Raw genomic sequence first — 72,089 nt, 5'->3', positions numbered from 1 at the left:
TGAACAACACTGTGTCCTGCAGTGCTGTGTTATTTGTGCCAGTAATAGAGATGGATGGCAGAGAGGTCAGTGTGTAGTTCCACACACACACACACACACACACACACACACACACACACACACACACACACACACACACACACACAAAACACACTCAGTGCTGTAATCATGAGGCCAACACAGCTCTAAAAGTCCCCCGGGGGGTATGGATGGTGTTGTCTTTTTTTTCTTCTTCTTCTGCTCAGGTCAATAGTAATCACATCCTATGTGTTCTGTGGTGTGGTCATGTGGGCAGTGAGAGTAATGGGGGCACAGCTGTTCAGATGCCCCGCTGTGTTGGTTTTCCAAGCGCTCTCTGTTTCTCTAACCCCAGTGCCTGTGGCCATCTCACAAGACCTGACAGAAAAGACTCTAGCTCTTTTCCGAAACATAGTGAACTACCTGGATATGCACCAATTTAAGATATCATGGGTATAAGCTTGTTTCAAATGGTCACAACTTGATTATGCTGCCTCTTAAGACAACATAAGACAGTTTTATTACCAGATTATGCAGTCCATGCATATAAGTGCAAGATGACAAACAGGTTTTTTTTTACCTTTATTTATATAGCACTTTTTACAATACAGATTGTTTCAAAACAGCTTTACAGTGATAACAGGAAAAAAATGCAACAAAGTTTGTTTCGGCTGTACAGCAGATCTAGAAGAAAATAGTGTCATAATCCAGTTTAAGTAAGTTCAGTGATGGCTAATTTTTGTTGAAAAAAAGTTATTAATTTAGTTAATTTATATATATATAGTATATTCAATGACAAATGCAGAACTGTTAGTTCATGCGTTCATGACCTCAAGGCTGGATTCTGAAGAAAAAAAAAATGTAATATACGTATAACTCACTGAAACAATACACTGCAGACAAACCATCTCAGGTTGCGAATGCAACCCAGTTTCCTGTTCCCTGAGAAGGGTAACAAGATCCTGCGTCTTGTTGTTGATGCTAGGGGGAACGCCCTCAGCATTCTGACTGGTGTCTGAGCATGTGTAAACAACCACCAATTATTGTCAGACAGCAGTCTATGATGTCACATGCGGAGCACCAGGTAATATAAAAGGGCGCCTGAGTTACAAGTCATCAACTCTTTTGTCTGAAGAAGGCATGCCAATGAGATTCCCCTCATTCCCCTTTGCATTCACAAACTGAGAGGTTCCCTTTCTAAGTGGAAATTCAATGCTGCGTTGTTGACGCTATGGGGAAAGCAATACCCACTAAGCCATGCTGAAGAAAATGCCTGCCCTACTAGGCTGTGAGAATGCAACAGAGTGGGCATTGCACTTAAGTAACTTCACGGGTCAAACCGGAGTCATAGCACATCAACACCCAAGGCCACATCCTATGTGCAAGAGATGCACAGGGGCTCTGTTCCACAGGTTAGTGTCCACAGGCACTTAGGGAATATCCCACAAGCTTCTGACTTCAGATGAGGAAGTTCAGATTTAGATAGCCCCATCCTTGGCCTGAAATCCCAGAAGGGGAATACACAACATAGCCTCAGAAATGTTATGTATAAGCCTGAGAGGCTCATAGAGAGCAGTCTATTTGCATGTGGAGGGCAGTGTGAGCAGTGATATGCGAGGATTCCCCGGTTAAAGAGTTGCTTGCGAGCTATCTCAAATCCAAAGGGAGCAAGCCAGTACCTCCAAACTGAGGTTACTGAGAAAGGTGACAGGTGAGGAGTGGACAAGCAAATGCTAAGTCCAACTTAAAGGGTTAGTTCACCCGAAAATGAAAATTATGTCAGTAATTATGTTGTTCCAACCCCGTAAGACTTTCGTTCATCTTCGGAACACAAATTAAGATATTTTTGATTAAATCTGAGAGCTGGATCACTCCTCCATAGGCTTCTTAAGGGATCGAAACTGGCCGGCCCAAAAGTTATGAAAGACATCGTTAAAATAGTCCGAGTGACTACAGTGGCTCAATCTTAAGTTTATCAAGCGACGAGAATACTATTTGTGCGAAAAATAAAATAAAAAAAATAACAACTTTATTCAACTATTCATTTCCTTCTCTGTGGGCCGTGAGATTTCACGTAGATGGGTAGGTTTAGGGGTGGGGTTAGGGATCAGGGGGTGGAGATGGGTAGGTTTAGGGGTGGGGTTAGGGATCAGGGGGTGGAGATGGGTAGGTTTAGGGGTGGGGTTAGGGATCAGGGGGTGGAGATGGGTAGGTTTAGGGGTGGGGGTAGGGATCAGGGGGTGGAGATGGGTAGGATTAGGGGTGGGGTTAGGGATCAGGGGGTGGAGATGGGTAGGTTTAGGGGTGGGGTTAGGGATCAGGGGGTGGAGATGGGTAGGTTTAGGGGTGGGGGTAGGGATCAGGGGGTGGAGATGGGTAGGATTAGGGGTGGGGTTAGGGATCAGGGGGTGGAGATGGGTAGGATTAGGGGTGGGGTTAAGGATCAGGGGGTGGAGATGGGTAGGATTAGTGGTGGGGTTAGGGATCAGGGGGTGGAGATGGGTAGGATTAGGGGTGGGGTTAGGGATGAGGGGGTGGAGATTAGTAGGTTTAGGGGTGGGGTTAGGGATCAGGGGGTGGAGATGGGTAGGTTTAGGTATATGTAAGGTGGTACTCCCCCTGGATTTCGTGTACTGCAGTGAGGACCATCTCCTCACATCACCTATTTTGAAATCCTTTGCGAGTCTTGTGCGCTTGGCATGCACAGCTAGAGCTCATGCCTGTGTACAGCGTCCAAATCAGTTATTTATGAGCTTATATTTGTCTATGAGGTTGTGGAATAATTTACCTGTAATAATTAAGGAAAGCAATCATATTGTGCAATTTAAAAGAAGGTTTAAAATGTCTATATTAGAAAAGTATATGAATTAAGGTGACAAATGTCTCATTTTCTCTTCAAGAGGTTAATTTGAATTACCATACAGTCTGTTTCTTGCCATTTCATTAATATTTATATTATTGTTAGTATTACATTTTGTGTCTTTTTATTACTTTTGTCTTTCTTTCTCATTTTATAATTGTATTGTATGATTTATTTTTAGATAAATGTACTGCAAATAATCAAGTTTTTTTTTTTTCAAAAATGATAGATTATGATACTTTGTAAAGAGAAAACAGTAGCCGTTTCAAAGCTAGATGTATAAAAGGGGAAGGCAAATATAAGTTAGCTTCTTCCTTCTCCTTTTTTTTCTATATTTTTTCTTTTCTTTTGAACATGCTGAGATTATGTTCTTATTATTTTTTGTTAAAATATGTTCTGTTACTAATGATCATGTTCTGAAGAGGAAAAAGAAAAGAAAATAAATAAATTATTCATTCATTCATTCAAAAAATTATTCATTCATTCATTCATTCTTACTATAGGATGCTGTCACAGAAGGCAGCTATAGCAACGGTTGTGTGTGTTCTGATTTGACAGTATATATATAGAGCTGCTTATGGAGTTGTTGGTACTGTCAGTTCCGTTGCTAGTCATAGATCTCAATTCTTTTATCTTAGCTTTCCCCTTCGTCCCCTCACAGAGAAAAAGCAGCAGTTTCACTGCAGAAGTTCCTTATTTGCTTCTTTCCTGCTGCCCATATTTACAGTGAACCATTGCTGTAACATCTGTGCCTACAGCTCAAATTTCATAAAACTACAGCCATGTGGCTTTTTCGAGTACATGCTGACATTTATGATGTGATGTTTCTGTCTGCATAATCATCAACAAAGTGGCCGCGATGTGCAAAAGTTTCCCGCTGAGACTGAATAACATAATACACAGCTGTAAATTTGTCACTTACAAATTGATTTCATGAAGTTTACTTTGTGAACCTGACCAAACATTCAGATAATGAAACAGTTTATCTAACCCCAGACAGCTGGATAGTCCTCTGACCATAAGATGCAGATGTGTTCTAATTTAGAATCTGAACACGACTATTTTTTTTCAGATGATTTCTCCAGGCAACACGATTCAAATAAAATCAATGCACACTCAAGGCAAGCTCACATTACACGACTTTTGGCTGGATTTTGCTATCGCAGACCTTGGAAATCTCTCGGATCGCGGCCAAATCGGTGCTCGTTGCGGTCGCTGAGGCTCGTCAAGTATGAGCCGTCTGATCTTGCAACGCTATCTCACGACCAATTCGTACAAGTGAGTAAAAGGTGGCTAATTCGTACGAATTCCGTACGATTCATCTGAACCCCGGTGATGGGTAGGTTTAGGGGCGGTCATTCGTACGAATTCATACGAATTGGGCAACTCGTAAAACTCGCATTCGTACAAGTGAGGTCATGTGAATTGGTACGAATTAGATAAATAACAACAACAACAACAACAACCTTTATTTATAAAGCACATTTAACACAATACAAATTGATCCAAAGTGCTGTACATAGTGCATAGCAGAACTACGCTATAAAAACAATTACAAATTTCCAAAAGCTAAAGAATAAAAATGTGTTTTCAGAGTAGATTTAAAAATATCCAATGAAGGAGCAGACCTCACATGATAAGGAAGAGCATTCCAAAGCTTGGGCCCAGCGACAGAAAAAGCCCGATCACCTTTTAATTTGTAGTGACATCGTGACACATTTAAAAGCAAATGATTTGACGATCGAAGTGCCCTAGCAGGACAGTATGGCACAATAAGGTCACAAATGTACCTTGGTGCACAGCCAGACAACGCCTTATAGACAAACATAAGGATCTTAAAATCAACTCTAGACTTAATGGGAAGCCAGTGAAGGGATGCCAAAACAGGAGAAATATGATCCCTCTTTTTAGACCCAGTCAAAAGTCTTGCAGCCGCATTTTGAACAATTTGTAATCGCGATAGTGTAGATTAAGGAAGACCACAATAAAGAGAGTTGCAGTAGTCTAATCGTGATGTTACAAAGGCATGAATTGCAACTTCTAAATCTTTGCTTGAAAGAACATTCTTCAACTTTGCAATTGATCTTAAATGGAAAAAGCTTCCTCTAATAACAGCACTAATTTGTTTGTCAAAAAATAGTGAAGAGTCAAAGATCACTCCAAGGTTTTTGATTTGTTTGCATAAATTGCATACTTTGTTTGAGAGAGGACCTAACTGGGCTTTCAGAGCAGGAGTGGAATTTGCCGGACAACCCAGAATTAAAACCTCTGTTTTATCCTCATTTAACTGCAGAAAATTATTTGTCATCCACCTCTTAATATCATCTACACATTCCAATAACACATCAAATGAAGCAGTGTTGTCAAGCCTTACTGGAAGGTAAAGCTGAGAATCATCTGCATAGCAGTGATATGAAATGTTATACTTCTGAAAAATGAGGGCCAAGGGGAGCATATAAAGGGAAAACAATAAAGGTCCCAAAATAGATCCCTGGGGCACTCCAAATAAAACAGGCGCAGATGACGAGGAACAATTTCCTAAATTTACAGAAAAAGTCCTCTTTTCGAGGTAGGAAGCAAACCATTGTAATACAGTGCCCTTGACACCTACCAAAATACGCCCTTGACACCAAATACGTACGAATTGCAGTGAGATCGGGTTGGATCTTGTGTGGCTAATTCAACAACAAGGTGCAACTAATCCAGCCAATCACAGTGCAGATGGTATTAACGGGAAAATCTCATCATCACTGTGAATTTATGTGAGAAAACGTTTTTTTCGCTGTTGATTGGGATTTCCCTTTTGACCAAATGTCATAGTTGTGCACCTCGTCAGCGTTGTGTAGTATATGACAATATGTTGCTATGACAAGATGACAACATATGGCAAGAAACCTTCTTGTGTGGTTTGAGCACCACAGCAATTCGTCTTACAGTCCTGTAGTGTGAGTTTGCCCTGACAGACAAACATCAGACATACTTCAAATGTCAAGTTGGTTTTAATTTGATTTGAAAATGACTTAAACTTCAGTCTTTTCATCACATAAAGAGGTTATTAATTACACAACGGAAGTGGCAGCCAACCGTAACAGTCTCCACAACCTGTGAAGCTTCATTTCACATTGGCGAATATGTTGCCCTACCTTGACTATTCTGCATCCCCATCAGATAAAAATAAAGACTACAGCATGTTTTAAACTGTGCTCAGACTGTGCGGTGCCTCTGAGGTCATGACCGGTGTCTTGACTTGTAGTTTCACACCGTCGTGCCAGTGAAATAATGACTGAACTTATGCTCATTATATTATGTACATTATATTCAGATCATTCAGAGGAATACTAATCTAATTATATTCAGAGGAAATGTTCCTTTCTTCCTCTCTGCTTCTCTCCTAAAGACGTGGTAGAACACCTCATCTTTCCTAAAAAGAACAGGGGCCTCATTTATAACCATTCCGTACGCACAAAACAGGACCTGAAAGAGGCGTACGTGAAGTAAGCGTAAAGAGTTGTGATTTATAAAAACAAACTTGAGGGGAAAATTAGCGCACCTGCACGAACATTTTGGAGACGGAGCAGTTTGGCGACACTGATGGTGAGCTGAGGGACTGACGGCAGATGAAGGAAAAACCACTATTAAATCTTCATTATGAGTCCTAATCATAAATACAGTGCATGTTTACAATACAGTTTAAATTAAAAAAAGAATGATTTAAACTATGTTTTACATCTGATATACACATTTAGATTAAATATGCCATTCTCATTAATATTATTTATTCAAAAACAAGGCAAGGATAGGCTACTAAATGATTTTTAGCAATTTTATGGCACATATATCTCATATTTTCCTAATGTCTTGAACCATTAAACATGGTATCACGTGGATGAATATGCATATGCAAATGATATGTGGATGAGGACATGCATGGTAAAACTAGGCACAGGTCAGGCACAGGCTGGGTGTAAAGCTGGTAGTCACACTTACATTTATATTTAAAATGTGAATATAAAAGTGTCTGTCTGTCTTTTGCTGTCAGCAAAATACACTATGGTTCAAAATTTCCTTCCTTCCATTCATCCATCCAAAGAATTAATTCAGCAATGTATTTATAAAGCTACCAAACATTTCTATTTCTAATAAATGTGGTTCATTGAACTTTCTATACATTAACAATTCTGAAAAAAAAGTATCCTGGTGGTTTCCATTAAAATAGTAATCAGCACAACTGTTCCCTTTCGAGGGAACTCGCGATGCGTCATCGACGCTTTGGGAACGCCCCCAGCGTGAATGCGTCTGAGCATCAATGTCAACTAGTCCAATGGAAAGAATGAGCGTCACGGGCGGGTGACGTCATGACCAGGAAGGCATAAGAGCACATCCGGTGAAACGCGGCATTAGCTTCTGTGTCTCAGCAAGCGATCTGTGTCATTTTGTCTCTGTCTATTTACTGTTGTCTGTTGCGGAAAAGGATGAAAACTAAACAAGTGTACAAACAGTGTGCTTCTCCCTGCCCGCGTTATTTAACGGGTGGGGACACACACGAGCTTTGTGTCATTTGTTTGGGAGTGGAGCATGCGGTCTCAGCCTTCGAGGGGGCTGAGTGCCAGCATTGTGAGATGTTACCGCTTCGCATGCTCCGCTCTCGCCTGTCACTCTTTGATAAAGAGAGTGGGCAGGCTCGCGATCCGCAGGGATCAGGACCCGCGTCTGCCGAGGCAGCGCGGAGAATGCATTCCTGGGGATCGCAAAAGGATTTTTCGGAGGGGTTGGAGACGGGTCCGAGGGCACGTTCTGCGGTTTCTTCCGCCCGGGGAGAGAGCCCTCCATTACTTCATTGCTCTTCCTCCGAGGAGGTCGATGCTATGAGTTTGGAGAGTGAAAGCACACACATGGGGTAAAGAGATTCACAATTTATTTCCCCAGCATATGATGAGCTGGTGGATGTTATGTCGCGGGCTGTAGATAAATTAAAGATTGAATGGCCATCTGATAATAGGGGCGCTCGTCCTAAGAGTAAATTAGATTAGCGCTTTTTATCTTCTACTGCTTCATCTCCACCACGAGGGCTTCCATTTTTTCCTGATCTTCACAATGAGATTTCTAAATCATGGAATAAGCCATACTCATCACGACTTTTCAGCCCTCAAGTTAATATTTATTCAAGAATTAGAGGGCTGAAAGAGTATGGTTATGAGGCGATGCCCCAGGCGGAACAGAATTTAGCCAGCTATCTTTCCCCTGGTCTCGCATCGTCTCTGGAAGCCTCGGCTTTGCCCACTAGACCGCTCAAAGCCACGTCGGTGTTAGTGGGCAAAGCTTATACGGCAGCAGGTCAAGCTGGAGCATGTCTGCATACTATGGCAGTGCTTCAGGCTTATCAAGCTGACCTGCTGGGGGATCTGGATAATAGTGAGGGAGTTAGTCATGACGATATTCGAGAACTTCGTCGGGCTACCGATCTTTCTCTCAGGGCTACTAAAGAGACCGCCAGAGCAATTGGGGGGTCTATGGCAGCTTTGGTTGCTACTGAGAGACATTTATGGTTGAATCTTTCGGAGATTAAAGAAAAAGATCGTGCTTTTTTGTAAGATGCTCCACTTGAACCTTCTGGTTTCTTTGGTGACGCAGTCCACACGGTCGTCGAGAGATTTCAGGAATCAAAGAAGCAAGCGGACGCTTTCAAAAAGTTTATCCCTCGCCGTGTCCAGCCCCCTGGGGCTGCTGGGCGTGAGCAGCCCCAGCCATCAAGCTCATCATATCGTGTGCATCAGAAAGAGAGTGTTGCGTCTCGTGCACCTCCACGTGGAAACTGGAGACAGACGCAACCCTCTCAGCCGAAGTCTTCTAAGTCGAAGCCGGATCTGAGGACCGCTCTTCAGGCGAAGAAGACTTCGGCTCAGAAAAAAAAAAGGTCCTGATGTTCATGCATCAGGCCTGTGAGCAGTGGCGTCATGTCCATTCAAAGTGAGGGGGCACGTGCCCCCTCAGATTTTTCCTCCCAAGGGTGACCAGAAGTCCCGAAAAATTCGGGACAGTCCCCAAATCTAAGCTGTTGTCCCGAATCCCGAAACCGGCCTTAATTGTCCCGAAAATTATACTAAAGCAAAATCTTGATATAAAATATTAAAAACTGTCCGTGGAAGTTGAGTCGTCCTGCAGCCAGCCCCTTCCAATTGCAGCAGCCGCAGCCGCGAGGACAGTGAATGTGCAGGCAGCCAGTCTAAACTTTAGTTTTTTTACGCGCGTCATTTGCTCTTGACGCGCGAATGGATTCAAAGTGTTCACGCGTAGGCTATAACTAGACGCGGTAGGTGCGAATTTGACGCGCTATTCGCGTCTGGTGTGAATGCCGCATTAAAGGAGTGATTGATTGGTCGCGTCACTGTGTGCAAAAAAAAAAAAACTTCGTCCGGGCCTTATAATGTCTGATGTCGGGTTAGGCCTACACAAAGCAAATCATCTACAAAAATATTTAGTTTTCCTATTTAATGACCGACAATTTAGTTGTAATACTAATTTTGCCATAAGGCTTATTAGCGTTAGGCTATAGCCTGAAAGGTCTGATTTAGCCTACACACTGTTACAACAGTAACACTTTTTTTTTTCACAATGACATTTGAGTTCATGATTTTAATGTTTTTTTTTTTTTGGCAGACTAAAGACTAATGACAGACTTAGATCTTTGAATTAAAAAATATGTTTGGTTCAGGTTTGAAATTCATTATCTTTTAATGTAGTCTAATATCATAGTAGGACTACCCCCCCAAATCCCTACAGCATAGTTGTTATACAGATCACTATACATATTGCATGTGATTTGATTACTTTTTTACATTTCTGTCAAATATTAACCATTTTCAAATAAACGGGGTAGTGTTAACCTTATTCAGCACTGAAATCTGTCAAACTTCTTTCAAAGTCCTTCATCACATATTAATATTAAAATAACTTAATTTCAGAGCACCACAAAGTCAGACCTCAGCACCTTTATGTAGACTACCTTTAATGTAAGATCGTTCTTGGTCACATACCAATTTAAAATCATAACATAAAAACTGCAATGGTACTGTTTTTAAAATCATGTGTAGTAGGCCTAAGTGTACAGTAAGTGTGTGTGTAAACATGCTTTTAATGAAGTAGACTTCAAAAGCTTTTGAATTTGAGCTTACAGTTCTTTCATCAACCTGTCTTTTACATAAACTTACAAAATAGATACTTTAACTTAGTCCTCAGAATCAGATAGAGGAGTGTTGCTGCTAGCTCTGTTAAGGTATTTCTGTCCCTCCCAAACTGCATTGAAATGGTGTGTTTAGCAGCCAGAATTTAAAAAATTTTCAGGGGGAGAAACCCCCTGACCCCTCCTAACATGATCCATATCACCCGTCAGAAAACAATTGCAACGTCTCAGATTGTGCCCCCCCAGAAATTTGGCTTGCATGACGCCCCTGCCTGTGAGGACAGCCCCGACCGAAATAGAGCGGTGTACACCTCATTATACGGTGCCCGTTCCATTTCGGGGTCCTCACGAGCCCGTTCTGCCAACCCTGCCACCCTCGGTGCTTCAGGGTGCAGCGGTCTCCAGCGAGTCGCTGATGCTATGCTGCGGCACAGCATCGGTTTCGCGCCCTCTGAGGGGGCTTTAGAGCGGCCAGTTCAGGTAGTTCCTGCCATTATGTTTCAGGCTCCGGAATTGGCTGTCTCGATAACACCAGAGACCAGCCTCGAGAGGTTCCCTTAGTAAATTTTCTGGCAGCGTGGAAGCTTCTGCCGAATATTTCTCATTGGGTCCTGCAGATTGTAGAGAAAGGATACAGAATCCAGTTTGGTTCTCGTCCTCCTCGTTACAACGGGGTGCTGCCCACAGTGGTGCATCCCGAGCAGGCTCTGGTAATGGAGCAAGAGGTAAAGGCCCTGTTAGCAAAGGAAGCTATAGAACAGGTGTACTCACCCGACAGAGAGTCGGGTTTTTACAGCCGTTATTTCATTGTTCCAAAAAAGGATGGGGGGTTGCGTCCAGGGTTCTAAATTAACTTTTTTGATCACCAGCCAATGTGGCTGGTAACTTTCTAAAGTTACCAGCCATTTAGAATTTCCACTAGCCAAATTTTTTCCGGTGAAAATAAGAGAAATTATGAGTGCCACTGAATGCATTTGATAATTTTATTAACATTGTTGGCATGAAAAACACATATAAAGTACAATACAAGACAGAAAGTGCAAACATTTCATTTCAAGTTTGGAATCTATCTCTATTAGGGATGTGCACGAATATTCGAATTTTCGCTCTGTAATTATTATAAAAAAAAAAAATACTAATACTAATACTTTTTTTCTTCAATTTTTTTTCGCAGTTATAATTAAATGCACTGGGTGGAGCATTTAACAAGTGGATTGTGTTTTTGATCACATAATGTCGTTGTCTGCCTCGCGAAGTTTGGAATTACTTCGATGAAAATGATAGCCTATTACAAAATGGAATTACGTTTAATCAATTATTAATTATTATTATTATCATAATATCACCACCACAATGAGAAATCACATGAAATCCAAAGAAACAGCAGTCGACTGAGGAAGCAGCTGTCCATCACTGCATTAACGACTGCAGGTCAGCAGCTGTACCCCGATATCTTCTGGTAGCAAAATGATTTTGACATATGCTTCCTTTAAGTTTCGTTGAGGGAGACAGGTTTAAGAACAGAAAACGCAAAGTGCTGTTACTTCACTTTGCACACACACACACGCGCGCGCGTCTCTGCAACGCCTGTGTGTCAGCGCAGCGCGTTTTCTCACTCGAGCATGTGGATATTATTGTTTTTCTCAACATGAACGTGAAACAATATAAACACGATAATCATATGCTGACTCGAGTATGTAGGCTACGTTCTGTACGATAACTGCGCAGTCTGCTTTTTTTTCTTTTTTTTTTTTCTTTTTTTTCCCGTTTGCGCTGCCTGAGCTTAAATGCTTTTTTTGTTTACACATATTAGTTAATGTTTTCAACTAAAAGAAAACCTTAAGATATATAGTAAGCTTGTTGTGTATAGGCTATTGCCTAATGTATAAGCTTGTAAGAAATAATGACAAAAACCTTAAACTTAAAAAAAATAACGTAGGCTATCTCTCGTTAAACGACATTTAAATTTAAACCCAGAAGTCTGTACCAACCACCGCCGCATTTAGTTTAATCTTAACTTTTTACTTTAGCTACTTTACTAGCTCCCTCCTCTTTCAGTCTGCTCCCTGCTCTGGCTCGTTCTTCATCTTCCTTGTGTTTTCTGGTGGACGGACGCGTACGCTCCGTTTGTTTCCATGATCATTTCTCGCGCTGGTTTCACTGCAAACTGCGCGCAGCCAATGGGCGTATGAAACGTCATCACGTAGCATTACGGCACAGTGTTTATGGGAAATGTAGGAAGTACTGCCAGGGGGATAAATGACCGAGAACAGAACCTTATGCATCACCGGCCAAACTGGCTAGTAAGTTTTTATTAACACCCGCCAAAATGAATTTTAACCCGCATTTGGCGGGTTGGCGGGTGTTCATTTAGAACCCTGGTTGCGTCCCATTTTAGATCTTCGTCTGTTGAATCGTTCAGTACAGAAACTCAAGTTCAAGATGCTGACACTCAAACAGATCGTGACTCAAATCAGGTCCGAGGACTGGTTTGTCACGATAGATCTGAAGGACACTTACTTCCATATTTCCATCCTCCCTCAGCACAGGAATTTCCTAAGGTTTTCTTTCGGGGGCAAAGAATACCGATATCGGGTTCTTCCTTTCGGTCTAGCTTTATCACCCCGCACGTTCACGAAATGCGTGGATGCAGCTCTAGCCCCTCTCAGGCTTCAGGGCATACGTATTCTGAACTACATCGACGACTGGCTGATTCTGGCGGAATCAGAGCAGTTGGCGGTTCGGCACCGAGGTGTCGTTCTCGCTCATATGCAGATGTTGGGGTTGAGGCTCAATGCCAAGAAGAGTGTTCTTTCTCCAGTACAGAGAACCACTTTCCTTGGTGTGGTATGGGATTCAGTGACGATGCGGGCCACTCTATCGCCCGTTCGTGTAGCTGCTATCCTGACAGCCACCAAAGAGCTAAAGCTAGGCCAGTCACGCACTGTGAAACAGTTCGAGAGACTGTTGGGTCTCTTGGCGGCAGCGTCCAACGTGATACCTTTTGGCCTGCTGTACATGAGACCTTTACAGTGGTGGCTAAGGACCAGAGGGTTCTCCCCGAGGGGAAACCCACTTCGTATGATCAAGGTCACGCGGCGGTGCCTTCGTGCCTTAATTATATGGAGGAAACATTGGTTCTTAACCCAGGGTCCGGTATTGGGAGCTCTTTGCCATCGTGTTACGATCTCGACAGATGCTTCCCTCACCGGCTGGGGAGCGGTAATGGAAGGCCGCTCGGTTCAGGGTCTGTGGAAAAGTCATCATCTTTCGTGGCACATCAATTGCCTGGAGATGATGGCTGTCTTCAATGCATTGAGACAGTTTCTCCCAGACCTGAGGGGCCATCATGTGCTTGTACGAACAGACAACACATCAGTGGTCTCTTATCTGAACCGTCAGGGTGGTCTGCGGTCGCGTCCGCTTTGCAAACTGGCGCACCAGATCCTCCTGTGGTCTCTGGGGAAGGTACTCTCCCTGAGGGCAGTGTATATTCCTGGGGACCAGAATATGGGGGCAGACATCCTGTCGAGGCAGGAGCTGAGGCCAGGGGACTGGAGACTCCACCCCGAGGCGGTGGAGAAAATTTGGGAGTTTTACGGCCAAGCAGAGGTGGATCTGTTTGCGTCTCAGCATACGACGCACTGTCCACTTTGGTTCTCCCTTACTCACCCAGCCCCCCTGGGGCTGGATGCTATGGTGCAGACGTGGCCGAGGCTATGTCTGTACGCATTTCCCCCTGTTGCTCTGCTCCCAGGAGTTCTGGAACGAGTCCGCCAGTACGGAATAAGCCTACTGCTTGTAGCACCATGCTGGCCGAGTCGGATCTGGTTTGCGGACCTGATCCATCTCTTAGACGGTCCTCCCTTGGAGATCCCGATCAGGAGAGACCTTCTGTCTCAGGCCGGGGGCACAATATTTCCCCCTCGACCAGAGATTTGGAACCTGTGGGTTTGGCCTCTGAGGGGGCCCAACTCATAGAGAGTGGTTTCTCAGCTGAGGCTGCTGAGACCATCCTAAGCTCCAGAGCTCCAGCTACTAGGAAACTTTATGCGCTTAAATGGAGAGTTTTTTCGGTATGGTGTCACCGACATCAGTGGGATCCAGTTCTATGTCCTTCCACGCTCAAGGTCTACGTGGCGGCCATTGCGGCTTACCACGCCCTGGTGGGGGGTACATCGTTGGGTCGAGACCCCCTGATTACACGTTTCCTTCGTGGCACATTGAGGCTGAGGCCTGCAACTCGCACTAAGGTGCCAGCTTGGGATCTTGCTATAGTACTAGAAGGCCTGTCTAGGGCTCCGTTCGAGCCCTTAGATTCGGTTTCAGAGAAATTTCTTACCCTCAAGACTATCTTTCTGCTAGCTATTTCTTCCCTTAAGAGAGTTGGAGACCTTCAGGCCCTTTCGGTTTCCCCCACCTGCCCTGAGTTTGCACCGGGGATGGTCAAGGCATTCTTATATCCGAAACAGGGATTCGTCCCTAAGGTGCTGACCTTGATTCCGAGGCCTATTGTGCTGCAGGCTTTCTGTCCTCCTCCTTTTACATCTGCGGACCAGGAAAGGCTGAACCTCTTGTGTCCAGTGCGAGCACTGGATACTTATGTTCATCGGACATCTTCAATGAGGAAGTCCGACCAGTTATTTATTTGCTTTGGATCACCTAAGAAGGGTCTTCCTGCTTCTAAACAGACGGTTAGTAAGTGGATAGTCGAGGCTATTTCACTTGCATACGAGTACTCTGACCATCCGTGTCCCTTGGTGGTCAGAGCTCACTCTACGAGGGGTATGGCGGCCTCTAAAGCCTTGTTATTTGGGGTTTCTCTCCAAGACGTTTGTGATGCGGCAGGCTGGTCCTCACCGCTCACATTCGTTAGGTTTTACAGCTTAGACCTGGATGCTGCCCCAGGTTCTCAGGTGCTTAGTGCTTAGTTCCAACAGACTGACACTCAGGTACTTGGAATTCTGGCGTTTTGGGTATTCTCGTTCCCAAAGCGTCGATGACGCATCGCGAGTTCCCTCGAAAGGGAACGTCTCAGGTTACTACTGTAACCATAGTTCCCTGAGAAAGGGAACGAGACGATGCGTCACCCTGCCATACTTCCTGCATCCCTGTGATCGGCTTGCTTCGACTTTTTGAAGCTAATGCCGCGTTTCACCGGATGTGCTCTTATGCCTTCCTGGTCATGACGTCACCCGCCCGTGACGCTCATTCTTTCCATTGGACTAGTTGACATTGATGCTCAGACGCATTTACGCTGGGGGCGTTCCCAAAGCGTCGATGACGCATCGTCTCGTTCCCTTTCTCAGGGAACTATGGTTACAGTAGTAACCTGAGACGTTTTCAATAATAATCAGAAATGTTTTGCAAAATGGAACGCAAAGTTTCTCAGGGGAAAGCAAAACCATTGACTTATTTTTCCTCCCATCCCATCTCATATTTTTTTCCACCACCATGTCCCCTTAGTGGCTTCATATGATTTAATATGGATATGATTATATAAATATTTCAGTTAAATTATTTAATTGAAGCATTTGACAGAACCAGTAGTAGCCTATGCTTTTATATAGGCTAGTTTGAAAAAAAGGGCCCTTCAAATCACAAATTTTGCTTTCAAATCAAAGTTTTCTAAGACATTTCTGACACTGGGGCACATGTACTTTTTCCACTTTCCTCAACCCTTGGGCAGCCTGAAACTTTCTTTTTGTTTAGCCTGGAGTGTATGAAACGGGTGAATAATATGAACGGTTTCAGGGCATTGGATGTCTTTTTTTTTTTTACCCTCGATTTTCCCCTCTTCACTAGATTTCGAGAACTGTCAGAATGGCGCTGACTCTGTATTCTCTAATCCTTGCTGTGGGTTTTGCAACCAGAGGAAGAAATCTATATTTAGGATGCCATGGGTGAATGTGTTTAACTTTAGCTCAGAGTCGCTCCATTCATCACCAGAACGCGTTTAAAGGAGGGCAAACCTCGACTCCAGCTTCAGGCCATCATATAAATGACTTATGCGATCAACCCAAACGGCAAACACTTTATATTTATTTACAGTATGTTGTCCAACAAAAGTAATGCTTTACCAGACAATAATTCTTGAACTCAGGTTATCCTTAAGCAATTTCACATGCTGTTGAAGCTGAATGACTAAACTGAAAAAGGGTCTATAGCAGTCTTCTCACACTTCTCTGTGGCTCCTGCTCAGGATAGGTGCGTTGGCTTTTTTTCCAGAAGAAACCATATGGAAGTCCTCAGACACACACATGTTGGGTTTTCATGTTTTATGGGGACATTCCATAGACAAAATTATTTTTATACTGTTCAAACTGTATATTCTATCTCCTAACCCTAAAACTACCCATCACAGAAAACTTTCTGGATTTTTACATATTTTAAAAAACGTCATTTAGTGCGTTTCACACCTGGCTCATTTTGGAGCATTTGTTTCAGAACCTTGTGCATTTATTTCAGCAGAGCGCCTTGCGTTTTCAAAAAACGCTTTGGTGGACACACGGTCTTAGTTCGGTTAGTTTTTGCATACAAGCCAATCTCGCTTGGATCCGCAACAAAATAATCGGCCTGAGATCGCCTGAACGAGCCAACGGATCAAAAAACCAGGCTGTATCACAATATATAATAGGCAAACACGTACCTTGTATGAAAAGCAGCAGTATTTGTTTTGCCAATGACTCTCAATATGAATCGTAGATGAAATTTGGTGAGACGCACATATTGTAGAACAGCTGCCCAACAGCTGTACCAATGAGTACGTGACTCGTATTAACTCATTTTGGTCCATTTAGTGCTTTGTGAAAGCGAACCTAACCAAGGAGAAATCGCAACATTGTAACAATTGTAATCCTTGTTTCGGAACAAAGCAAACGATCTACAGCATTAGTATGATTTATAAGCCCTTTTCCTCATGGGGTCAAAAACATTTCCCAACATTTCGGATATTGCCATCTTTGTCGGGACAATTTGTCCCCAATTACGGTTTACCAGGAAACACACACACACACACACACCGATAATTTATTACCTCAGGAATCAAAATAATGCATTTGTGGCATTGAGCTCTGGTTAAACGGGGTGGGGGGAGGAACTGCATATATTTAAGGGGGACAAGCACGGACTAATTTAAGTGAGGCACCAAACTCATGCGGGGAAGACGCCACACAAACACGGCGCTGAGAAAGAATTGGACCGCAAGCACTCCCGAGAACCCCGGTAACCAGAGCGGCCTGAGTGTCAAATTGATGGTTTAAAGATTGCCTCGGTTTTGATTTAATTTGTCCTGTTTTGTTGATTGATTTGGTTATTTATAGTTGATTTATTTTGTTTTGTTTTCTTTCTTTAATTGTTGGGTTTTCTTTCTTTGAATCCTTGGTTATGTCCCATGCTGTCCCGGAGTAAGGGTGAATGTTTAAAAACCGATTTTAAAGAATGTGTCAATAAAATGAGTATTTATTAAGATATTTTAGTACCTTGTAATCAGTGTAAACACCCACACAACAGAATTATGGCGACGAGGTGGGATCCCTAATTTAGGTGTATTCCTTTTTATTTTTTATTTTTTCTCTGTTGTTGTTTCTTTGTTTTTTTGTTTGTTTGTTTTTTTGTTCTTGAGGACAAATTGAATCAAAACCGTGGTGAAGACGGAGACGATCGGTAAAGAAGGGCCAAGGACCACAGAGGATCATAATGGAGGAGCTTCAGGATCAGCTGGCAGATCTAAGGAGGAGACTAGCGCGGGAGAAAGAAGAGAAGGATAGACTGGCTATTGAGAACGAGAAACTGTCAAAGGGTACTGTAATGGACACTGGGACTGTGCGGCAAGAACGAAGCACAACAAAGGTAGAGGTGGTTTATGTTCCCAGAGAGAAGAGATGTAAAGTTTATACTGGTAAATCTTCAAGTGTACCTCTGAGTGATTGGATTGAGGACCTGAAAAGTGTATTTAGGGCCCGTAACTTTACATCAGACCAGGCAGTTGATTACATTTGGGAACATCTAGATGGGGAGGCAAAACAAGAAATTAAGTATAGATCTAAGGAAACACGGTCCAAGCCAGAGGGGATTTTTGAGGCTTTGCTTGAAGTATTTGGAAGTGCTCAATCATTTACTGCATTGCAGAGACAGTTTTTTGAAAGGCAACAAGGAAAAACTGAAACCCTAATTGAGTTTTCACATGCATTAATGGCTTTGTTAAAAGAACTAAAAAGTTGTAACCCAAGGGGTGTGTCCGAAGAGGATGTAATGCTTAGGGATCAGTTTGCAGAGAATGTGAGAAGTAAAGAACTCTGTAGAGAGTTAAAAAGAATGATAAGACAGAATCCAAGCTTAACATTCCTTGATGTTCGGAAAGAAGCTGTTGAGTGGGCTGGTGATGGGGTGAGGGTTTCTGAAACATCGTTTGGGTCTGAGAATCTCAGTACTATAGATAGTGAAGCAGTGATTGCAAAACAGAGTACAGATCCAATGTTAGTAGAGCTGTTTGGTATGGTGAAAAGTCAGCAAAAGCAATTAAGTGATTTAACTGAGAAAATGTCCAATTGGCAAGCCTTTAATAGGCAGCAGCGGGGAGTGTCACGAAGATTGTATTCCTTTGATCCTTCGGGACAGCCTATTTGTTTCAAGTGTCAGAAAGTGGGACATATTGGGCGTTATTGTAGTGAGATTGTGAACCCCAGTCAAGTATGGGGGCAGCAGAGACACCCTGCGGATGACGTATCCAATCCCCAAGCCCAAAGGCCTGGGCCGTTAAACTAACACCCCTTGCTGTGGAGAGCCACACAGTAAGCGAGGGGTTACCTGGCTCTGTGGTTCAAGGAACTAGCCCCGAAATTTTCAAGCAATTGGTGGGGCAATGTCCAGTCACTATTGTGAAGATGGGGGGTGTTAAAATAAATAGCTTGATTGACACTGGCTCTATGGTTTCCATGATAACTGAGAGTTTTTTTAAACAGCACATTGCAGGAAAGGATGTAGATGCATTGAAAGAGTGTGGTTGGCTGGTGTTAAAAGCAGCAAACGGCCTCGATATCCCATATGTGGGTTATCTAGAGCTAGATGTTAATATCCTTGACCAAATTCTTCCAAAACAGGGGGTGTTGGTGGTGAAAGACACATTTGACACAGAGACAAGGGAGAGAAAGAAACTGGTTCCTGGTTTAATCGGTATGAATGTAATTCAAAATTGTCATGACCTTTTGAAGCAGGAATTTGGGTCCCAATATTCAAAAAGTTCTATGATGCAGCAATGTGAGGCTTCTTTGAAACGGGCGTTGGAAATCTGTCAATTGTACGATACACAAAATCAGTCTTTTGTGAACCTGTTGGCCCAAAGTCCAGTCAAGGTGCCCGCAGGTACGCTTCAATTGGTGTGTGCAGCGAGTGGGTATACTAGACTCATGCCAAATGAGTCTTTGCTTTTAGAGCCTCTGATAGAGAGTGAGGGGAGTTTACCAGCAGACCTTTTAATTATAGGTTCAATAGTGTCCCCAGAAAAAGGACAGTTGCTAGTCCCAATTATGAATGTGGGGACTAGTGAGGTTATTTTGTACCCACATGTTCGACTAGCGTCTGTACACAGGGCTGAAGTGGTGGTCAGTGGAGGGGATCTCGATATTCAGTTTACCCCAGTACAGGAAGAACAAAATTGTACGGTTTTTATTGAGCAAAGTAATGTGTCACAGTCAGGGGTAACAGCCGCTCAACAAGTTCGGACCCTTAATTTTCCTCTGTTGAATGTGGAACATGAAGGAAAGGCTAGGAGATTATTGAATAAATATGCCTCTGTGTTTGTTGAAGGAAGTGGGGAGGTGGGGTATACTGATTTGATTGAACATCAGATCCCATTGGTAGACGATGCTCCAGTTTGTCAAAGGTATAGAAGGTTGCCCCCTACTCAATATGAGGAGGTTAAAGCTCATATTAAAGTACTTTTAGAGCAAAATGTAATTAGGGAAAGCTGCAGCCCATATTCGTCACCGATTGTGATTGTAAAGAAGAAGGATGGATCAATTCGGATGTGTGTGGATTATAGGCAGTTGAATGCTAAAACCAGAAGAGATTCATATCCACTGCCTAGAATTGAAGAATCTTTAGATGCGTTGAGTGGAGCGCGTTGGTTTTCCACTCTGGACCTGGCAAGCGGATACAATCAAGTGGCAGTGGCAGAAAAGGATAAACAAAAGACTGCTTTTTGTACGCCGTTTGGCCTGTTTGAATATAATCGTTTACCATATGGTTTGTCCAATGGGCCAAGTACTTTCCAGCGTCTGATGGAACGTATATTCAGTGATGAAAGTTTTCAGTCAGTGCTCTTGTATTTGGATGATGTGATTGTGTTTTCGTCAACAGTGGAGCAACACCTGGAGAGGTTGGAGAAAGTCTTGCAACGATTTCAGCATCATGGTCTCAAAGTTAAGCTCAGTAAATGCTGTTTTTTTCAACAAGAGGTACGTTACTTGGGTCATGTCATTTCTAGTGAGGGGGTGGCAACAGACCCTGAGAAGATTCAAGCAGTAGCAGAGTGGGCGAAACCTCAGACCGCAAAGGAGCTTAGATCTTTTTTGGGATTTGCAAGCTATTACAGACGTTTTGTGCAAGGATTCGCCAGGATTGCAGCACCACTACATCAGTTGGCTGCTATTGGGGAAATACCAAAGGGTAAGAAGCAGAAGAAAAGAGTATATTTCACTAGTGAACAATTCAGACAGAGGTGGGATGACAAATGTGAAGAAGCTTTCCAAACACTGAAAAGGAAATTAACATCTGCTCCTGTGTTAGCTTATGCTGATTTCACTAAGCCTTTTTTTCTGGAAATAGATGCCAGTCATACAGGACTCGGAGCGGTGCTCTCCCAGGACGTGGGAGGTAAGCGGAGGCCAGTGGCCTATGCTAGTAGAGGTCTGAGGGAGTCGGAGCGTAATATGGATAATTACAGTACAATGAAGCTGGAGTTTCTGGCCCTTAAATGGGCAGTAACGGAGAAATTTCGGGACTATTTAATTGGTAATAAGTTTACAGTGTTTACAGATAATAATCCTCTGAGTCATTTGAAGACTGCCAAATTGGGGGCTGTGGAGCAGCGATGGGCTTCGCAGTTGGCCATGTTCGATTTTGAAATTTTGTACCGTCCTGGGAAGAAGAATGGAAATGCCGACGCCTTGTCTCGACAAAAGTCGGTAGGAGGACGACAGCTGGCCGTGTCAGAAGAAGTGACCCCCACATTCAATGGTGGTTGTGGACTGGAGGATGGAGACAATGGGAGTATTTTGCCTCAGTCTGTAACTACAGTGGATGTTATTTCTGTTTTCCCTGAATTTCAGACACAAGATCTGCAAAGCTGGCAAGGACAGGATCCAGCTATTTCACGGTTCAAGTTCTACTGGAGTAAGGGGGAAGGGCCAGGTAAGAAAGAAAGAAAAGAGGAGTCAAAAGACGCACTGGAGCTGTTAAGACAGTGGGATAAAGTGGAAGCTCATGAAGGCATCTTTTATAGAGTCATTGCAGATGCTAGAGGGGGCTGGGTAAAACAGCTTCTCTTACCTCAAGTCTTAAAGCAGGAAGTCCTGGGTCAGCTGCATGACCATCAAGGTCATCAGGGGATTGACCGAACGTTTAAGCTAGTACGTCAACGCTTTTATTGGCCCGGGATGTACCAGGATGTTCAGGAGTTCTGCAAACATTGTCTTCGATGTATTGTGTCTAAGGATGTTCAGCCTAAAGTAAAAACAGCGATGAATTGCATTCAAGCATCTAAACCCTTGGAGGTTGTGGCATTGGATTTTACGTTGCTGGAACGTTCCCAGAGTGGAAAAGAAAATGTGCTTGTTATAACGGATGTATTTTCTAAATTCACAGTAGCTGTACCTACAGCTGATCAGAGGGCCATAACAGTGGCAAAGGTGCTGGTCAAGGAGTGGATTCATCGATACGGAGTCCCAGCCCGGATTCATTCTGACCAAGGACGGTGCTTTGAGGCTGAAGTTGTGCAGCAGTTGTGTAGAATGTATGGCATACAGAAGAGCCGAACAACAGCATTTCACCCCCAAGGTAACGGGCAGTGTGAACGTTTTAATAGGACTTTACATGATCTCCTCAGGGCCCTTCCTTCCGAAAAGAAAAGGAGATGGGATGAGTACTTGCATGAAGTATTGTTTGCATATAATACTACTGAAAATGCTACGACTGGATTTTCCCCATTCTTTTTAATGTTCGGCAGGAGCCCTGACCTACCAATTGACCATTGGTTGAGGAGTGGGACAGTGGAAAAGAAAGGAGAAGGTAATGTGGAGACCTGGGTGATTGAACATCAGCACAGACTGCAACAGGCTTATAGGCTGACACAGAGACGGTTGCAGAGTATGGCCAAGCAGAGACAAAGACAACAAGGGGTGATCAAAGATTCCAGTTTGAATCCAGGGGATTTGGTTTATCTGCGTAATCGCAGAGTGAGAGGAAGAAATAAAATCCAGGATGTTTGGGAGGATTTGCCTCACTGTGTGTTGGAAAGATTGGACCCGGACAAGGCGGTGTATAAGGTAGTTCCAGTGGATCAATCGCGTCCACCAAAGAATGTGCATCGTTTGGAGCTACGCCGTTGTGGACCTCTGCAGAAGGAGCCTGTGTGGTCAAGGGAGCATCAAGGGACCGACTCAAGTACAAGCCTGGCACCGTCAGAGTCTGAGCCTGAGGAGGATTGGGAGGAGCTCCGACTGGTGGTACAAGAGCACCTGTCTTCGGGGGTGGAAAGGGAAATGAGTACAGAAGAGGTAGCTTCCAGAGATGACGAGAAATCAATAACCACGGGGACCGACTCTACTGTTCGACGCTCCCAGAGGGCCAGAGCTGGACAGCATAGTAATCCCTTTAGGGAGCCACGATCGGTGCAGGGTATGGAAGCTGCAGCAATTCCCATAGGGTTAAATGATGGCTTAAGACCCCCTTCTAGTGAAGTTGGGGCAATGGAGACAGTCTTAGAGCTTTTGCTGCAAGTGATGCATGAATTAAAAAGAGTGAGGAGAGGTGGTTAAGGTTGTTATTTTTGAGGATGTTGTCAGGAAATGTACATAGTGAATCATCGGGACGATGATTTGACAAGTGGGGGGTGGATGTGGCATTGAGCTCTGGTTAAACGGGGTGGGGGGAGGAACTGCATATATTTAAGGGGGACAAGCACGGACTAATTTAAGTGAGGCACCAAACTCATGCGGGGAAGACGCCACACAAACACGGCGCTGAGAAAGAATTGGACCGCAAGCACTCCCGAGAACCCCGGTAACCAGAGCGGCCTGAGTGTCAAATTGATGGTTTAAAGATTGCCTCGGTTTTGATTTAATTTGTCCTGTTTTGTTGATTGATTTGGTTATTTATAGTTGATTTATTTTGTTTTGTTTTCTTTCTTTAATTGTTGGGTTTTCTTTCTTTGAATCCTTGGTTATGTCCCATGCTGTCCCGGAGTAAGGGTGAATGTTTAAAAACCGATTTTAAAGAATGTGTCAATAAAATGAGTATTTATTAAGATATTTTAGTACCTTGTAATCAGTGTAAACACCCACACAACACATTGAATGCAATGAATTTTTGCTATTGTCAAACCTCATAATGGATTGATACTGATGATTCAATAAAGAAAATAAATCAGAACAGGTAAGTATAGATAAACTTTAATATACTTTTAAATTCTTATCCAGTCGAAAATACAACTTTTGAATGAAAGGCACAGTACGACCAGACTTTTCCACAGTCTCAGAACAAACACGTACAGAAAGCAGAAAATTTTTCTTACAGAAAATGCACAAATAACTCAAATTTGAACATAAACAGCATAGTTGAAAAGGTTGGAATGTCTTCAAACCAATATGAAATGAGGATTTTTTAAAGCGATAGTTCATTAAGCTCAATCAACTCCCAATATTGCTCATTACAAACATGGGTAACATTAGTAGGGCATAAAAACAAAAATCACACAAAAAACATTTAGAGGACAAAATTGATAAGAGGACAAAAATTAAAGAGTCTATGAGGAAAAAGTATGATCTGAACATGTAGTGCAACTTAATGCAAGTGCAAGTGAATGTGACGGTATGTTGTGGTTGCCAGCTTATGAAAAATTAAACTGCATCGGTCCAAAAAGAAGGTTCAAAAACAACAACAAAGGTTTATGAAAAATAAGAGATTTATTGTGGTTTCCCTTTTGAACAATCTTGGTCAAAGCATTGCTTAAAGAAACAAAATGAACCACACAATGGTGACGATATTCTTTGGTATTTTTATTCTTGCATACTCGGTTGTTTCAACTCTATTTTGTTGTTTTGTTATATTTTGTCAGGTTTTTTTTTTTTTTTTTTTAAATCATGTCGTCCAACTACCATCACTGACACTGACTGCCACTTTTACAAAAAGCATCAACGTCAATTGTAACATGAAACACTTGATCAAATTTTCCTTCGAAAAGAGGCATAATTTGACCAAGCACACTTTCAAATTCAGTTAAGACTTCACCAAGATTCCCGTAGCAAAGAAATCAGGTTGTTATTCGAATATAGAGAAAACACAAATGGATGAATCTCAAATCCTGTCAAGAACATGTCCTGGTGAACTTTCACACCCCTCCCAAAAAAAGAAATTGCTAAGTGTAATTTGACATGTAAAAAATAATTATACATCATGGTAGTATTAAACTGCCTTAAATTTATGATGCTTTAAATAAAAGATCTTTTTACACTATTTTTCAAATTTACAGTATTAACGTAATGAGATTAACATGAATTACAAAAATAAAGCAAAAACCCAAAACAAAACTAAACAAACAAAAAGAAAACCCCAAAACAAAAAACAACTAAAGACTATTAAAAAAAAAAACTAAGCAAAAAAACTATAAACTAAAACTAAACCCCCCCCCCCCCCCCCCCCTCCCCCCAAAAAAACCTTAACAAAACCCCAAAACTAAGCAAAAAAAAACCATAAGTTAAATATTTGGCATTATGATAATGAGAATTTTGGGAGATAATATGCAAAACTAAATTGTTCCTAAAATATAATTATATTCCTGGCCAAAATGGGGATATACTAAAATATTTGTTTCTTTTTTGGGGGGGTAAAACATGACCGGAACACTTTTTTTTTTAAGATTCACCTGTGTCACATCAGTAATAACCACAGCTCACGGTGCACTTACAGCACCCAATTTATAAATTAATTAGAAACCGCATTATAGGATTCTGATCAGAACCGATAATAGCAGTGAGGGTTCACCGAAGCATCAGCTCACAGTCACACACACACACACACACAGACACACACTAGTTCGATCACAGCAGCTCGAGCCTCTAGTCTGCTGATTTTCACACAACCCTTTAATCCATGTTCATGTGCAAACTTCTTAATTAGCCCCGGAGACAGGACTGGAACCAATGTTGGCATGATTGATAGCGGCAACGAAACAGCAACTCCCTTGAAGGTGTACAAATGCGTTCCAGAATCCGGCAGCGCATTTGTAAAAGTACTTCTGATGTCTTTTTAGAGGGGATATTGCAGGAGGCAGCGTCCCCTGTTCTCAGCACTACCTGCTAGTATTGCTCAGCTGTGTGAGTTGTGTCAGGAACTCCCGCAGTTCTTTAGCTGCCGTGTAGCGGCCGTAACGTTTCTGAGGTTTGGTGCACTCGTCCAGCAGGGTCGTGAGACGCCCGTCTTTGACCACGTCAGCAGGGGGGTCGTGCAGGAGACCCCCCGTGGTGCCACGCCAGGTGGCGAATCTGGAGAGGAGGTTCTGACAGACAGCATAGTAGTTGTGGTCCACGGTGACCCGCGAGCAGAGGATGTCCTTGGAGAAGGAGAGGCAGGCTTCTTTGTCGCATTCCTCGTAGCGGCTCTCGTACCACACGTCATAGTTCTCTGGTTTATCTGAGTGGATTAAACCCCCCCCCGGAAAAAAAGAAGAAGAAAAAAATCAGTCAAAGGGTGCATAATATTTGCCAAAATAAAACATGAAATGACATTTGTAACTCATGTTTCTGGGTCGAAATTAGATGTTCGAGAATCAAATATTGAAGACTGAAGTTAGGGCCTTTTGATTTCCACATTGCAGAAAACCTGGACAGAATCGCAGAATCCAGTCATAAAAATGGAATTTTAGAGTACTGTGAATGTCAATGAATTTGACGAGTACATCATACATAAAGCTGTACACTTAATCAAATCGTAATATGTACTAGTGTCTGTGAATATTAAACCACAAAAAGACTAAAATAAAATAAACTTAAATCATAAATCCAGAAAAATTCTAATGGAAAACAGAATTTTGAAAAAATTAGGGATGCACGATATATCGGCCACCATATCAGTATCGGCCGATATATGTTCATTTTTAATGTTATCGTTATCGGCCCGATAAGAAAATTTGGCCAATATATTAAAGCCGGTAATTAATCTATTATTTCCTACAGCAGAGACACTTCAGTTCAACGTGATGGTTTCAAAATTGCTTAAAAATATGATTGGAATCACTTCAAAAAAGGAAAATACAGTTCAGTGCAACATGTGCAGCGCAAGTCTGTCATATAGCCTACTTACAATTACAATGAGTACATCATTATAATTGTGTTTGGGACATGGCTTTCAATGGTGAGACTTTTGTTTTTGTAATCAGGCTCTCAAAAATTATACAAAAAAATTGGATTTAGATTTATCGGCCAATATATCGGTTATAAGACAACATTTTTCATATCAGTGCATCTCTAGAAAAAATAAAACAGTTCATAAGGCCTTATTAGAATTGTAAAAAAAAATTGAATCCGTTAATAAATTGTTAAAGTTTTATGAATTTAATTGTTTAGACATGCTTTTTGATTATTCAAATTTAAATAGAATCCAGCAAAATTAAAATGGAAAACGGTGAATTTGGAAAATGGATTTATCCAAATTTAAATGTATTTAATAGGGCCCTAAAAAAAAAAGTTTTTACTAAATTGTTGTTAAACTAAGTTGAACAACAAACGGAATTCAGAAAAAAAATGAAACTGATTTTATTTTCCCTATGAAGTGGAGCCAGGGCAGAATGAATTGAAACGGCGCTGGTGTGTCATGAAGAGTTAGGACCCCTGCGCTGCACAGTTCACATTAGACCCCAGGGGGAAGCCCCCTAATCAAAAGCTGTTATTGCAATATCTTCGTGTAGCTAATCAAAACAGCCTAACACCTGTTGTCATTTTGTAGCTGTGGTAGCTTAAGCCAGACAAAGTATACTTTGAGCTTCAGTATAAATCATTGCAGAGTAAGAGCCAGATTTACTAAACAGGGTAAATTAGCGTGAGAGCAATATCCCATAAAAGCGCAGATGGGAGTGGAAAGCTCTGACGACGAGCAAATTAAAAGAACAGACGCTGCCGGATCGCTTCCATAATGACCAACACAATCTACTAAGAAAATTTGCGAAAAAAGATTATTATAGCTTCAATTCTGTTCTTTTTTCTGCTTAGTTGCTGTAATCGTTACTAGTAAAAGATAAATCTATATATCTTTAAATCACCAAGACAATATCTAAATCACCAAGTAGTAGAGCTCCAGTGCTATTTTCAAGGCAATTCCGGGCTGATAAAAAAATAAATAAATAGGCGAACAAAAATAATTCAGGACTCCAGCAGTGAAGTTAAGTCAAGTCACCTTTATTTATATAGCACTTTATAAAATTGCAGATCGTTTCAAAGCAGCAAAAGCAAAAATTGGTCTGTTGTAGTGGTGCTTGTAATAACAGACCACTAGATGCCATGATTGAAGAATCAGAATTGAGTATTGCAGGGAGACATGAACAAAAATAAATGAATGATGCATGGTTCTGCACTAAGCATGGAGTTGTTTGTGAAAGGACTGCCAGTGCCAGGAAAACGTAAAGCAGACGATAATCTACTACCAAAACAATGTGTTTAAACTAGCCGCGAGCGTCGCGACAAAAGCACATAGAAACCATTATAATCAGTGATGCCGTCTACACTGGATGTGGTGCAGCACGACAAATCCCTGAGAGTAAACTGATGCCCCGTTTGCGCTCGTGCAACTTCTGACACCAAGGACAAATGGATTTGCAACGTTCGATTTCTCGAGTCCTGTAGACAGCCTCAAGCTATTGCGCCGTGGCCGTCACTTCCGGTGTAGACATGGTGAAAAGTCAAGAAACAAGGCCTATCTCGCCCTCTGATTCACCAGTACAGACAACAGTGTGTTGTGTTGTGTTGCGCGCTTCTGACAGTATGATGACAAACAAGTTAAGACGCCACTTAGAGACTTCAAATCACAACCCCAAAGAGAAGCCCATTGAAGTTGAGAAGTTGTAGAAGTGCATTAATAGGGGCTTTTGCACCAGGTAGTTATAGACAGTGGTGGAATGTAACGAAGTACAAATACTTCGTTACTTTACTTAAGTACATTTTTCACATATCTTTACTTTACTTAAGTAGAATCAATAGTGCATACTTATTACTTTTACTTCGTTTCATTTTGCAGCAATTATTATACTTTCTACTCCACTACATTTCTACAACGTTCAGTTACATTTTCGTTACATTTTCTGATCAGTTTTTCCCCTGCCAAAACGTCATCCTGACCGTCCGTTCGTCGCACGTTTGTCTCACCAGTGAAGTTTGGTTGCCATATCAACCCGGTCACACTAAATGCGTCTCTATAGCACGCAGTGTGTTTATCGTGGAATTTATACGCGGAAATTTGTTTTTACGTGCATAGGAAACGCATGGGTAGGTTTAGTAGTGGTGTGGGGTGCGTGTGTAGCCTATTATACGTTTGGTAAGGATTAGTATGGCAAGCCAAGAGGTTCAGAATTACGCCATAAATTAATCGCGTTTACAGCCAAACCCCGTCAAATTAAGCTTGATGTGTATATTGCCTAATTGCAAGCTTGTTCAGAAATGGTGACAAAAACTTAAAAAATAACGGCTTTTCCATCATTATTGAACATCATTATAAGATTATTAGGTTGAATGAGTTAGGATTAACTGTTTTATTAATCATTAGAATATAGACATTAAGAGAATAAATTGTTATGCAAGTACTTTTACTTTTAATACTTAAAGTACATTTAAAATCAGGCACTTTTTACTTAAGTAGGGTTGTCATTGTGGTACTTCTACTTTCACTAAAGTAAATATGTCTCTGGTTATTTGCACTTTTACTTAAGTTCTGAGATTCGGTACTTCCTCCACCACTGGTTATAGAAACTTGGTTATAGGAACAAGCCAGCAGGGCAGTTCAACTAAATGTCCTTCCTAGGGCCCTTTTCCTGGTAGCATTCGCACCGCCAGTAGGAACTCTGAGGTGACGTAAGCCAGCTGACAGCAAAGTCATTTAAGTCAACAACTGGAGGATGGGGGACGTCGTGATCAGAGCTGTGTTTTTGTTGTGAGTCGTGGGTTTTGTGATAACAGAGATAGAATGTAGACATACAAGTTATGTGATGGAAAGAGTAAAAAGGAGGGAAGAAATCTCCAACTTGCGGTGCTACATATCAGAGGCTGAGACAAGAACACAGCGCAGCGCAGACAAAGGTGACAGGTAAATGCCGTTAACATTAGCTTTCTGTATGCCTAGTAAAAACTTTCCACGGCTTTTAAAAAATGCCATTTGTATGGCATGCGTTCGACCAATCAACATACACTTAGCCTACGTCACTGGTAGTTCTTCCTATAGTCCTGGGTTAGACCCTACTCTGAAGTAGGAGCAAATTTGGTTCCCCCAAAATACATTCCTAGGACTATTTTGTTCCCGGTTCCTGCGATGCGAACGCGCCACAAAGTGGGTACTTCCGCCATTAGTTCCAGGAACTATGAAAAGATTCCTCCGGTGCAAACATACCCATTTACAATGTAAAATATGATTTTGCAAGCAAGGTCATGTCTTAAGAGTGTTTTCATGTGGGTGCATGAACACAGAGTGCAAGTTAATTACAGCAGTGACAAATCTTGCACGTGGGCAGAACAGAACTCGAGCTTGTGGTCAGTTCCTGCGAGTGTGGGACCTGTCAGCATTCGCGGGTTTGTTACTTCTTCTCGCAACGTGTTGAGTTGTTTGCACAATCATATTTTTTTGTGCTCGAGTTTGGGATTTGACATTTCTGCAGGTTTACGTTTCACGTGCAAGCTTTGTCACTGTGCCCACACTGCTGTAATTGTTCATGCGCTTACGTCGTTTTGTCCTTTTAATGGCGTACGAATCTATCATTATTTGGCAATTATTGTAGTAGCTATTATTAAATTGTTAACTGGCATTTAATTACTCTTAACTAAATCAAATTTAAAAAGGCTGCATTACCTAAAACTGTAGGTTTTGGCTGGTGGTCCAAATAACTTGAAAAACGTCTTGCTGTTAGATTCAGTATAGCAGGGCAACAACAATAACAAAAGAAACCCTTTAACATAACACAGTGCTTTACTTCTTGAAGGTAACTTAAAAAAGCACAACATACAATACAATTGAGTGGCGATCTGCAGAATAAAGAAGCTGAATTGATTCAGCTTTTCACTGGAAGAAGACATAAGAAATTCTTCTGACAAGCAGGTGCGGCTCTTCTCTGGCCACACATTTTAATGCTGAAGAAATCAATAAAGCTGAGGATCCTTTAGGAGGAGGAGGTGGGTGCAGAAATAGACATGGGCTGCTGTGACATCTATTCATCAGCAGAACTATATTGAGTCATAAAGTGCCTTAAAGAGTGGGGGATCTGCAGTCTTGGTCATTTGACACAGCTCAATATTGTGCCAATAACTAATTAGAGAAAATGAAGTCACCATGCTGCCAATCACTCTCGAGGGAGCCAATTATGAGATCCAGAGGAGTTAATGTGCCACAGCCAATCAGAGCGCACGCTGGCTTCAGCGCGTTTCTCTTTTGCTGTGTGTGTGTGTGCGGAGAATCACATGCAGAGGTTTATGGAGAAACAACATGAAATAGGAAAATACTGCTCCAGAGCTGATGGAAAGTCATAAATTAAAGGGATAGTTGATCATTTATTCACCATGTCATTTCAAACCTGTGTGACTTTATTTCTTCTATGGAATACAAAAGAACCCCATTGACTTTCACTGTGTGAACAAAACAGATTAAACAATCTTCAAAACATCTTAAACCCACTCAAATTGGCAACACTTCAAGACCTTAAAATATTCTCAAGAAAAAAAGCTAAGCGTATATACGCAGAAACCACCTTCGGATGGAACCAGTGAATGGAAATCGTTTCTGAAGCCATGAATGGCAATCCTTAAAAGGTTCATGTTTTAATTAATTTGAATTAGTGCACTTAGATGTTATTATCAGCAGAGTGAACTAAAAAAAAAAAAAGAATAAAAGCACATCCATCCAGTGGCCTTTGCTAAATGACTTCGAAATGATGCCCACACAGGTCCAGTGAAAAGGGATATGCCATCATAAGCACACGTCAATTCAGAATAGAAACTCAATTAAAATTATCTAACATTTCCGAAAGACCCATCTGCGAGCAAACGCGCGCACACACACACGAGCTCCATTCAGATAAATGCTGGCAGGCTAAAGCAAATAGCCATTGTTATGTAGCACACATGCTCCAAGTTCATCCGCCAGCCCAGTTTGGCCTCTCTGGATGGCAGATACACTGGCACACATACAGTACTTGGACCAGCACTGCACCAATCCATGCCAACTCGCTACCGTTCAGAATCAAAAGTGCAGCTTTGGGCCACGTTCATATGTTGCAATACAAACGCTTCAATAGCGCTACTTAATCAAACGTCAAACTGAAATTTAAACCCCATGCATTATTACCGGTAATTAGGGCCTCTACCAGGGGCATAAATGAGTTTTTCCATATTTTTCAGAGGACAACAGTTTACATACCTTTTTAAGGGTATTATTTATAATTTTTTGGCCAGATTTACTAACAGCTTGCATCAGCACCAACCGTCTTTTGACGTTAAACAACTATTGTCGGGATTTACTAAAGGCACACAGTGAAAAAAATAGCGCTGAAAAGGCATAAAAGTTATTTTTGGAGCTGATCTTATCGCATATGCATTTGTAGGAGTTTCCCTTTCAGACACAAAATTTATGTGAGGAGAGTCAGGGTTCCAGACTGCGACCAAATTGGTCGCATATGCGACCATTTTTTGAGAATGTGCGAGTTAAAATGTTATGTGGTCGCATTTGTGCGAGTGGACGCTCGAGCAACAGAACGCCGTTGTATCAGCTGCTGCAGTCCGTAACTTATGTTCAAAATGAACGAGTAGGCTACATCATGAATCCATTTTCCAAACCGTGTTTTTGACTTATTCTGAATCACTACGGTACGCCTATAATAAGTGTTTATATTCGGACTATTTTATCCCGGGGTCGTCTCGGCTGCGGAGTAGCCCAGTGCCTGCGTGACTCGCCATAGACATTAACGGAGAGAAGTTCCATCTACAATGTTCTTCCGCTAGACACGTTTTTTTTTTTTTTTTTTTTTTTTTTTTTTTATTATGCTTACAAACAAACAAAGATGACAATCATAGCATACAATTATGTTACAAAATTGCAAACATATCTGTACAAAATATGACAACAATATGTACAGAGTCATCTTAACACAAGTGTGTAACTATCTAAAACAAAAAAACAACAACAAAAAATAAATAAAAAAATAAAAATAAATGAAATGAGGGTCAAGAGGGCAAGATATTCTATACAAAATTTAGAGTAGGTCTAACCAAATTAAAGTCATTACAAAATAAAAGTGTTTTTATTGCTTTATTATTTACTGAGGATGAGATGGTGTTAAGGTACATTTCAAATTCTTTCAAAAAAACTATAAAAATTGGTTTGTTGTTGGAGAATTTACATTTATGGATATAGAATTTCCCAATAAAATAAATTAAATTGGTAACAAAGCAGGCTTTTTTTTTACGGGATCAGAGTCAAAGTATCCAAAAATAATGTCTTTAAAGGTTACTGATATATCTTGCTGGATATTATCTTTAATAAACTTGCCAATACTTTCCCATAGTTGTTTAGTATAGAAACATGACCAAAATAAATGATAAACAGTTTCTGTATGAACTTGGCAAAATGAGCATCTTGTTTCCGCTAGACACGTGCAGTTTATTTATTGACGAACGTAGACGTCACGCGCATTGCACACTGATGGTGAAACGCGCCAATTACAAATTCACGAATTAAGGCATATAAAAATGATAAAAATGGTCTCACGAAACACAGAGCCCCTTCCTCCTACGTCTTTTCAGCGGTTATATTTTCCTCTGTCGAGCGATTACTCTCATGATCGCTCGACAGAGGAAAAGGAAATTATTATAAAATGCAGAAGGTAAGGAGTGTGAGATTTCTGCTTTTTGTTACAACTATAAACTTTGATAACGAAAAATCTGTCTCAGTTTATTATAATACTCTAATCTTTTAAAATGTAATGCATACATTTGAATGTTTAATGATTTTTAAAAGATATAAAGAAGATGGATAGATGGATAGATGGATAGATAGATAGAATATGATTCAAATGTAAATAGATAGATTGTATATAATTCAAATGTAAAATGCTTAAAATTACAGATTAAAATTACTGTCCAAAATCCATGAAAATCCTGAAATTTGGCAATGATAATTAATATATTACAGGTATTTCTGCTGCAACCAAGAAAGCCTTTGCTAGCCTTGGTCCATTAAAACCACTATTCATCAGCATGCATTGATTAATCCCATGGCATGTAGCAAAAAAAAAAAAAAGGTGCGACCAAATCATATGCTGGTGCGACCAACTGAGAAAGTTGGTAGCACCAGTGCAACCAGTGGAAAAGTTAGTCTGGAGCCCTGAGAGTATTTCAATTAATTACGCAATGCGATTTACTAAGGTTTGCGCTAGTCAATTTACTGGTATTTGCACCATTATTTAAAGGCACACTGTGGAACTTTTCAACCTTTATAATATATTACCAAAACCCATTGAGATGGTACATCGACTTACAATAGGTTGAATGACACGTCTGCCGAAGCCTGAAGGTGTCTGTATCGCTTTTACCAGCACTATGTAACTTCGGGTTTCGGGTAGGAACCCGAGCACAAAAAGAACTACAAAATTCGACCGCTTTACGGCATACGTCACTTCCCCCACCACCCCAACTTCCTCATATTCTAACGTGAGAGCTCAACTCGCGTTTGATTGCCGGCGTCTGGATGTTGTCGTCATGACTGAATCAACAGCTACTCGGAAGAAAGCAAAGAAAGCTAAGATTTTGTCAGAGGAGACCAAAAAAAGAAAAAGGGAGAGTTTAAAATAAACATCGGCATAAAAGTGTATATAATGTAATATTTACTGCGAATTCGTGTAACAAAACTGATATAAGTCACAACATACTGCCGTATACAAATGTAAATGTTTTTTTTTTCCTTTCAGCTCATATATGTTTGTATTTGTGTAAAAGGAAAAACAAACTGAAGACTACAAATAACGGAAATATGTAGTTGAGTTATATCAGTTTTGTTACACGATTTCCCGACTACTCGATTTCATCTCCAACCCATTGCAAAGAGATCCTGAAGACGTTAATTGTTTGCTTCAGGTGTGTTTGATTAGGGTTGGAGATGAACTGTGCAGGACAGACGATCGGCAGGAGCAGGATTGGGAAACCCTTGTCAATGCGACTTACCTGATCAGACATTGTTTTCTGCGTATGCTACTTTTATTCAATTTGTTTTCTTTATAGGATTTATATTATTAATCTTATATTTATATTATTATTTTGGTCAGTAGTGAATCGATTAACTTTCTCCAACATACAAATCAAATGCCGTCTGTACACACATAAAGACACGGGAGGTTGACCGGTTGACTGTTTGTTGACTTTTGCGACAATACTGCGGCGCTTGTGGCCTCTAGGGGCACTAGACGTGAAAATTACAGGTCGAGCGCACCCTAGTGGCCAAAAATTCCACAGTGTGCCTTTAACAACTGGTTTAAACCAGATGCTAATTTGCGCTGTTCTTAGTAGATTGCGTTGGTCATTATGGAAATGATCCGGCTGCGTCCGTGTTCTTTAATGTGGGCATTGTCAGTAAATCACCCACAGAACTTTCCACTTCCATCAGCGCTTTTATGGGATTGCGCTCTTACGCTAATTTGCCCAGTTTAGTAAATCTGGCCCTAAATGTAACTGTGTTTTATGTCAAAATGTAATTTTATCAACTTCAACAAAAGCCATCTTTATACTGCAAATGTGGAACAGAAGTGGCATCAGACATGGCATTTATGTTTAATGCAGCTCAAAGGGGGCATATATGCTTTTACACAACAATTGCATAATGTAAACAGCCTGAATAGAATATACAAATTAACAAATTAAACAGTATCGGTATTGAGGAAACGGTATGCCAGATTACGGCTACATAGACACAACAAGCTAAAAAACATTTATGATTAGATTGTTGTTGTTTTTTTCACGCATTATAAAATCAAGACTTAAGGCCTGTTCACACCGGGACGAATTTCGCGTGCGATATTCGCCGACGTTTAACGCCTCGTGACTAAACAAAGGGCGCCAATGTGAGTGTGCACACCGACACGAAAAAAGCCACACGTAAAAGCGGCATTTTTTTAAAAACGCCTCGGGTTAGTTTTTTTAGTTTGACGCGCCACGTCAAAAACTATCCGACCAATGAGATTGGCGCTTTTGCTCACGTGTCTGGAGCTTCTGAAGTAACAGTAAAACACAACTTGGGGGCGCTCAAACACAAAACGGTCTTGCCCAGCACACATAGGTAACGGCGAAGAAGATATACGCCAAGTAGCGTCTACACTGACGGGAAGAAATAAGACGAGGAAGATGCAAGGCAAGATCAATGTAGAGCTGCTGGTCTCGTTGGTGTCGGAACATAAAGAACTATATGACAAACGCGACAGCGACTACAAAAATCTTGATAAAAGAGAATGTTATGGAGTGGTATTGCAGAGCAAATGGGCGCCATCTAATGTCAGGGAATGAATTTGCATGTTCACTCGGCTCATCGTCAGCGAAAATCGCTTGGGTGTGAACACAAAAAACGCGTTGAAAAACGCTTACGAATAATGCGCGCCGATATTCGTCCTGGTGTGTACGAGCCTTTACACTGGTTATTTTAGTAGCATGAAAAACAAAATGGTTGTTCAAACTTGGAATAATTTATACGCAGAAAGGGAACAAAACAATTTCCATGACTTCCGTCTATAGCAATTTATACACTCCGGCAGAAACTCCTGTTACAATCACTCAATCTCTCTATGCTGCACAATGAATCTCTTACTTGCATTGGATCTGCACCACGTTGTTTATAAGTGAATTCACAAGAATGCAGAGTTCAGACAGCAAACGTGTGCACTGTACAAAAATCGGGAGTTAACAGCGGTGACTAAAGGCTGCAATATACTTCAAGCGCAATTGAAGAAAATAACGCAAAAACAAAGTTCGTTTTGGAGTTTGCATTGGGAGTACAAAGAGCTTGCCAAAAGCGAGCTTTCGGGAAACATTTTCTCTGGCTGGTAAACACCATCAAACTACCATTGGTCCGTGGCGATTACGTAACGGGTAGGTGTGGCTCTGAGGCTCCGCCTTCTTTGACATTGAAATAGTCTTCGATTCATTTCTTCTGTTTAGTCCGTCGAGGTTAGATGCGAGTAAAAATGTACACACTGGAAAGCCGCTTTATACTTGAAAATTTTGTTGTAATTCTAATCGAAAGCGACACTGTCACTGTTTTTTTTTCTCATGTTTGATACTGTAAAGCTGCTTGCTTTCAATCTATTGTGTAAAGTGGTACATAATTAAACGTGACTTGAGTGCCGAATTGAAGAGTTTGTGCAATGTGCCCACATCTGTATCTACTAGACTGTGATAATTCTGCCTGAAAGGTCAGAGAAACATTTATTTTGACGTGGACGGCCAAAAAAACTGGTGCTCCAGCCCATCTGAGGGAAAACTGAAAGTGGGTCAGAACATATGAAAGTAGACAAAATAAATAAATTAAAAAACACACCGTCTAACCTGGATAACAGTTTCCTGTGCAATTTATTCATGTCGTGAAGCAAACCAAGAGCACGGAGACACTGGAATGAAGTCGTTACTTACTCTGCTTTATCAATCTTTTGTCTGCCACTATGACGTTTTCTGCATCGACGACGATGACTTTCCCGTCACGGGGCCCGACTGCAAAGTTGTCGAAGCTGACGTCTAGGAGGTAAAGGGCAAAGTCAAAGTCGTTGTTGGTCAGCTGCTCGGCGATGTCCATCAGCTGCTTGGCCAGATCTACTCTTTTCTCCCAGGGTGCATTGTAGAAGCTCCAGAGCTCCTCGCCCACGTAATTCACCGCCACCATCCGGCCGCAGGCCCCCAGGTATTTGGCAAATGGCCAGCCCTCGTCGGAAGGAAAACTCTGCAGAGATGAAACATGAGGACGGAAAGAGTCAAGGTGAGAGAGATGTTCTCCATTCACACACACAGAAAAGAAAAAAACAGCATGTCCTCTCAAATTTAGAGCAAAAGCTCTACATTAAGACACTGATGAACTGCAAAATCATTAGCTTGGAGCAAAGTAGTTGAACCAAACTTTTCTTAAGTGCTGTGGATATTCGATAGCCCCATTTCAAGTCGAGTCATTAAAAATGGATAAGTGACCATTAAACTTTAATCCCAGAGATTCAAATAATTTAGAGGACAAAACATAGCATTCGGTAACCAGTCGGAGCCTCCAACATCTGGCCTTCTGTGGTCTGGGCTGGAGAGGGGACGCTTCCTGCTATTCACGGTATAGGCTATGTTTTGTGATGGACATTTTGGCAAAGCGAACCAGTCACGTATTTTACTGGCGTACACTCCTAATGTCATAAATCTGATAACTGCAGGAGGCATTTCAGTGATGTGTCCAAACTATTACACTCATCCTGTCCTTGAATCTTTTAAGGGTTACAAGTGAATTACGCAAAGACAAAACCCACAAGAAGATTCATATGTTTCCAGCTCTAATGCTCATAATGGTACCAACTAACAAAAATACACACCCTGTCCCAAACACAATTTAGTTATTGTTTATTTGGTAATTAAAGACTAAATGGTCAACTTCACATTGAAGGGAACATGGCGTCACTACATTTTAGACTATATCTGGGAACACGTCATTATGAAGGTCTTCTGACAAGTGTCTGTAAAAGGCCATGTCCTGTGTGAGAGTGAGGTTGAATTGTTCTGGGGAAAAAAAGTATACTTCACTAAAGTATAGGCTATAAAAAATTTTTTTTTAAACTTCACTGTGCAGAATCCAAGTGGTGTTTCCCCTACACTCTGTACAGTTGAACTTTATAAATAATAGATGACCACCAAAAAATTCTCACTACTTTCCTTTTCTTTATCCCGACACTGACAAAATAAATAAATAAATAAATAAATAAAACACGGATAAATAGAGACCATTTGGTTATATATATATACACACACACACACGTATAAAAATCTGTATAAAGCTCTTGTTTTCCACAGCTCATGTTGTCTGAGTTTTTTTATATTGAAATTTCTTCCACATTTGCAGTGTTTAGTCAACAGAACAATCCAAAATCACCTTAAATAACAACACAACCCACAAAAGAGATGTATGTCTATCCCACAAAGCCTCGCTTTCATTCCCATTAAAAATCAAAGATGGCGCTGCTGTAAATAAGGTCTGTTGGGCTTGAACGGTCAAATACACAAACTTATGAGTCAAAATGCCCATCTCGGCAAATATGCTCGTAAACACAGTCATTTATATCTTAAGTGAACGTAAACAGTTGAGAAAGAAAACGCATATGTAACAGTATATAAAAAAAAAAAGTTCCCTTCATTGAAATGACGAGACTATGCAAACACTTGCTAGCTGTACAAACAAAAAATAAATAGGAATGATATCTGGATGTATGTTAGTGTGGCAAAAAAAAACATGTATTATATACCCAGTGTTGTTTAAATTCTATAATAATTTATAGCATTTTGCAAACCACAAATATGATATTTTACAATTCCAGTATTCAGTCCATGTTTAAAAAAAGTTAAAGAGTAAATAAATCTAGTTGATTTACAGGTCCCTTTTCTCCTCTAGAAAACTTCAAGCTTGTTTGTCAGAGGAACAAGCACAGCCCATGACTATTTTGAAAAAAAAAAAAAAAATGTGTAGTTGCATGTCAAGTCCTATTATACTTGTATTAAACATTCTCTGCTTACATTCTGCATTGATTTTGTCAAACATCACTGTCATTACAATGTCTCCTGCTCTGCTACACTCAGCTATCAAATTTCCAAGGATTTTCCTCATTACCAAACATGAAGGACAACCAAATCCATATACATTTAAGTGAAACCAGGTTATGACATAAAAACAAAACAGCTCCAAGAATTTTAGTGAAATAAAACAGCCCTCCGCACCACAAACCTGTTGAGCTGCAGTTGGCCGTTTAACATGGTCCGGAAACAAGCTTCTTTTTTTTTCTCAACTTGAAGTGCTGTTCTTGCTATAATTGAGACTCTGACTAAACACTTAACACTATTTCCTAACCCACAGAGCAGTGAATTTCATCAAGGACTCTGTAAGATGACGATGTACCTAACCTTCAAAACTATATTAAACCATTTCTAAGAGATGCTTTACCAAGAAAGGTCAAAGAGATCCTCGATTCTCAAACACTCTAAAGCTGCATGTGAATCTACAAACAACTGTAAACGGTTTAAGGAAAATGAACGACGATATGAAAGGCTGCATACACATTCAAGGGCAAATTAAATCTGAGGTTACTGTCTGTCAACTATTGTAACCTGAAGCCTCAGGAGTCTCCGCCACACGTGCTTTCAAGAGTAATAGAATCAGACTAATTACATCACAGAGTGTTGTCAGATCAGCAAAGCATGGGATGGGTGACAAACACAAGCAACTCAAACAAGAGCGTGCAGAGAGAGCCGTTTCAGAGGAGTTCGTTATTTGTTTTTCTGACTCAGTGGAAATTCTAGCCCATCAAGAAAAGCAATGTGCGTCTGTTTGTACTCGACTCTTTCATAAACTCCAACAATGGCCAAATGGCTGCGTGACACACTGAATAGGTGGTTGTAGGCAGGTGAAAGGTTTGTTTTAATAAAAGCACCACCATCAACACCACATAATGACAGACGCGCCAGGTGTTAGTCATCTATATCTAAGAAGAGACACCCTTCTAATGTAACCTGCTGATGATGGGTATATATATATTTAAGTTTTATAAATTATTAATAACAGACTGTTGATAATTCGATGACCCTATGGGTCTTATCAGTCTGACATAAATAAATAAAATAATTGTTAGGTAGTGTACTTATTATGTTCATGTTATATTGTAAAACACTTTTGCTGCTATGGACTTGGGATATGGGTAAGGTTGGAGAGAAGTTTTGTGGTATGGGCAGGTTTAAGTGTGGGTTAAGGGATAAGGGAAGGGTTAGCTGTAATTACATGCAGATTTTTCTTTAATTCAAAACCATCATGTGTACAAAATAAGTGCACTGCATCAAATTATGAATTTAAATGGCAGCATATAGTGAGTAGGTAAAGACTCTTATAAAGTGGGGCCAAAATGTCCTTAAAAAACAAACACGTGCTTGACAACTAATAAAGAACGGCAACTTCTGTTTGGCTGGCGAAGCTCAAGTCTACAGTTTGCTCACACTCTACAATTATAGAGTCGGTAAAACTGGTGCTGACGTGTAAGGAGGGAATATCAACTCTGCACAGATGGCTATGCTCCATGTGACAAACTGTGAAAGAATACAGCAGTGCTATTTTGAAAATATGGTTATGTTGGAGGGAGCACAGCACACTGATGCTCATGCGGGTAATGCTAGTTTAAAGCCTGCCTGCAACGTTTTCCGATCCCATTCCTAACCTCTACTATATTTGTGTTTACAGTTAAGCACTTACAATGAACATCAATTGGGCAAGACATTGTAACAAGATAAAGTACAAAAATGTTTCAAACATTTACCCAACAAAACCTAAATATTACACATATTAACCTAAGAATAGTGCAATAAAATCACTAACTTTGTATGTGCAAAACTCAGTAACTTTCCCATGATACAGAAAGAGAGCGAGAAAAAGTCATCCACAGGAACTACATTGGTAATCTGTCTAGTCCTGAACATACTATGTAGTATGTCTAACTGAAGTAACACATTATATTTTTTGCAGCACATTTCTGCTTTTAAACCCTCCAAAATGTCTCGTCCCATAGACTTATATTGAAAATATATTATTAAAGTCCCCCTCTAGTCAATAATTGTATCCCTCATAACTCATCTTTGATCACCAAAATGACATATTTAAACGTTTTTTTCCTTGAAAAAAAATGTATCTTCATGCCTTAAAATAGCTTGATCGTAACTCTACACCCTTGCCTTATTTAGTATTAGCGGTTCTATGAAAATGCAAATTAGCCCCGCCTCCACTCACTCACACCAGCTCAGAGATTCACTCGTTGACGTGGTTACAAGATAGTTTGTGATGTCAGAAACATCAGCGATTTCAAACCAAGTTTTTCAGAATGTTTTTGGTTCATTGCACATAGTTTGTCTGTCTTAAACCATATTAAACAGCCACATAGGTATATAAACAACATTAAAAACTTGATTTTACCACAGAGTGACTAACACAATTTACACTAAATGTAAAACAAATATTTATCAGGATGACAAAAAGCAAATTCACACTGATAAAATTGTGATGCAACATAACATGCCTGTCAGCTGATCTGCCAAAAATACAAAAGCTGAGCAGCTACAGAGGAAGACAGGATGCAGAAGGAAGGGAGCTGTCAGAAAAAAAAAGAAAAAAAAAAGAGACCTTTTCTGAGATTAGTTATTAAGACATATGTAATATGTACGATTAATTAATGTTAATGCGGTGCTCCTCAAAGTGTTTTGGTCAGAAAATTTGGTGAGCATAAGAGAGAATTCTTTCAAAAACTTTTTTTTTTTTTTTTTTTACATTATCAACCCCAAACTTTTGAACAGTAGTTATACTACTAAATATTTTACGCTTCATACATCAAGAGTTCCTTTAATTCTGCATTATAAATGTACCTTAATCATTTTCTGTCTCTCTTCCCCCAAATGTAAGACATCATCTGCAAACAATAAATCAGACATTTTGTTTGTACTCTTTAAGATATAAAACAGTAATTAAGACTTTTATGACCATGCAGGTATTATACTTTAAAAACCTAACGGGATAAACTAAATCAAAAACTTTCAAGATTCTCACTCCAAGAATCACTTCAAAAACACTTTTTAAAAGTACTTGCTGGCACTATCTGGACAAATTTCTTCAAAGGGAGGAGAGTTCACCGGTTTACATGCACTAAATAATAGCCATGTCCTAAACAACCTTGCTGTGCTCAGTCTTGTTTGTGAAAGCCTTACACACAAACAGCGGTTGACTCCTGTCAGCTCTGGGACTGTTTAGGAAGGTGCTCCAGGCATGGCAACCTCATAATAACCTCATTGTCAGGTGAAGGGAGAGGAGGCGCACACAGAGCACACTGGGCTGTGTGCAAGATTAATGCCGTGATGGACGTGACCCTCAGGGCTCTGCTTGTGCTATTCTCAGCCTGACCGAGCAGATGGGCTACGTTCTCAATGGAGGAAGGAGGCGCGAGTAATGCAAGCACAAAGTCAAGCGCAAGCAGCTTTTTTTTTTTCCAGAGGACACATATTTCACAACAATCTGACACAATACCAGGCTGAGGGGAACAAATTGTGTTTCTGACCTTTACTGCTATAAATAGAAGTAAAAATGCCCAGTGGACAAAGCTTTTTAAAAAACATCTACAGGAAGGGGCATCTGAATTCTTGTCACACGCCGATTTTGTAATCCTCTCACTGTCTTGCTCGTCTCCGAGCTCCATAGGCTCTTTTTCCCGCTCGCCAACTCCAAACACAACAAATTACTCCGTTCTTTTTTTCTTGCTTTTTATACTCAAACCTAAAAATAAACAGACCACAAAAATCTGAACTTGAGTGACTCCAGATCCATCCTGCAGGGCTAACGGAAAACAGTCGTATGACAGAATCTAAATTTGGCTTTCCAACGTACAGAAATCCAGTATAAGAGACCATATAGTGTGTGCTCTGTCTCCAATGTGGTATAAAACCAAAAAAGACTGTCTTTAAAAGCAGAATATGAAGGTTGGAAGACAATAAAGCATGTCCGAATGCAATGTAAGTGTATAAAAAAAGGTTCTGAAGGCTGTACTTTGTTGCTTACTGTATAATATCCCACAATCCTGTGTGTGTGTGTGTGTGTGTGTGTGTGTGTGTGTGTGTGTGTGTGTGTGTGTGTGTGTGTGTGTGTGTGTGTGTGTGTGGATCAACCATTGGTGGAAATACAAAATGGCATCTAGAGTGACTAAAATGAGGATATAAAATGTAATAATAAAAAAAAAAAATTATAACTGGAAAATAAGAACTGTATTCAATGTTAGGGCTGCACCTGCACAGTCTCTCTGCATTATCGAAATGTTTTGCACTTAATGTTGGGTAAGTTACTCTAAAAAGTAATTAATTGCATCTTCAACAGAGGATGTTGGAGTTGGATTACTGTACTAATTACTCTCTCTAAAAAGTATTGCATTAGTTGCTTTCTAAATCCCATCAACCTCGACCAGTTGAACAATACAAGGATAGGCATGAAACTGCCCTTTTAATTCTTCCAAAAAAATCATATAAAATTGCATCAATTATTCTTGCACTGACCAAACTTATTAAAGGGAGAAGGCTACAATTAAAAATATACATTTTAACATTAAATGTTGACGTATTTAATTCCATTACATCAGAAGTAACTTCAATTAAATTACAAAACAATTAAGAGTAATCTTTTTTTAATGGGGGAAAGTAATTAAATTACAGTAACAGTAACACTGATTGCGATATGCATAGTGCAAGAGTTAAAGGACTAGTTCACTTTAAAAAAAACTTTTGCTGATAATTTATTCGCCCCCATGTCATCCAAGATGTCCATGTCTTTCTTTCTTCAGTCGAAAAGAAATTAAGCTTTTTGATGAAAACATTCCAGGAATTTTCTCCATATAATGCACTTTGCTGGGCACCAAACGGTTCAAGGTCCAAAAGACAGTTTCAGTGCAAACTGCAAAGGCCAGCATTTGAGCTTATAAAACTTAAACTTTGTTATTTCTTTTTTAAATGAGCGATCGTTTCGCTTGATAAGACCCTTATTCATCGTCTGGTGTCGTTTAAAGCCATTTGAACAGTTTGCAGTTTGCACTGAAACTGTCTTTTGGACCTTGAACCGTTTGGTACCCAGCAAAGTGCATTATATGGAGAAAAATCCTGGAATGTTTTCATCAAAAACCTTAATTTCTTTTCGACTGAAGAAAGAAAGACATGGACATCTTGGATGACATGGGGGCGAGTAAATTCTCAGCAAAAGTTTTTTTAAAAAGTGAACTAATCCTTTAACAATAACTGAATGATTTTAACATTTGAAAAATCATTTCTGGTGATGTAGACAGTAAAGAATAGACTGGGCTCGGCTTGCTGCGATATTCGGTGTTGACGGTGTTCAGACGCAACAACGGTTACACCACTTGCCCACCTACTAATTTCTATTGATTTCACATACTTTAAGGAATATTGTCTCGCATATTGCATGATTTTATAAATGATCATGTTTTTCTTCAATGTTTTTCAGCATTTTATGGTGCTTTGGAAGCACCTTCGTACACACTGACTAGGGATGGGACGATTACCGGTTTCACGATAAACCACGATAAAATCTCCTGGCGGTTAGTATTATCGTTTAAAATTTAATTATCATAAAAACCGTGTTTGATTATCGTGATTTTGAAAACTCGCGGTAAATCCTGGTCAGCCAGAATCAGAATCAGTCTGACGCAGGCGCGAGCAGGCGCGCAGATGCAATTATGGTGTGTTCACACCGAACGCGAATAGAGCGTCAAATACGCGTCTATCGCGTCTAGTTAGACGCTTGAACATTCGCTCGAGTTCAAATTTTTCAACTTGCGCGGAAGACATTCGCGGCAAACGCGTCGCCCAATTCGCTTCATTCGCAACGCCCGGCGCGAATGATGCGTCTATTCGCGTCTTTGCATTGACTTTCTATGTAATCTACTCGCGCAAATAATTATTTTCGCGTTCGGTGTGAACACACCATTAGGGCTGTCGCGGTGAAGGAATTTCCCTTGCGGTAAATTTGAGTGGCTCAATAGCGCGATATGCGGTATTAGCGCCATTTATTTATTTATATTTATTTGTTGCTATAAATACGTGTTATGACGTGGTCAGCATACACAAAAACAATGTAACCAATGTAAACGAAAATAAACAGCATCTCTGCGCATTGAAAGACTGTCACTCAGTCAGCGCGCAGTTACATTGTTATGCCAACGGACTGTTTGAGTCATAGACTGAGTGAGTCATTAAACCGTTCATTCAACGAAAACGTTCAAAAAAGCTGATTCCTTAAATGATAGATGTAATGAAACAAGGCCTTAATTTTTTTTTTTTTTAATTTGAGCTCCACTTTTCAAGGCTCAGCAGCAATGCTTCACTTTTGGGCAAAGCTGAAGCAATGCTTCACTTAATAGAGACCAATGCGTGACTCGCTGCTTTCCCCCCACGGCTTCCTCGCGCTGTGCTGACCAGCGCTGACGCCATTCATGGTAAATAGCCTACCCTTACACGTTAAAAGGATGATACGACAAATATTTCGCTTTCCTTGGAAACGGCAACCTTTTCACGAATATACATGACTTGACTTCAAAGACAGACGCAGGTAATCGCACGCGCTCAGGCGATCTCATTCACTGTCTGTTTAGGCTTAAGTCCAAATCCACGAAGCCTCTGTACAAATCACCATGATAAACAGTCTTGTTATCATTATTAACTTATTTAACATTCAATACACATGGTACGAACTACGAAGGGTGGCCTTATGAAAAAAGAAAACGCGGTTTGGCGGTTGCTGCGGTTACTTGCATTCCTCTGCGGTTGGCCTGTCAGTAGCGCGGTACCGCAATATTGCCGTTATCGCGACAGCCCTAGATGCAATGTTGTTTTTTTACCTTAATACCACAACTAACTTGGGCAAATAATTAGACACAAAATTTATTGGAGATCAATTATTTCATTATCTCACTTGTAATTATTGCAAAGCTTCCGCGAAGAGAAAAGTTTTACAGCAAGTGGATTTGAGCATTCATAGTAAACTTATTAGTTTTATTTTTTATTTTTTACCACAGAAATAATTTCAGGGACATGAAATATTGAATTGTGATTAACTTAATGTTTTTAAATCTTACCGGTTTATAAATCCATTATACAAGTTACAGTGTCCAAATCAATCGTAAAGTAAATGTGATCACTACAACAATATTGTAGTAGTATTAATACTAAAGTACTCTGATTTAATTTTCAATACAATCAAAACTGAGACGCAAGACATTCACATTTGAATGAAACCAGAGATTGCGTCCACGGTGATCCGAGACATGGATGTGCGCTGTGTAGTGCGTTGCTATTTACAACAGTCATTATAAGTATTCCAGTAGTTTAGTCACCCTGACCCAACCAACATATTTTGTTCATTTAAAGTGTGTGTGCGTGCGTGTGTGTGTGTGTGAGAGAGAGAGAGAAAGTGATTTATTATTTATTAATAATAATAATATTCAGTCATACACACATGCATAAGTGTTATTATCATTATTAATGATAGGGTTTAATGACGGGTTCATTAAAACCTGCACTAGGAAAACTTATACCTCTCACTCTTAGGGCTCCATGTTAATGTTAATATAATGTTTATGCTTAAAAAAGTGCATATGGCTGCTAATTGTATTTTTTGTTTGTTGATTTTCAAATGTTTTCAGGGTGAGCATCAGTTCTTTTTGAACATTTCCATCTCATTTTAACAAAACCGTGATAACTTTGGTCACTATAATCGTGATATGAAATTTTCATACCGTCCCATCCCTAACACTGACTGACTGACAGCAAGGCAGCTGCCCCAGGTTTCCGATTGGAAAGTAGATTTTGCCTGCCTTTCTGAAACAGCAAAAGGTTGCTACAACTTCTGGCAAACTAGACAAAACTGGCTTTTCTTAGCTTCAGGAAGTTTGATGAATGATTTAGAGCATTCTGAGGAGACAAGCATCTGTTAGCTTGAACATCATGTTTTTTTTAGCAGAGGAACGAACAGCAAGCGTGAATATCACACTTAATCGCATCTATGGATTAGGAGCCAATTCATTAGCGGCATCCACAGCAAACTAATGACATTTCATTATGTTGACCAAACCGCTGCAGAGGTTGCAGGGCAAAAGGGGGGCTAAACTGTATGTTGCTAATCAAATCGAGCGGCCCGCTCTCCGGAGAGAGATCAGATTGCCTTTATCACCTAGAATGCCTGAGGTGTGGCAGATGGAGTGAATGATGGGAGGTGAGAACGGATATTGGCTGCTCTCACAGAGATGTCCTTTTGTTTGTCCAGGCCTTCGACAAGCTGGGTCAATCGCAAAAGAAATTGGAATAGATTAGCTGGGTGTAAAAATCAATACCAGACCGAGGGGTGCAAAAAAAAAAGCGAGCTGTCAAGGTCTCTCATTGGTGTGAATGAAAACATTAGAAAAAAAATACAGTGGAAATAGGGATATGTATCATGTACGATATATCATTAGCACCCAATCCCTCCCCTATGAGTTTTGTCTTCTATGTATATACAATGATATAGTTGGGCAATATCACCCAAGCAAGAGTGCTGTTTTTTCCCCAAATATCAGCATGATTGCGATTATCAATATTAAAAAAACTAAGTTAACAATTTGAGTTACATTTTAGACGCAATGATGTCTGTTTTTGTTGATTCTAATTTCATTTGAACAGTGTCTTACTATTCTAAAATGTATTAAATAAATATGAGAATTTGACATCAGAAGAGGTATACAACTAATAAGGTTATAAATAAATAAAAAAGGCCATTATAAAAGGTAAAAATCCCAAGGAAATCAATTTAAGAAAAAAAAAAAAAAAAAAAAAAATCACCCCTCAATGGAAAGGTTAAAGTGACCAGCACACAGATTATGAAAAATATTAAAAGCTTTGGGAGCTTTCCTAAACCAATCAAGCACACACTCAGCAAAATGATATCTAATTATCATTATCGACAAAATTACAGAAAATATTGAGAATATTTTGTCAATATTGCACAACTCGCGTCATACCAAAACGTGTTTTGGACAATCTTTGAGAAATATCCAAAACCTTGGTATCTTTAAACGCCAAATTTACTTATGGAATGACAAATAGCCATGATTTATGTCTGTAAGAATTCTTCAGGACAAGCATGCTGTTGCCCAAAGCAGAGAAATCTCTTAGTGACCACCGACAGACACAAAGTATCTATTATTTACACAGCCTTGTGCAGAACTGTAAAATATGCAAAGATGCAGCGTTAATCCCTTGAACTTTCAAGCAGGCATCAGACACGGTGCTTCTGCATCAAAAGAAAGACTCAGCAACTTGAGAATTCCTTTTAAAGCAGATGTTTTATCGGCTGGTGAGTGTGTATACCTGCAGCACGAGAGGCTCGGGGTTGAACGCCAGCGTCATCAGCAGCTGCATTCGCTCCGTGTCCTTTAGGTTCTTCAGCAGGAAGCTTCCAGAGTCTTTGGTCTCCGCGTACCTCCTGACCACCCGGTCCAGAAGCCTCTGCGAGGGGCAGTGCACCAGATCCGACCAGCCCTCCACCACCTCTGGGGTCAGCAGTCTTACGTCCCCGTTAAGTCGGGCAAACTCCGTTTTGTACATACCCTGAATGAGATCACAGCGCGGTCGACCAGTGGCCCGTTTGCAGATCTTCTGATCGATCTCTGCCAGCTCTTGGTTGGAGCCCAGGCGCTTGAGCACGACCCTGCGCGTTCCTTCCCTGGGTTCTCCGTATTGAGCAAAATAGACGTTCTTTACATTGAAAAAGTCTAAGAAACGGAGGCGACCCCACATCTCGAAGGTCACCTGGCCGTTCATGAACTTGCGGCACCAGCTAGTGCCGAAGCAGGCCGGACACTTGTTGAGGCCGACGAATCGGCGGTCGGTAAGCTCGTTCCTCTGAAACGAGGCGAACAGGTTGTGAGTGTTCATCAGCAGGATCACAAAAAGCGCTACGATGAAGAGGAACTTGCCACATCGGTAGACGCGGCCAAATTTGAGCGACCGCAGCATGCTGATTGGCTGCAGCGCACTGAAGATGGATGCGGTTAGTCTTCGTCAATGTGGGTGTTCCATCATTGCTATGTGTAATATAATTATCATCCCCATCACGTTCACGTTAGTTAGAGTGGTCCATGCTGGCAGCAATGTTGCCTGGTAAGCCCATCGGTTTCAAGAGCCCCTCTCACCATGTTTTACAGGAGGGCTCTCTGGTTTTACGTCGAGTTCAGGCATTAAGCTGCACCATCAGTAATCCACTCTACCTGAAACAGAGAAATTAAATCAGATTAATACAGCCATACGCGTTAATGATGCAGTTATATGCTTCTTTCAGATGCATTTAAGAGAACAGATTGTTCTAAAGAGTTTATTGGGGAAAACAGATGAACTGCAAGTTAGCATTTTCTTGTGTCAGTTTATGTTTCAATCTAAAATTCAAAGCCCAGCCTTGTGGAGAGGGAAACAGAATGGTGGGAATTATTAAAAATGTAAATGGCAACGCTCACTGTGACTTCTTAAGACTTCAAATTCAGTTATGTACGGTACACTACCGTTCAAAAGTTGTTTTTTCCTCGTACGATTGTTTTATGTTTTTGAAAGAAGTTTATTATGCTCATCAAGGCTACATTTATTTAATCAAAATCCACTAAAAACAGTAATATTGTGAAGTATTATTACAATTTAAAACAGAAAACAGTTCAAATCTGATTTATTCCTGTGATGGCAAAGCTGAATTTTCAGCAGCCATTACTCCAGTCTTCAGTGTTAGGCTACATGATTCAAGATTCATGATTTTTTGTTGAACAGAAAGTTTAAAATAAAAGTATTTATTTGAAATAGACATCCTTTGTAACATTATGCTTGTTTTGACCCCAACCTTGAACTTTTTGAAAGCATTTTCAATGCCCATTAGAATTATTCAGACAAACATTTATAATACATTAAAGAATTAAAAGCCATTTATAAGAGGCTCTAGATGACATTTGATATCCAGCAAAAAAAAAAAAAACTGTTGCTCTAAGAGAAGACTCTTTCCAGAACAATGTGGGACGAGGCTCCAATGCAAACAGTACCAAAAAAGAATTACATATTGGCTCAAAAAATGACTTCCAAATAATGATCTCCATGCAAAAAGATTCATTATAGTAATCATAGCTTAAGTTAACATTAAAAATATATTTTCACCAAACTAGTTGGGTTCAAAACTTCAATTCGAAGTGAAAAATCTGTGTTGGCCGAACACGTCTGACTCCTAACATTCAGTGTGTGTCATGTTCTGCAATAAACAACAGCTTAAAACCCACAATTAATGGTCTGGGCCAATATTCATAAAGATTCTAAGAATCCTCACAGAAAACTCTTAATTTAGCTTCAAAACTTTTACGTAGGAGTCTTAAGGCCTGTTCACACCGGGACGAATTTCGCGCGCGATATTCGCCGACGTTTAACGCCTCGTGACTAAACAAAGGGCGCCAATGTGAGTGTGCACACCGACACGAAAAACGCCACGCGTAAAAGCGTCATTTAAAAAAAAAACGCCTCGGGTTCGTTTTTTTGGTTTGACGCGCCGCGTCAAAAACTATCCGACCAATGAGATTGACGCTTTTGCTCACATGTCTGGAGCTTCTGAAGTTACAGTAAAACACAACTTGGGGGCGCTCAAACACAAAACGGTCTTGCCGAGCAAGTAGCGCCTACACAAGTAGCGCCTACACTGCCGGGAAGAAATAAGACGAGGAAGATGCAAGGCAAGATGAATGTAGAGCTGCTGGTCTCGTTGGTGTCGGAACATAAAGAACTATATGACAAACGCGACAGCGACTACAACATAGGACTATTTCTGTTTTACATTAAGCGCCATCTAATGTCAGGGAATGAATTGGCATGTTCACTCAGCTCATCGTCAGCGAAAATCGCTTGGGTGTGAACACAAAAAACGCGTTTAAAAACGCTGACGAATAACGCGCGCCGAGATTCGTCCCGGTGTGTACGGGGCTTTAGCTTAAGAGCGATTCGGGACCGATCTGAGAGCAACTCAAGATAAAACCTTTCATCTTAGTGAGGAGGCACCCTGTTGCTATGTATGACACAATCTTTTGAAGACTGTGATTGGTTGGTTGTCCAAGAAGAAAAAAAAAAAAAAAAAAAAAGTATAGTTATTTGAAGTATAGGGTCTATTCTAAGCCTTCACTTTGAAATTACATGCGTATTTTTTCCTATTTGACACACACACACACACACACACACACACACACACATTATATATGTGTATATAAATCCTTTTTTTTTTATTTACCATGCTGTTAATTTCCTATAAGGTATACGATTGGCTTAGAATGATCAAAATTGTTCCACTCTTTCCAATTACACTGATTGCTGGCATGTCTATTTAAGTGGTTTGAATGTTGGTTTGAATGTAACAAACATGGAATCAAAACCAAGAAGGACGAGAAAGCCCGACTGGACAGAGGAACAGTGTTTACTGTTAGCCCAGTTAGTGGATGAACACAAGGCCATCCTTAAAGGAAAATTCGGGCCGGGTGTCAATCTAGCGTCTTATTAACTCACTGTCATCTATTGTCTCTGCAACACATTTCTTCTCCCTCTTCGTCTTTCTGCCATTTTCTCCTCTGCTAAAGAAACTCTTAAGCCTCTTAAAAGTCCTCGTCCGTACTCCTAACAATTTTGACCTTAAGACCTATTTTAATGGTTAAGATACTTTCTGAATTACTTTAACTTTACTGGGATTTTTTCTTTAATTTTAAGAGTAAACGCCCACATTTCTGAGAATTTTCTTAGAATTTTGTCACTAGGAGCTACTCTTTGATTCTTTATGAATACGGGCCCTGGTTTCTACAACTTCCACTTAGAAGCAAAAATCTGCCTTTAAACTTGAAAGAAATAAAGATTTGACATTTATCGTGATAATTATAGATATCGACAGCTATGAAAAATGTCATCGTGATAATCGTTTTGGCCATATCACCCAGCCCTACTAAAAATAGCAACAACAACAGCAAACGAAGACAGAGATGGAAAGGAAATTAAGAGATCCGTACATAGTCAATTTGCACGTGCAGCAGAAAATCCAGGCATGACCGGGCTAGTCAAATATGTCAGAGTCCAACGAGATATATGACTCAGTGATTACATCACCTACTTGAATTCAAAAAACGGTTTTAAACAAGGCAGCAGCATGCTTACTTTGAATACAGTATTTGACTAAATATTGGATAAAGTAGGGTAGAGACATTTTTAATGAGAACCTTCCTACCTAAACAAGTACACTTTTGCACACAAAACCTTTCATAATAAAAGTGTTTTAATGTGTTTGGCACAGTTGTTGCATTGGTAGTCTCATGTAGCCAGGCTTTCGACTATTGCCACAAAGTCTAACCCACTTAACATAGACTTAGACAGGAAGAGACCAGCATGTAAAGCGCTCAACCACAGTTTTTGTTTTTACGTGTCATATAAAGTCGGGTTGATCTGAAAGCTGATAATGTATTAATAGACCGGTTGGGGAAAAACTAAACCAAAACCAAAAATAATGGCACAGCAATGTAAGCCCATAAACAACTGCATTTACAATAAATGTGGAAAACTTGCATAGATTCTTTACCCAAAGGTAATAAACACAGATTATTCAATAGACATAACTGGAAACGTGTATTAAAACCACAATGCTTATATCAGCTCTCCTAATTAAAATAATTATGGTAATCTTCAGGAAATGCCTTGTCGCATAATGACACAACAATATTTTTGTAACAAAGCCTGTAATAATGAATATGCAAAAAAGAAAGGGAAAAAAACTAACAAACAGTGAGACAAATCAACAACCAAAGATGTATGTCTGACACAGACACTGGCATGAAGCAAATGAAAAACAAAAGGAATTTGAAAATGGCAAAAAATAAATAAAGCAATCAATTGACGATGTTTGTAGCCAATTTGTAAGCATGAGACCTTCAGTAAGGGCTTCGTCTTTCATTCCCACAGAATGAGTTTTTGTTCCACTGACAGCAAAAACACGAGACGCAGGTCAGTGGAACAAAAACAGAGAGCAAGGTCTAGAAACCTGATTTTTAAAAGTTGAACGTCTTTTAACTGAGAGATGCTCGGGACGCTGCAAAAAGACGACCGACGTACCCCAACAGATGGCAACGGACACTTTGTCAGGTTTTGTCGGCTCACTGTGTTAGTGTCACTGTTAGTTTCTGTGACCGTGTCCGAAATTTGACGTGATCGTCTCACAGTGTGTTTGCTGAAAACAAATAGTGCAGGCTATCTTTGGTTGCAAGACCTAAAGACACGAGCACAATGATCAAACACGTCTATCTATCTATTGAAAAACAATGGAAAAGTAGTGCAGTGGAATGGGAAAAACGTGTTCTGTGTGAACATGCAAGTTGATGGTTCTTCGTGGGTTTCTTTGAGGCTCATGTGAGTAAAGCTGTAGTCATCTTCTGCCTCTCCCTCAGCACTTTACGAGCGGGGAAAAAAGGTCCAATGAAAACCACACCTCGTCATGGAGAGAGAGAGAGAGAGCTCAGATAACTAAACACCCTTCTCACCGGACATGTTTCCCATACAGAAAAAGACACAAAGCTCTCGCTGCTCACAACTTTTAAGACTTAGTATATAGAGCGCAGAACTTCTTCTGAAGGGATAAGGCACATCATGCAGAGAGAGGTAAACAGACCTGGAAAACGTCTGGCAGATGGTGACGGTTTTCAAGATGATTCATCAACACCAGTTTCAAAGCTCCACAACAAACCTGGGCTCCAGCACTGCGAAATAAACCCAGTTTCTAGTAAAAAGTGCTCAACATTCACCCTCGCAAATAATTTAAACAATGATGCTTGGGATGGGAATGCCAATGAGCCCTGTCACACTATGCAAACTTTTCTCTACTCTCTCACAATATTTTGATCAATTTCTATTTGCAGGACTCCAAAAGTCATAAGAAAAATAAGTTTTTAAAATGTGTCAAAAGTATCACATTAGTATCACACATACGCGCTTCAGCGCTGAAAAAAGTCAACACTGACTAATTCAAAATTTAATCGAACCCAACAGACTCAAGAATAGAGTAAGTAAATGTAAATGATACGTGAATGCCTTTAAAAAGAGGCTCTCTTACTTCTCTGTAAACGTTTAAACAACGCGTGCTGGGCAATTCATTGTGCTGCGTGCTGCTTTAAGTTCCACTTCTCGGTGGTTTTGAAAATGAAAAACCACAGTTGTCACAGCTATTGACTGCTCGAGTCAATAATGTTTGATCACACACAACGCGGCCGAGCCGCTATGCTGCAACTACAACAGTCACTATCCCAACCAGATAAAGAGCAATAAATTATCCATGCTGTGCGTGTAAGAAACCTCAAACGAACAGGAGCCAAGCACAAATGTGAGGGGGGGTAGATGTCAGCTTGCACTTTACACTCTTATGATTGATGGCTGTAGTGTGTGAAAGCAAGTGGGTGACCTACATGAACAACCCTTAAAGGGGTAGTTCACCCAAAAATGAAAGCTCTGCCACCATCATTTACAAAGCTTCATGTCTAGGGCTCCATACTTACCACATATATGGAAGTGGCACAAATCGGAATTGAAAAAGATCAGATTCCACGTGGTCGGATTCCATAAGAAAAACAGAACAGAGTCTTAAGCGAGTAAAAAAATTTGGATTTGGGCGACATTTGCCTGCATTCTGAACGTAGACTAAGTCGCAGTCTGGAGCCCTGATGACTGTCATTACAAACTCATTTGCCATACAATTTCTGTCAACACACACACACACACACACACACACACACACACACACACACAATGAAATCAGACAGCTCAGAGAAACTTCACTTGAGTGTTGTTTCAAAGCATCGTTTCACTAGTTGAGTGTTAACTTTGTAAATATTACCACACTGTATAAAATAAATTAATAAAAATCACTGAGAAAAAAATTGTCCTTCATTGTAGTAACTCAATTTTTTTTATTTCAAATGAACTCAAAATCAAGGCAACCAGGTAACTTACTTTTTTAAGTTAAACCAACAATATGTTTTTTACAGTTTTTACTTGGACGCCTGAACAAACAACATAAACTGGTTTAAGTTCTCTTTCTTTAGAGATGACGTTGAGTTATTGCAAGTCATAAAAACATCAAGTAAAGAGCTGAAAACGTCTGTTTTTTTAAACCATGTCAGCAGCTGACCATTCAAACTCTGACCGCTGGAGTCAATGGTCAACTCGCCACGTCAATCATGGACAAGAAGACTTTAAAGCATATTAAACTGCGGATAATATAGAGTAGCCTAGTAGAAAAGCAGGTAAACAAGAGCGACGAAACTGCGAGGACATTGAGTAATGCACTCGGGAACTTTGACTTTGTTAGTGTGATAATAAGTAAATGGCAAACGTGGGTATGTGAGGCACTCGAAAGTACACGATCACAGAACGAGATGTATCATGTTGATAATATCATTTTCAGCCCTGTTGATCGATAAGAATAGCTGAATGGTTATTGACATGATAATAATAATAAAGAATAATAATTATTTTTATTATCGAGCAGTGTGTGATCCATTATCATCAGTGCAAAATAAAAAAGTTTCTCCATCCATTCGCTTTAGCAATCAACTCAAGTTACTTTAGCCGTTTTGATACAGAAGTTCATACAAGTTCATACACATTTCACGGTAGAAAACATTGGAAAAATGAATATGACACACACAATGATGACATGCAAATTCCACAACCTACCAAATAAAAATGTGTGAAACCACGGGTTTATCCCACTCGCTCGAGGAAGCGTTCGTTGTCTATTTATGAACTCCAGTCTCTTTTCACCAGCCGCGTGCATCGATGCTTTCCCATGTTGTCCATTTGTTGCGTGCACATTCCCATTCCCTTTTCTTTATTCCTTTAAAATTCGCAAAGGTTGTCTTCTCAATCTCGAGACAAGTTCAGTCTGGGAGCGTTCAGGCAACTGCACAAAAGATCCGACTTCGCGGATAGGGTTTCGTATTTACGACCCTTCTGGTCAGTTTACGTTAGTGGTTACTAGGTGATCGTGTCGTAACTCCTCCCTCGATCTCAGGAGCGCTGCCCTCTTCACGTCCTCATCCTCAGCCTCAGGTGTATTTTCCTGGCCTGCAATTGAGACATTTTATAAGAAAAAAAATATATATTTTATGGAGGAGACCTCCTACTTTTGACCACTCTGTCGTCAAATAACAGGTGAGTTAAAAACAGTGAATATTTGTCACTGTTGCCCATACATAAACACAAGTCCAAAATGGCAAATGATGAGAGTTATTTTGAGTTCCTGTAAGGACGAGAACATGTTATTAATTTATGGAAAATCAAACTGTTAGCTATCGTATTATTGTGTAGCCTATAAGCTAAACACATTTTTGTATTTCATACAATTAACGGCTACTATTAATGGACCTATTATTATGCGTTTATGACTGGAATTAACATGAATATAGGCAAATAACTGTATAACTTTGTAAAACTTGCCTAACCTTATATCAGGTTATTTGATGAAAGTGTAACATTGATTAGACCTACTATTATTTAGTAGCCTATTATTTTTAACAACCTATGGACTTTGAATGAACAAGAAAATGCAAATGTAGGCTGACTTTGAACATTTGTCTCCAGTTAAACTTATATCAGAATATTTAACGAAAGTATAACGTTGATTAATAAAAAAATTCTTTAAAAGAAGCAATGTTAATTTCTTTGGAAATAATGAGAAACCCATGAATCGCTCCTCATCACAATATAAAGAGCTCTCGTCTAGGCGATGTCAGTGCTCTGGTGACATCTAGTGGTACTTTTTTTCGAAAAAAATGATGTTATGCAGTGGCTTTGAAAGTAAGTCACACATAAAAATGATGGGGGATGACATAATTTCATTGCATTAGATAAAATATCAAACTTTTAAATACCTAGCGCCTCTCTGCAAACAAATGATGCTGGACCTTTTCCTCAATTAGCTTTTTTAGAGAGATTTTACAATGGCTTGCAACTGGTGTCAAAGTAATTGTTGCTCCATAATTTGAAACAATTCAAACTTTTGTAATTTTGAAATGTGTTGCATACATACACTAGCAGTCAAAAGTTTTGGAGTGGTAAGATTTATTTTAAAAAGAAGTCTCTTTTGCTCACCAAGGCTGCATTTATTTGATTAAAAATTTGCAATTTAAAATAACTGTTTTCTGTTTTAATATATTTTCAAAATGTAATTTATTCCTGTGATCAAAGCTGAATTTTCAGCATCATTACTCCAGTCTTCAGTGTCACATGATCCTTCAGAAATCATTCTAATATGCCCCAAAAAAAAAACATTCATTATTATTATCAATGTTGAAAACAGTTGTGTACATTTATTTCAGGATTCCTTGATGAATCGAAAGTTTAAAAGAACAGCATTTATTTGAAATAGAATCTTTTCTTTTATTTCTTTCCCCCCCAAAAAAAAAAAAAAAAATTCTTACTGACCCCAAACCTTTGAACGGTAGTATTTAATGTTACATAGGCTTTCTATTTCAGATAAATGCTGTTCTTTTGAACTTTCTATTCATCAAAGAATCCTGAAATAAAAATGTAAATAACTGTTTTCAACATCAGTTTCTATAAGCATCAAATCATCATATTAGAATGATTTTTGAAGAATCGTGAGTAATGCTGAAAATTCAGCTTTGATCACAGGAATAAATTACACTTTATATATATATATATATATATATATATATTCACATAGAAAACAGCTGTTTTAAATTGTACATTTCAATGTACTGATGCTCAAACAAAAGGTGTTGCTTTCATCCTGAGTCTCCCCTAAAACCTTTCAAATAGTAATCTTAAGGGACGATATATTTGTGTGTGAATGTGTTCTGCCGGGGCCGTTTGGTGACTCTCTGTGGCACGACCCAATCAGAGTCATTAGCCTGATGTTCCAGATGAGCAGAGACAAGAATGAGAAGAATATCATCCCATTACTGAGTCCATTTGGAGAGCCAGAGGAGGGAGAAGATCCATGACGTCTGCAGTCAAATTCCATTCAACACCAGCGCACAGAGATAATTAGTCAACAGACGAGACAAGCCACTCATATGAACAAGCAGGATACACACACACACACTCAGAGATCCAACTCATGGCTGACTTGGACTGTTAAGCAGCTGCTCCTTTGTGTTTTATTTGTAGACCGTATGCATCTGAACAGACCTTTGTCTAGCCAAAACCTAAAGCCGGTAAGCAAACAGCAATGTCTGAGCGGACTAATAAATACCATACAAACAGACATATAAGTCATATTCATATGGACAGTATACTGGGTGTAGTAACTGATTATATGAAAGTCGTTTTAATTCGATTATTACATTTTAAAAATACTTATAATCAGACTGCAATTGCTTTTTATTGATTACATGATTACTTAATCTTTAAAAATGGAAGTGCATTATTCAGAATCCATTGATCATCCAGGGCTAATTATTCTTTTATATCTTTTAAATGTTCCTTTATAAGAAAAAAAAGCCTGTTGCTTATGTTCAGAAAGTCTTCCAGTTTTGTGGAATTGCAAACAGCCACTGGTCAGGTGACAAACTTACTAGAAAATTGGGAGGCCACACAGCATAAACAAATAAAATATTTCATATTTTTGTTAGTAGAACTTTTCATTTAATATTTTACGATTAGTTAATTATTAGCTTTTCCTCAATTTATGAACCCCCTGCAGTTCCCTCCTTAAACCCTAGTTTGGGAAACCCTGACATAATGTAAATGCACTTCATTTTCACATAAGGCAGGTTTTGCATTAACTTCTAAATCTAATATTAAAGTTCATTTTCTACTCCAGTTCATTTTTGAAACATAATCATTTGTGGTTGTCATAACCTGTTTTCATGACAAATGTATTTGACCATACATTAAATAATCAAGACATTGCCTTGAGTATCTCTCAAGACATTGAGACACAGTATATCTAGCCTTGCCTATTCATTATTCAATATAATACATGGGCTGTAAAGTGCATACGAAATGCTTAGTTTATTTCTCTAGCGAACTAACCTACTGTCGACACTAAATGCCTGAGGTAAATGTAATGCTATACGTGAGATATTATTCAATTTCTCAAGCTGTTTTATTGATATCTTTCCGCAGGTGAAACACTGGTTGAGAGATGTAAACATATCGATAAATCGTATTTTCTTCTTCCTCTGCACTTTCTACCCCTAAATATATATTTAGGGGTAAAAAGTGCAGAGGAAGAAGAAAAAAGTGCAGAGGAAGAAGAAAATATATAATATATATTTTTTACTCACGGGGACCAAAAAAATGTACGAAAAGGGACAAGTAGGCTAGTATAAGGATTTCGGAAATTGCCATCTTTGTGGTAATACTTACAGTGTGCACTAGATGGCGTCAAACATTGAGAGATGCTTGTTAGGACTGACTTTCTAGACTGTTTGTAAATAGCGGTTTGTGTGGACACAGCGTACTCAGGAGTTAGTGACAAGAAAAAACAGTGACACAAATATATAATCTTGTGAATTTAGATTAGATTAGATTACTTTTGCCCAAAACTGTCCCACTGCTAATGACAGTGACCCAAACCTGACCCGAACTCCTGTCTGTCCCAAGCCTGAGGGATCGAGGATATTTGAACACCTCCCACATTCTAAGTTAATTAAAGCTTGCATGTCTTACCACTATTGTGTTGCATTCTTTCCCTGCGCAGACTAGAGAGCCACACAGATACACAGAGGTCACGGTAATAAGTGAAAAGCAATTCTTATGTGGAAGAGATATATTTAAGGGTACAGTAGAACCCAGTCACAGTCAGAGTTCAATGAACTCTTACTGTGAGACTGCTGACACCACTCTGAGAGCATGCTTTATTTCGATTTTCTCTAAGTACAGATTCTTTCAGGCAAATGCTCGATATCACTTGAAATAGGCTTGTCGTTTCATGAAAAAGTGAGACAGAAGAACATTCCCTTCTTATTAAAAAGAAACTATTCTAGGACCAGCTGATGGAAAGGGCTGACCGCACGAAACTGAAATGACCCTGACAAGAAATAGACTCGAAAGGCCAGCTATATCACTCCTCCAAGCCTCCAGCCCTAAAGATTTGGCAGGATACAAGCATGACTGTAATTTTCCATGGAGAATTACCGGACATAAGTTTCTTTGTCTAAAAATATGTCTGTGTCATAATCCTCGGAACATCTGGTTTAAGTCATCTTTTCGCACTATAGACTCAAATATTTTGCTCTTTTATGGAAGTGTAAGTATTTGAATCTCTTGGATCACCCTTGAAATTACAGATGAAACAGAAATGCTCTTTTTTTTTAAAGCAATTATTGTCAGTTTTGCTTCAAATACAGAGGCTTTGAACTGTCTGGATCAGATACCAAATTAAAGCTTCAATTGCATCTGTGTGCAGGTTATACTGCTTTTTGTGCTCAATTTAAAGTAGTTTTGAGCATTTGTGAGCTGATGCAGGCGTGAGAGTGAAATGAAAGAATAGAGCCGACCAATAAAAGCATTGTGTCACTTTGTTACCTCAAAGGCTTAAGATCACAGAACACAGAAAGCGTTTTTTTTTCTTTTGCTTTATGTCTTATTGTACCCGAGAGACGCTTTATTCACTGGTGGATGTGTTTCTGAGTAATTTCAATGCATTAAATGTCTGCTTCTAATACACAACTGCTCATTGTAAGAATAGAAGATACAACGCAGGCCTCCACCAAGGCTTGGTATATCTTGGTTTTGTAGAAGAAGAAAAATGTAGATATTAATGACAGTTGACATGATATCTGCTCACATTACAATATAAAAAGTAAAAAGTAAAAAGTGTTTGGACATTGGTTTAATTGAAAATGTGACATTTTCAGGTACAGACAATGTGTAGCCTACATCAAGGCTGACAAAGAAGAAACAACTTTGAGATCAAGCCCATACCCGAGAGTTGAGCCCTGTTGACAGCTTAATGGCAAATCATTTAAATGAGTGCATTACGTGTGCTGTAGTTGCCTGTAGATCGAGTCTATTATCAAGAGATTTTAATTGCTAAGTGCCCCTTTGTTGAGCCTCTGTTTAAACTCTTTCGCAATGTTCTGTCTTGTTCTGCGTTCACCACCATTGTATCCCGCAAAAGGCTTTAAATGCACTCTGTTCTTTCTAAGTTTTGCTTAGTTTACAGATACAGATACCTCTATTAAATATATTTTTACGTTGTTTTTGGAGGACAAAATGTGTATTTCTACCATTTAAAGGTGCATTTAGTTTGGTGCGATTCAATGTGTTTTGCCATCATGTTGAAATTAAGTGACCAACGGTGATAGAATAAGCTTAACCCTCTGGGGTACTTCATTTTAGACTCACACTCAGGACTTTCGGGTCAAAAATGACCCGGAGGGCGGCATTAAGATACATTTTATTTGAGTAAAATCAATGAAATATATTTTTGTTCAATAATATTTTTTCTTTTCTTTTTTGGTGTTTTGAGATAATTTTATGATTTATAATTATTATGCAATAATTAAGACCCATTTTTTCCCATTGAATATAATAGAAAATTTATTTATATCAGAATAACAGCAGCTGAGAGGTTTGTTTGAGCGGCGCCCTCTACTGTACAGTTGTGAATCTGCATTTCATTCTATGGAAGTAATGGAGTAATAATGCATTACTTTTATATATATATATATAATTACATTTTTTTTTTTATTAAAGCTGTATTTCATTTTAGAGTCAAGTCTAGGCCTCATGAAAGCAATTTTTGAAATGAGATCGGAGCCATCTGGTGGACACACTGAGCGTTTTTTTTATCACGCAATAGCACATTTTTACCACTATTGGATTTACAGCTCTCTGTAGAAACCTAGAAACACTCTAGTGATTTTTTCACATATTGTTTAATTTTTTTCAGGTTGTTGATTTGAATATATAATAACAGATTCTCAAATACTATTTTTTGTCATTTTTTTAAATTTAAATTTTTTTTTTTTTTTTTTTTGGTTGGTTTAAATGGTAATTTGAAGTGGCAGTTTTACTTTATAAGACAGTCAAACCTGAACATTGCATTATAAAGAGAACAAATGGAAAACATTTTGTCACCCATTGTTTTAAGAGATTCACCCCTTCACTGTTGTGTGCTTTTTTTCTGCATCCTGGCTGTTTGGTAGATTGTATGCACAAAAAAACTTTGTATTTTCACATTTTTGCCAATTTCCCATTCATTTCCTATGCGGGTCATTTTTGACCCGAAGGTCCTGAGGGTGACTATGTTTTTTTACGACCACTTAGACTTTTCAAATCCTGTCCCCAATTTTTTTGGGTGTTCATATACCAAGTACCAAAAAAGTCACCAAGTTTCGGACCATTCCGATGAAGCTACAATTTTTTACATTTTTGTCCCGAAGTACCCCAGAGGGTTAGGAGAGAATCCTCACGCTCATTGGTTGCCACCTCTGTAGTTACTCTGGTAGCGTGGGGTTGTCTGGTGATGCAAAGCGGATGAGCAGGTGTTAGACTGGTTTACCAGCGGAGACAATGACCATCATTACCTGTATGGTTGAAGAAGCTGAAGACATGTGAAGCCACAAGACAATAAGACTAAACACAAGCGAAAATAGGCATACACAAGGTGGAAAGATCCTGAGTAGAGATGCGCATAAGTTGCTGCTTTTTTTATTGGACATATTTTTAAGTAGACCGGTATCTAAAACTAACTAGTAGGTGCGTTTCCATCCAAATGTGAAGCGAATTCTTTTCAAAGTTCGCAAAAAACAAATGCGAATTAGGTGCGAGCGTTTGTATACAGTTGTTCGAGTGGATGATGGTGGTATATATCAACCTAGTAACCAACAGTAAATAAAACAACATCAGCGAACACAGCCGATTAGTAACGTGGTTTTAATGTTCACTAAAGAAAAAAAAAAAAAAAACTCAAGGGAGCGTAAAAACATTTTTTGTGAATTAAAGGATTTTTTTTTCTTCTAAATTCGACACTTCCATCCCTCTGATGCAATACTTCAAAATGCGCATAAAATCAGATGATGATGGAAACATAGCTTGTGTAATTGACATGGCAGTAAACAGCATTGTGAAGTAAAGTACATAATTACAGTGATGCTAACGCTAGCTAAAGAACTTGGGTCTGCCTGTCCAAATACCCACACTTGCAGTCTTTGCATTTGACCACTTGTCTATTTACATGAAGTATTTTCAAAGTTTGGTCAAAGTGGTCAAGTGGGCGTGAAGACTTGACAAAGTGTTTAAAGTGTGAAGACGCAAGTGTTTAAAGACTTTCGGTTACTCAAGGGACACACTTAACCATTGCATGATTATGGTGCTTCATTTGCAAACATTTTACAATATAAACTGCAGTCTCTGCACCAATAAAATGTGCGACACTTACATTTTAAAACTAAATTATATATAGGCCGATAATGACAACTTTGCGAATGTATACATCTGGATTACATTTAAATTCAATACAGCATGTACTTTTTTAACAATCTCAAACTAATTGCTTATTCAAGATAAGTAGCCTACCAACTCAAAAGAGCATGCGTTTCCAGGCACAGCCAATGTGTGGATTTAGTGCGTGTTAAGTCTAGTAAATAAAAGTCTTAAAACACTTTGTGGTCTTCTCGCCCACTTGAACACTTTGGCCAAAACTCAAAAGACTGCAAGTTTGGGTATTTGAACAGGCCCTCCTTTTCATTTTCCATTAACTAACAATAATTATAGAATTTTATCAGCCATTTAACACCTTTAAATGATATCAAACACCACAAAAAGTATGTGCCTATAACAAATATCATATTTAGCTCCATTGTTATTTACTGGAGTGAAGCAGCTTCAAATGATGTGCCTTCTCTTTGTGTTTAATCCTGAAAACTCAACTTCAATATCAGAGGTAAAGACTACACAGCAAAAAAAAAGAAAAAGATTTTCTATTTATCTTAATTAAGTTAAGTTCTTATTTTAAGTTATGAACTCTTTTTTAAGAGAACAAGGCTTAATACCTTAAGTAATTTTGCTTCTCATCTATCTTCATTTAAGAATGTTTGCAGATGTCCGTACAAAGATATTTGTACTGTAAAACAAGTTACAGAAAATACAGAGTGATAAACTCAAAGAAAGCCTCCAGGGCTGGAAGAGGAGCAGAAAGAATGTGGCAAGTAGGAGCAAGTCAATGTGGTTGTGGAGCTAATAGGGGCTGGCGTGATGCTGTGTTCACGCCATAAACAAAGCTCTGTGTGCTTTCGCTCTCGTGGTACTCTGATGTCGAACACACCTTAAATCTGCAGTGGTCAGGGGGTAGAGGGGCCACATGCTACACGTCGTAGCTCTCGGAAAATTACGAGTTTACACGTTGTAATTACAAGTTCTACAAGCTCATGAAGGCCTTTTTACAGTTCAGAATCGTTACGTAATTACGACGTGGCGTGAACGCACCTTGACATACCAACTGGAAACCAGCTTAAGAAAAACTAGAAATGTGTCATACCAGAGCTAAAATTAGCTATCGTCATTTCAAACAGTGCTCTGAATTAATGCCAAAGTGAAACCTCCCTAAAATGTTTGACTAAATATCAGTACTCTTGGACCGCCTCTGACCTAGGGGTGGGCGATATACCGGTAGACACGGTTAACTGGTAGAAATTTGTCAACCCGTAGTGATTTCGCGTTATCGTCTCTATCGCGGTTACACTCACGCGACGTTGCCATGCTGCGCCGCCACGAAAACGTATTTTGCATGAGTAAGCATTGCTGTTTAAAAACAAACGCTTTTAAAATGCTGAAAGTGCAATTTCCAGAGAAAGAGTACTTATTTCGGTATTTACGTGCGCTGTCTGAGAGATGGTTTCTGAGCGCTGTCTGAGAGATGCGCGAACATGAAGCCACTCTATTATATATGCATGAGAACCGAGTTCTGTTTGCCGCCTAATTGGGCTTGAACGATCAAATACACACACTAATGAGCCAACATCCGAGTATCTTTATAAACACAGTCATTTATGTCTTAAATTAATGTAAACAGTTGAGAAATAAAGTGTGTCTATCAGTATATTGGACCTGTGCATTCTGGCTTAAAGTGACAGTAGCCTACTAATCCTGCTGCTGTCTTTGTTCTTATCTTAGCACTGACTGTTTATTGTTTTCAGTAGCTTGAGTTTGTTTTAGTTTTTTTTACAGTTTTTTTTTGTGACTGTGAAATTGGTGACGAGAATTATGAAATTGTAATGGTATCAAAAAATGTGATATAAAAACCTTATTTAAAGATAAATATATATAAATATGTAGTGATATATATCATGATCATGAAATAAAATTTGTCATATTGTGAAATAAGATTTTGGTCACCCCTCTGACCAATCAACATAATGTTCTTCTCATTTTGGTAAACTATGTCAATCAAAACATACATCCAGTCCTTCTGATATAACTGATGCCATTTCCTGTGACATTGATGTGACACACACATTTAGAACCACTTAGTGTAAATACCTTCAAAATGCTAAAAGCAACACAATGATGCAAAGCTCTATTTTGATTCGTCGAAAGAATTCCACAGCTTTAAATCATTAAATAAAGCGTATCGACTTGGCCCAGCAGACTCAGACTTTTATAATAGATGCGTGAGAAAACCGAAAGCTCTGGATTTAATCGTGATGCTTTTCTGCTGAGCATTGACCAAGAAAGCATGAACACATCAATCCTTGTTCTAATTCAGTCAATAAGACCTGTTCCCTTGGCCCAAGCCAGCCTGCTGTCAGCTCACATACCCCTGATTCAGTGTACTTTATTAATATAATGTAATAAAAGTGCGCAATATCCAACAAAGACATTATTAAGGTTCCTTCATTACCATAAACAAATAGAAATGCATCCTTTGTGAGCAAGTATATACACGGATCAATCTAATGCAGGAGAGTAAATATGCTCTCCCTGCACTATACATGACTTATCAGGAGATGGAGAGGGTTAGGGTGAAAATTGTCCCATGTTTTGATAAAAAAAAGAAGGATGCTTGCTTAGTAGTCACAGACATATAAATCCAACTGGTATTTGTTGTTTTCTCATTTATAGACCCAATTTGCAAGGGAATAGGATGCTTATTTAGAATGTATGAATTTATTAATTGATGTCTTCCAATTCCCCCTTATAGCGCTTCCTCTTTCTTGCAGATAATTCATTTCAAATTTACCACACCAATACAATTTTTCTTTTTCTTGATCAGCATTTATGTATTTTATGTGTATTTATTTTATTTTATATCTCAAACAATCATTAAAACAAAGTTGATTTTCTTAAGAAATAATGTAAAAAGTTATATTTTTGGACTTTTATCTTTAGTATAATTTTTATACTATCATATTTATAATTAAAAAAAAATCACATTTTTTAGTCGTTTTTTTTTTGTTGTAGTCAACAATCACAACCCTGATCAACCCGAGAAACCAGCCACTGCTACACAAACAGAGAACTAAACCTTTAAAAGCAATGCAGTAATGAATCGTGACTACAGCACATGAGCCTCAGACCACAAGCTCTCATATTAACACAGCTGTAACATGCTGTTATTATTCATTAAAGAGCATTAGTAGTTGTGCTGACCCACGGTAGTCTGTGTAAATAGGCACATACCACACAATATGTTTTCATTTTTTTTTTTACAGACTGCAAAGAAACAAAAAAGTCCATTAGTATAACCATATCCAGATGACGAGCAGAAAGGCGAAAGGACTTTTACAGGTGCATTAAGGGGCATTATTTCCAGTAAAATATCATGGAGCATCAGCCATAAAACAGCGCTGCACTCAATACTGTGCATATTGTCCATAACACAGCATCTGGACAAACAGCAGTGAGCTGAGAGAACCTGAGGGTTGCTGGCATCTCTGGTGTGTGTCTGGCCACAGCACACTGACTGTCATCTGGACACATTGTTCATTGAATGTGTTCTTTTTTTATAGCACTGAGACTTTTAGGTTTTAGAAGATGTATAATCAGTATTATTCTAGTTCTGTTATTTCTCCAGGAGGTATGAAAGAATAGTAGGTATTGATTGGCTAACAGTTAACCTCATCATTCAACTGAGCACTATTACTAATTCGTTAACCATGTTTAGATTTTTTTACTTGAAAACTGCACATTTTCCAATAGTATAATTCTAGATACTTTAAGTACAACTCAATTTAAAATTTGAAGATAGATAGAAGACAGATCAGGGGTGCGTTTCCCAAAGCCAACTGTGGTCGCAAGTTCCGTCGTTACCAATAGAGTTCAATGGAGATTGCGAATATAGTTGGATAACCATGCTTTCGGGAAACGCACCCCAGATTAGATAGATAGCAAGGTAGGTAAATTGTAAAGTAGATTGCATACAGAGATATGCTCCACTTGAGCTACTATATAGAGAGGTGGAGAGAGGAGAGAGAGAGAAGAAAAAAATGTGTCTTAACACGCACAGCAGCCGGTGATCCAACCTCTGAAATGCATTTAATTGAATTGTAAGTGGCTATGCAGCATGAAAGAAATAAGAGATAAGGGATTGCTAACCATTATTTTGTATGCCCTTAGCTAACTTTTTTTTTTTTCCTTGATGTTTTCTGTTCGTCAGATAATTATTGCACTACATTTTAAGGGTGGGTTTAATGTAATGAAACATGTCATGCACCAAAGCTATTCTCGGTAGTAGAGTAGAAAGGAAACAATGGAAAAATAGTTGCTCTACAACAAATCTCTCTCCAGAGATCCACAATGCACTTCTGTTGACTGGAGTGTTCTTCTGCCACGTCAAACAGCCATTTATGAGTAAGACAACAGGACAGACCCAGAGGGGCAGTAGACAGATGTGCTACTGTATAAACAGGGTGGGCCGGTTCATTGGGTGTGTTCTTTTTTATAGCACTGATGCTTTGAGGGGTTGTAGAAGTAGTTACTTCAAAAGTTCTGGTTTTCAAGAATCCTCAGACGTCAGTGGTCGATAGATCAGGAGGATGACCTTTGCTCCCTGGCTTCCTGACATTTGCACAAGCCAAGCTCTTTTATTTCTTCTCTAGTTGTTTATATGCTGTAAATTGAGTTTGCCCTCCTGGGATTTCTCATCCAGCACGGCTGTGAATAAAATGTATACAGAAGAACAAACACACAAAAAACATGGCATTTTTTTGTTGGTTTAACTGTTAAAGGGATAGTTCACTTTGAAATAAATTTTTGGTATGTTTTAGCTTACCTCAAGGGCATCCAAGATGTAGGTGTCTTTGTTTCCGCTGTAGTTTCAATTTTGATATTTTAAGGTCAAACCGTTCTTGTCTGTCAGTCATATAATGCAGGTCTATGGTCACCAACTCAAAGAGCATGCACAGAGAAGTCCAAATTATACATGATTTAATGACTCGTAAATCTAAGTACACATTGATGGCCTAAGACACGAAACGAGCGGTTTGTGTGAGAAAACGAACAGTATTTATATCGTTTTTACCTCTTGTAACCACAGCCACGTCCAAGTGATCTGAAGGCGCGGGCGCTTCGGTCTGTGCGTTACAAGAGGTAAAAACGACATAAATACTGTTGGTTTCTCACACAAACTACTCGTTTTGTGTCTTAGGCCATCAATGTGTACTTACATTTACGAGTCATTAAATCATGTTTAATTTGGACTTCTCTGTGCATGATCTTTGAGGTGGTGACCATAGACCTCCATTGTATGACTGACAGACAAGAACGGTTTGACCTAAAAATATCCAAATTGAAACTACTGCGGAAACAAAGACACCTACATCTTGTATGCCCTTGAGGTCAGCTAAAACATATCAAAAATGTATTTCAAAGTGAACTATCCCTTTAAATACTATAGGGTTACTAAAGAAACATCTATTAATACATACGGTGCCTCTCAAAAGCATTTGTTTTTTTAACTATACTTACTAATGTCTGAATGTCATTGCATTAATGGGATAATTCACCCAAAAATAAAAATTCTGCCATCATTTAATCACCCCATGTCGTTTCAAACAACATGCTTTCTTCTGTGGAACACACACCAAAATCGTATTTTGAAAAAAAGTCTTATTTTTTTCTCCCATATAATGAAAGTTAATGGGGTCCAATATTGTTTTGTGTCTCAGTGTTGTCTTTACTTCAAACAGTAATTTAATAGTATGTATATTGTTTTGTCATTTATATAAAAAAAAGAAAATTATTCAGTATTTCTTCTTATTATTATTCTGAGGCTAACATTTTTGACAGCAACTCCTTAGTAGCAACTATGCAACTGTGCGTGTAAACCTCACTCCCCTAATCTCAAGAGGCGCTCTAGCGACTGACGTTAGATACTGCAGTCTTTAGCCTCCTTATTAGAGTGCCCGACTCCCATGCGGACGGGCCCGGGTTCAAGTCCTGCTTTGAGCGGGCGGTTCGAACTGGAGGGGCTACACAACCACCCGAACCACCTAGTACACCCTAGCAACCACCAGAATCCCTTTATTATCTGCCCAACGACCACCAGCAACTGCATAGCAACACCCTAGCAACCACCCAGAATACTATAGCACAGGGCGTCCAAACTCCGTCCTGGAGGGCCACTGTCCTGCAGAGTTGAGCTCCAACTTGCCTCAAAACAATTGCCTGAACGTTTCTAGTATGCATAGTAAGACCTTGTTTGCCTGAGTCAGGAGTTTTTTTTTATTATTTTTATTATTGGGGTTGGAGCTAAACTTGTGGATGGTGGCCGTTCAGGAGCAGGATTGGACACCTCTGCCATAGCATCTGCATAGCTAGCAACACCCTAACAACCACCCAGTATACCTTGGTAACCATAGAACAACTACCCAGAACACCCTAGCAACCACCCCATCCATCTACCCATCCAGTTCTTTCTATAAAATATCAGGTGAATAAATATAAAAAAATTGTAGGTAGCAAAACAGCCATCAATCTCTCAAATCAGTTTTGCAACTGAAACTGAATTATCAATCCTGTGAGCGGACATGCAGACTTAATCTGCATATTTGTCATCTCGATCTCAGTGTGAGGTCCAGCTGTCCCTGTTCATTATTCTCTGGATTTGTGCAGAATGATGTTCTGCCAGAACTCATAAACAAGGTTAATATTCACAGACGTACAAGCTACTGCGGTACACGATTGCTTCCAGTGCCCAAGGTCTTCATTGTTCCATTTTTCTGTTGTCTTTACTGTGGTATCTGCATTGAGCAGAACAATAGCAAAACAACACACATGACTTTTGTCAATCAGAATATGCAATATAACTTAGTTACGGTCTTCAAATCTGAGTCAGTTGAATCATAAAAAAAAAATAGTTTATTCAAAAACACTGATTCATTCAAGAATGAAACGTCTCACTCACACACAACAAAAAACAGATGCAATACTCCTTAAAGTAAATAAAAGCAAACAGGGTATAATAACACTGTATGCAAACCAGCAATAATTAAATAACAAGTGCATCTCAATTGCTCATTCTGCACTATTATGCTATATTGTAGTATAAATAGTGTGAGTAGTGTGTTCACACTTGGAATTCCAAAAGGAAAAAAGTGCACTTCAAATAATCAAATGATGCACTCATTTGACCCCAAAAAAATTAAAGGACAACTCCGGCGCAAAATGAACCTCGGGTGTAATAACACATTGGTACAGACTAAATCGTTCCCTGAGATTTGTTTTCATGATAATCGAATATAAAGAGTTTTATCTCTAAAAACAGTTTAGCTTATAACGCTAGTATATTGGGCATCGAGTAAGCAAAAAGAGATCGCTAGTTAATACCATTAACAAGGCTCAAATTAGCCCCACACTAACACGGCAGCATAATGAGTGTCCTTAAATGCAAACCGAAGCATTGAGAACTTTGTAAGTGTATAGACAGTTTAATAAGAAGATACTTTACACAGACAGTACAGTTAGCGCATACAGACAGGAGCCATCTTGGAAAACAGTCTCGATCAATCGAACCACGAAGGTGAGCGAACAGTACGTGTAGATATTGAAGATAAGATAAATTATATTTATTTTTTTATTTTCTCTGTTGCGTTCAGTGCTTCTCTTATGCGCTCAGTGCTTTCTTCCGGAAACAACGGACCATATGAGATTCCAAGTCACAGTTCAGCTCACGTATCACCGTGTTCGTGGTTTGACTGATCGAGACTGTTTTCCAAGATGGCTGCTGTCTGTATGCGCAAACTGTACTGTCTGTGTAAAGTATCTTCTTATTAAACTGTCTATACACTTACAAAGTTCTCAATGCTTCGGTTTGCATGTAAGGACACTCATTATGCTGCCGTGTTAGTGTGGGGCTAATTTGAGCCTTGTTAATGGTATTAACTAGCGATCTCTTTTTGCTTACTCTATGCCAATATACTAGCGTTATAAGCTAAACTGTTTTTAGAGATAAAACTCTTTACATTCGATTATCATGAAAACAAATCTCAGGGAACGATTTAGTCTGTACCAATGTGTTATTACACCCGAGGTTCATTTTGCACCGGAGTTCTCCTTTAAGGCTGCGTTCAAAATCACATTCTCTCTAGATATGTACTTATATCACTTAATCTGGACATACTACCTTTTATTATAGTTAACTGAAACTAAAACTAAAGCCATAAAACATTTTTTTAAAAGATTTTTTAGTTGTTGCTTAAAATAAAATAAACGTTAACTGTAAAAAACTCAAACT

At 39.6% G+C, this 72,089-nt stretch overlaps 1 protein-coding gene across 2 annotated transcripts; it reads right to left on the bottom strand.

Moving 5' to 3' along the window:
* Positions 1–25,215: 25,215 nt before the first annotated feature.
* Positions 25,216–56,390, bottom strand: dipk2aa (divergent protein kinase domain 2Aa). Of its 2 annotated transcripts, none has more exons than XM_056264144.1 (4): positions 56,117–56,390; positions 48,716–49,614; positions 37,190–37,493; positions 25,216–25,967 (listed from the first exon to the last, which is right to left on the bottom strand). In XM_056264144.1, the coding sequence occupies exons 2-4, from the start codon at positions 49,361–49,363 to the stop codon at positions 25,627–25,629; spliced, it is 1,293 nt and encodes a 430-aa protein (XP_056120119.1). In that variant the 5' UTR covers positions 49,364–49,614; positions 56,117–56,390; the 3' UTR covers positions 25,216–25,626. The 2 variants fall into 2 exon arrangements, with proteins under 2 accessions (XP_056120119.1, XP_056120126.1); XM_056264151.1 differs by lacking the exon at positions 56,117–56,390 and adding an exon at positions 54,057–54,135.
* Positions 56,391–72,089: the final 15,699 nt, after the last annotated feature.

This window comes from Rhinichthys klamathensis, unplaced genomic scaffold (assembly GCF_029890125.1).
Source record: "Rhinichthys klamathensis goyatoka isolate OS25496 unplaced genomic scaffold, OSU_Roscu_1.1 h1tg000011l_1, whole genome shotgun sequence".
Classification (NCBI taxonomy): Eukaryota; Metazoa; Chordata; class Actinopteri; order Cypriniformes; family Leuciscidae; genus Rhinichthys; species Rhinichthys klamathensis.
Note: the sequence above shows the minus strand (reverse complement) of the source record. Positions and strands in the feature narration are given on the sequence as shown.

Excerpts from the sequence above, each read along its gene's own strand:
- dipk2aa (XM_056264144.1), bottom strand. The coding sequence starts at position 49,363 with ATGCTGCGGTCGCTCAAATTTGGCCGCGTCTACCGATGTGGCAAGTTC. Across the intron at positions 37,494-48,715 it reads CCGAGCCTCTCGTGCTGCAG|AGTTTTCCTTCCGACGAGGG; the intron begins GTATACACACTC and ends TCATCTCTGCAG. Across the intron at positions 25,968-37,189 it reads CAAAAGATTGATAAAGCAGA|ATAAACCAGAGAACTATGAC; the intron begins GTAAGTAACGAC and ends TAATCCACTCAG.